Source organism: Neoarius graeffei, chromosome 28, assembly GCF_027579695.1.
Source record: "Neoarius graeffei isolate fNeoGra1 chromosome 28, fNeoGra1.pri, whole genome shotgun sequence".
In the NCBI taxonomy this organism is placed as follows: Eukaryota; Metazoa; Chordata; class Actinopteri; order Siluriformes; family Ariidae; genus Neoarius; species Neoarius graeffei.
Window position 1 is genome coordinate 48,755,681 of NC_083596.1, and position 60,948 is coordinate 48,816,628.

At 41.5% G+C, this 60,948-nt stretch overlaps 1 protein-coding gene and 1 pseudogene across 1 annotated transcript; both read right to left on the minus strand.

The window, feature by feature from the left end:
• Nucleotides 1-5,796: 5,796 nt before the first annotated feature.
• LOC132875684 (GTPase IMAP family member 8-like) lies at nucleotides 5,797-23,907 on the minus strand (annotated as a pseudogene).
• A 12,243-nt stretch (nucleotides 23,908-36,150) lies between these two features.
• On the minus strand, nucleotides 36,151-56,792 carry arhgap35b (Rho GTPase activating protein 35b). Its single transcript, XM_060913356.1, has 7 exons — nucleotides 56,122-56,792; nucleotides 44,522-48,500; nucleotides 43,865-44,006; nucleotides 41,465-41,542; nucleotides 41,151-41,282; nucleotides 40,471-40,576; nucleotides 36,151-38,675 (listed from the first exon to the last, which is right to left on the minus strand). Exons 2-7 carry the CDS (start codon nucleotides 48,242-48,244, stop codon nucleotides 38,318-38,320), a joined length of 4,539 nt encoding a protein of 1,512 aa, XP_060769339.1. The 5' UTR covers nucleotides 48,245-48,500; nucleotides 56,122-56,792; the 3' UTR covers nucleotides 36,151-38,317.
• Nucleotides 56,793-60,948: the final 4,156 nt, after the last annotated feature.

The following is a 60,948-nucleotide window of genomic DNA, read 5'->3' on the forward strand; positions in this document are numbered from 1 at the left end:
ACACTATTTCATTCTGATATGTAACTACAGTAATCCCCTACAAGGTGGCAAAATGACCCCGATGGTTATATATGAATTCCTGGCAATGCTAACAGATGGCATGCCATACCTCTCCAAACCACAATACGCATCTCTCCAAACCACCAATCTATTGGTTTGTTTTCTTTTTTGACAAGTCCACACTGAAATCATGCCACCAGGAAATGTAATCACTGTCCAATCACAGCTCCGGCACAGATGAGAGATGTGGTTAAGGACAACTACCTGAGATAGTCACCTGATTAGCCAACAGGACAGGCTGCTGAGCTCCTCCCTCCTCAGTCCAGCCTCTGTCTTAATATAATACCATGTGCTTTAGCCATGTCTGTGTTCAGCTTTCATTTGGTTAAATCGCAGTGTGGCAACCCCGGTCCTGTCAGCTAATGGATTAGATCTTGAGCAACTATCTCAGGTCATTTTCCTCAACCATGCACCTGTTTGCAAGACAGCTGTGATTGGACAGTGATTACATTTACCGTATATAATAAGTTTAATTTATACTGTGCTTTTCACCAACCAAAGGACGCTTTACAGAGCAATGGCAATACAGAAACCAAAAGAAAACATAGACACAGGAAACAAAATTTTTTTAGGAATGTTTTATTATTTGTCCAAATACAAAACCCCAAATACAAACATGAGTCTCTCTTACCCCCCTTTCCACCAACATGAAGCAGGTGCTAGTTCTGGCTGAAGTTGTGAACCTTCTCAGGATCAGTTTACTTTTCCACGGGCTAGAGAGCCACCATTGAGCCACGTCATTACATCACTGCTTTCCCAGCTGCTTGCCCCGCTAGCCCCACCAACCCACCCTGTTAGCGCTGTTCGCCAGTCCCACTAGCTCGTCTAGCGCCAAGCACAACAATGATGGACTACATAGCCTCTTTCTCTTCTTCTCTGAATTAGTCACACTAGATGTGACATGACCTTGGATTTTTTGAATAGTAGTAACAAAATTTTAGTTGGTCTTGTTGATCACAATAATCCCACCCCCAACCCCTAATGTAAGCAGCTCTTGGTTCTACACCAATAAAGTTTTGGTGCTGCTCTGGAAACAACTTTCCTGGCTAAGAGCTGGTTCTTTGGCTGTCAAACCAAAAAGAACTGATTCAAGATTAGGTACCTGTTCCAAACCAGCCCTGGAACTGTCTTAGTGGAAAAGGGGTATTTCTGTGCAAGCGAACGAGAACCCAAATCCCCAACCCAAAATGTGTGAGGATATGCGTGCTTAAAAAAATAGAAATTGATGCATTTCTGTGATGAAGTGGGTTTGTTCAGGCAAGATAACACTAAACTGTGCAGGACAAGGGCTACTCCAATATAATATATTAAAAGGTCCTTCCATTGGGATTTTACAGGTTAAGCAGATTGCTAACAGCAGGGGACGCTGTTCTCCAAGTGAGTTCATTGCAAAGGTTCAAAAAGTGCTCTGAGATCTGCAGGCTATAAAAGCAATCATGCAATAAATGCATTAATTAGTCATAATGGAAAAAATGAGTGTGAGATTTTTTTAAAAAACACTAGCTACAAATACAAGATACATACGAGATGTCAGGAGAAGCATGCAATTTAAGTTTGGTACACGTTACTTACGTGACTAATGTTTATTGATGTCACTAAATTGAAATCAAGCCAGAGGTGTGACCAGAATTGCATGTGTGGGTGGGCAGTTAGCTCATCTGGGGGGGGGGGCAGAAAACAATACCTGAAAAACTGGTGGAAAACCACTACTACAATTACTAGGCCTAATAGTCCAATAATAATAATAATAATAATAATAATAATAATAATTCAATTCGGTAATCAAAATATGGTCACACTAGCATAAATCATGACCGTCAATTTTGTTAACAGTGTGGAATTTTTTTATTTAGTTTTTTTTTTGTTTTTTTGTAAAGAAAAAAAAACTAAACTAACTTTTTTTGAAAAGCCTGGCTATGCTGAATGGAAATTTAAATGTTGACATTGAAAATGTTGGGATGCACCATCTACTGGTCTTCATGAATAGCTGACCTTTGACCTGGACCATTATCTACAGTACAAGTCTGCGGTTACACTTAGCAAATTCTGAAACAAATTCATTCATGTCTAGATTTTCTGTGATTTCCTTCTCATGTGCCAGAATGACTAAATTTTTCTTCCTTGAATGCAGCATTGTTCTGCGTAGTGGAGTGAGGATGCGGTTCAAGGTGGAGAAAGAGCTTTCGCATGCAGCTGAAGACACGCCAATGACAAGTGCTGTGACATATATTGAATGCAATATGGGGAAGGCCTCTTTGTACTGCTGAATGCATTTGCATGCTTCAGAGAGGTTAGCATCAGTTGACAATTTATTGAGCAACATTGCTTTTGCCACAGAAATTTCATTTTGCAAGCTTATGTTGTTAAGCTCTGTGCCTGCAAGCACCTGAAGTGGTTTTAGGAGAGAGGGCTCAAGAAAGGACTTTGATTTTGGCAGGAGAAATGATGTGGACCTCATCAGTTCAACATTTCTCTGAGAGAATCTTGTCTCCATCTCTACAATAGCTCTGTCAAGAATGTTTAACATGGCCCTTTTAAAAGTTTGATTAGGAGCTATTTGGTCATCAGAATGCCCAAGTGTTGACAAGACAACGCTATCACCAAGCTGTGAATTAACTTTGCGTTTTCTTTTAGGCGAATTGGTAGGCCTACTTCCACCCTGAGAGAAATGCTCCTGCCAGAATGAGTCACTCCTCATCTCCTTCAGAGTAGCCAGTGAAGCTGTCACCACCTCCCCAGCAGTGCACATATCCACTGCTTGGGCCTGCAGAATGGCATTAGCTGGTTTCAGTGCACCAAGGACCTGAAGGAGGAACTTTCCTGTGTTAAAGAAACACTGTCATTTTAATTGGGTCGAAAGACCCAATGCCTCTGTGCTGATGTCAAAAGGAGCAGTGTCATCCTCTGCTACATCTGAGAGAAGCCCTCTGATTGTGTCCTCATTGGTGACAATGGACTTCGTGACCTCATAATGACTGGTCCACCGTATTTCCAGTAGTCGTTTCAGTGTAGGTGTGTTGTATGTGTGTGCAACATAATGTCTGTGACAAAATGTGTTTAAAGAATTTGACCAGTCAAAGAACTTCTTTGCCAGGGGTTCTGCTTCCATTGCGTGAACCACTGCCAAATGGAGCTGGTGGTTGTAGCAGTGCACGTATGGAATGTACTTCCCCACTTTGTTTTGCAACAAAGCTTGGACACCACCCCTTCCCCCAGACATGACAGACGCACCATCATAGCACTGACACACTAAATTGTCTGGTCTGTAACCCAGGTCAGTCAAATGTGAAAGAATGTGGTCGGAAATGTACTCAGCATCAAGCTGATGTAGTTCAATTAATCCAATTAGGTGTTCCTTGGGGACAGAGTTTTGGACAAATCTAATTACTACAGACAAATTCTCTATGTTACAGCGATCTCTGGTACCATCACTTTTAATGCAAAGTCCAGGAGAGTCTGCTTTCTCGTATCTGGCTTGGATATTGTTTAGCACCATTTTGGTGAGGGTTTCAATTATTTCATTTTGTATTACGTTTGACGTGTATTTTGCATTGTCTGGGATATGTTTTACAATTTCTGCCAATTTCTCATCTTTTTTGACTGTATATTCAAAAAACTTCAGGAAAAGTCCCTCCTCCCCACCCTCGTGATTGTGACCACGCAGAGCCAGTTCATTGACAGCCAGGAACTGAACGGCCTCCCCAATGCTCTTCACATAGTACCTGTTTTTTTCTATCTGCGTTTGACCCAGCAGGTGAGCTATGCTTTCACCCGTCTCTGCCCGATGCTGGTGTTCCTGCCACGCAGACATTGATCTGACGTGCGGGAGACTCGACACATGTTTTTGGAAGCCGGCATCTTTTTCAAGGGCTTTTTTCCAATTTGTGAAGCCACGTTTGGTAAATATATCCTCGCGGTCCGAATGTGAAATGTTAAATTTGCGGCAGGCAAAGCAAAAGCTGGCATCGCGGATAACAGAATACTCGAGCCACGGTCGAGAATGATACCAGCTTGCACTAAAGCACCGAAGGGTTTGTCCAAATGGGCGCTTGGGGTAATTAGTTAAAATAGGCTGGGACGGGCTATCCATATTTAAGTCGGAAGGGACGTGCACATCAGAGGTTTGGGAGGACTGCGTACTTTGTGAAATGCAGGGGTTTTGAGTTCCTGAAGCGGCCACAGAACTGCAGGATGGCGCAGACCTATTCAGATCCTGTGAAGGGCTTTGCTCCACATTGGCAGCAGCGGTGCTGGGATCAACAGCGGAGTCAGAAGCTTGCGCAGCGACAGGGGCGGACAAGGTCTGCTTTTTAATGAGCCACCTATGCATGTCTTTTGGTGTTTTGTACTAGTTAATAAAATGTTTTAATAATGTCTGTGTGGGTTATGCTTAGTGGCTGGCTGCCTGCCTAGGCTGGCAATTCAACTAGCTAGCACAGTCTCCTAGTCTTAATAATAGCAGGCTAGCACAGGCAGACTGCTGTAACTAGCTGACTTATCTACACAAATCAACAAGTAAATGAAACGAACAAGCTCAACTCAACAAAAACTACTACCACTACTTTGTGAAAAGATGACAGAGAAGAACGAAATAGGAACTGTATGGGCACAAAGTAAACTCCCGCACAGCGTTGTGCTTGCTAGTTGAATGGAGGAGGACTGACACGCCCCCTATTCAAACGAACCAACTGGAAAGCAGTTTTGACGATTGTTCTGCCACTTAAGGTTATGGAGGGGGGAAACACGATAACAAAAAATAATTAAAGCTATAAACTTTGCAGATATATGCTGTTTTTAAATCAACACCAGCATTTATTCTACCAATAAAAGACACAAACAGAGATCATAAATCATGGCCTTTTTTCTGCCCAGTTTTCTTTGGATGGACAGGGCATTTCTCAGGGGGGCAGGACTTGTCCCTGGGGGGGCAGTGCCCCCCCCGTGGCCACGCCCCAGAATCAAGCTATGATTTGCTTATACTGTCTATCATTATACCAAATCAGGATCAAACTGTTTCAGAAAATAACTATTTAAAGTCATTTTTCATGATCATTATGTTCCAGCAGTGCACACAGTGTGCAAGTCTTATCAGTCTTCGAGAAGACCTCCAGAGCCTTGTCATGAAGCTGGAGACTCCAAGTCTACATTCACCTCCACCAGCTTGTGTTTTTGCAGTGCTGGTACTGTGTAGTGCTCCTTCACATGAGTTCCACAGTAATACACATCGCAGGTCAGACATAACTTCACTGCTTTCATCTTTATCCCAGAGCAGATATCACAGACAACATCGCCAGCTCTAGCATCATTTGATGGAATAGGAGAAGCAGAATACAGAGGTGACAGAACCTGCTGGACATTCATCGCCAATGCTGTAACTGAAGCAGTTTGGTTAACTGGATGTTGATGTGTTCTGGGTACCCCATGGCATTGTAAGCAAGTATGCATGGAGCATGTACCACAAGACAAGGACTTTGGGTTTCTCAGCCTATCTCTACACACTGAACATCTGTGGTGATGGGGCACACCAGCTGGGTCTCTATGAAGTGAGGTGAAAGAAAAAAAAGTCATGTTAAGCCTAATAAAAAGTAATTTTACATTTAAAAAAAAGTTAATTACAGGTAACAAAAGAAGGATCCAAGTTATTTTGAAAAAAGTGTGGGGTTATTTTTAGTATTTAGTCATCAGTACCCATGGTGATCGGTGTAAAGATTTCCACTAGAGGGCACCACTGTCTGCTCACTCTTCATTGACTGGTAACTGTAGAATGGTGAAGGTCTTCTTTCCAGCATCAACCTGAAACACAATATATATTCATTTTATCACTCAGCTTTCTAAAAATATTAATAATATGTGATATGTCCACAGCTGTGCGGAGTTTGCATGTTCTCCCCGTGTCCGCGTGGGTTTCCTCCGGGTGCTCCGGTTTCCCCCACAGTCCAAAGACATGCAGGTTAGGTTAACTGGTGACTCTAAATTGACCGTAGGTGTGAATGTGAGTGTGAATGGTTGTCTGTGTCTATGTGTTGGCCCTGTGATGACCTGGCGACTTGTCCAGGGTGTACCCTGCCTTTCGCCCATAGTCAGCTGGGATAGGCTCCAGCTTGCCTGCGACCCTGTAGAAGGATAAAGCGGCTAGAGATGATGAGATGAGATGAGATGTCCACAGCTAGAGCTTTGCAGCAGGACTGTGATCCTGCAGGACACTCAAAAAATATATATATATTTTTACATTCACAGGAGGCTGGATTGGGGCAGTCATATATGAAGCTTCCAGAACAAAGAAAAGTCATGTTTATTAATATGGGAATGTACTAGATGCTCAAACCACAAGCTGGCCTAGTGGTTAGCGTGTCCACCTCTCGACTGGGAGATCACAAGTTCTACTCATGGTCAGGTCATACCATAGACCATCATAAAAATGGTATCTACTGCTGTCTGGCAAGGCATGCTGCAATATAGATGCAAGTGGGGAGTCAAACTCTCATGGTTTCCAGAGGACCAGCCCCCCACTGTAAACCTAGCTGTATTGGTGAGATGCCGGGGGCTACAGAAGCAGAGATCGGTGCTACCCAATACACCTTAAGGGCCTTGTTAGTACTGGGACAAGAGACTGCCTGAGAAAACCTGGTACAGGAAGGATTTTGACTGGATACTCACACAGTGAATTTACACTATACAATCATTTATCCCCAGTATCTGTGTTAACATTTTCATGGTGATTTAAATTAATACATGGTTTGTATTTTGGGAAGTAGAACATATTATGGATGCCAACAAAATCAAGTGTCTGCATGAGTGGAAGGAATTGGTTAAGCTTCCTGTTGGAGCTGGTGGTGTTTGTCAAACTTTCTGCAGGATTGCAGTCAAGAGTGTCATTGGGAGTGGGTGTGATTGATCACATATCCTTCCGGAGCTGATGGTATTGGGCAAATTTTCTCCAGTAGCAAGGACTATTGGTCAAGAGTCTCCACAGCAGTGGGTGGGATTGGGAAGACTTTCTGCAGGTGTGTAAAATTAGTCAAATTTTCCATAAGAGGAGGTTGGATTGGTCATGGGTGTCTGTGGGAATGGGCAGGATTGAGCAAATGGGTAGAAAGCATCAAACATTTTTACTAGAGCAGGTTGGATTGATCAAGAGTGTCTGCAGGAGGATATGGGATTGGTCAGACTTTTTGTGAAAGTGGATGACACTCATCAGAATTCCTTTGGGAATGAGTTGGGAGAACAAAGTTAAAAACAGTCCTCTATACAATACTATACCCAACTTTAAGGTGTGCATCTGCACAGTGTCCATTTTCTATGTATGGAAAACTTTAATATACCGATGATGATCCAGAGGGATTTCTCCACTGAACACTGGTGGTATATCCAAAGAATTGCTGCTTCTCATGGATATATTGCTAGGTGTTGGTGATGCTCCTCTCTCCATCTGGGGTCTGAAAGATAAAATAGATCAGGTGTGATATGCTCAAAAGTGCTAAGCTAAATAGATGACCTCAATGCTATATTGTAGACATACATATATGGCTAAAAGTATGTGGACACCTGGCCATCATAGCCATATGTGCCCATTCCAAAACCATAGCCAATAACAAAATCGTTGTTACAACAGTCTCCACTGTTCTGGGAAGGCTTTCCATGAGATATTGGAATGTGGCTGTGGGGTGGAGGTCAAGGGCTTGGGTCACTCGAGTCCTTTCACACAACCTCGCCAAACCATGTCTTTATGGACCTTGCTTTGTACACAGGGCCATTGCCATGATAGATCCCATCAGTTCTTCATTTCAGAGAATGGAAATCTTAATGCTACAGCCTACAAAGATATTCTAGACAATTGTGTGCTTCAACCTTTATGGCAGTTTGGGGAAGAACCACATATTGGTGGGATGGTCATGTGTTCACATACTTTTGTCCATATAGTGTATATTACACATCAGCTCAGTTTTGTTAATTTACCTTATGCCATCTGCAGAGCTCCTTCCAAATCCTTGCAGAAGGAGAGAATTAGATGCATTACATAATGAAATAAAAAGATACAACAGAGTTGTTATTCTCCTGTTCAGCATTGTTGATATTCAGGCTAAGAAGGCTCGCAATGCTTAATTGAGTTTTTAGGGGATTAATACAGCCAGTGTATCTTACGGAAGTTTAGATGAAGTAAAACCAGTATGGCAGATGCACCCTCAGTCTAACAGCATGGCACTTTAAGAAGGTGGCAGTGTCAGTACACCAATACTCCTAGCTCACAGATGATCATCCTCAGGACCTGGGCTTTTTGTGGAAATTGAAGGGGGAATACAGAAGGACTTTACAAGAAAATCTGTTTAAATCTCTTTTTTTTGGGGGGGGGGGCATGGCAGAAATTCCACCTTTCAGAAGTACAATAATTTCAAGGCCAAAGCAATGCAGGAGTGGTTAAAAACAAAAAGGTAAATCTTCTGGCCAAGTCAAAGTCTAGCTCTAAGTCTTGATCCTATCTAGAATCTGTGGAACTGTTTGAAAAATGTACTCTCCAATCCACATCCAACCAACCTGAAGAACCTGGAGCAAATCTTTAAAAGTGAAAATCACTTCTGAACAGTGTGCAAAGCTGGTAGGAACTTAGCGCAATAGACTTAAAGCTGTTATTTTAGCAAAAGGTGGCTTTATCAAGTATTGAAAAGCAGTTTTCAGGATTTTTATAGCGGAGCTCCAGCAGAGCACCATACCTCAGAAAAAAATGGTAAACCCATCGAGTCGTAGCCTGGGCCCGCCCATCCTAAGCGTGACGCAACACGAGGGCCTGTTGCGAGCTTAGTCTGGCCAGGCAAGCTATCTCCAGCTCTTCCAAGCTCCGGAAAAATCGGGAGCCAATCAATTTTGAGCATCTCCAACGGCCCTGGGTAGAGGCGTGTTCAAGGCAGTGACGTAGTAGAACTGCGACCGGAAGCCATAGATTGTTTACAGAATCATGCTGTATTGAAAGCATTCAACGGGAAGTTCTCATTGAAAACGGAGCAAAGAGCAGCCCTGGAGGTACTTATTTGAAAGGAAGGACGTTTTTGCCTTGCTACCAACCGGCTTCGGTAAGAGTTTAATCTACCAGTTAGCCCTGCTAGTAGCCAAATCAATGGGGCTCAGCGAGAATCCTATCGTCGCGTCACATACGTCAGAGGAAAGAGTGATGTGATTGGTTTAAGCTTCGTCACAGCCTTTTCTGGCTTCGACCAGTAGCAAACTGAGGCATTTCAGGGAGGCGGGTCAACCACGGGCTCTGGGAAACGGTTGGGCTGAATATCTTGGCCAGACCAATAGCTCGTAGAGCTTTGAAGTCGCGTTAGCCAGACTATCGAGTCGATTTTTTGTGGTTTGTCCGTGTACGTGTACCACCAGTCATACACACCGCCTAGTGGCCAGTGTTAGTAATTACCAGTCATACACACCGCCTAGTGGTCAGTGTTAGTAATTACCAGTCATACACACCGCCTAGTGGCCAGTGTTAGTAATTACCAGTCATGCACACCGCCTAGTGGTCAGTGTTAGTAATTACTAGTCATACACACCACCTAGTGGCCAGTGCTAGCCAGTAAAGAAATAAAGCAAAAGAGACTGGCTATGATATAAGAAGATTCTAGAACCCAGAAACAGATGGGAGCTCCGCTTTTAGGCAGTGCCTAAATCTATATATTAGATCTGCTGACAAAATTAATTTGGCTTTGAAAATGTATTTAAAGAACAGACTGGTTTGTAACAAAAATACTGGCTGAATAATCTGGTCACTGTAACCCAGATGAATCTGATGACTTAAGATGGTTAAATACTTTTACAAGTCTTCTCGAGTAGATCTGTGGGCTCAGAACCTTCCATGCTATTGTACAGATGAGATCTGTTCTCACATTTCTCCACTAGCCATTTGAGGGCTTTCCCTTCAGTCTCAATGTACTGCTCTATGGTGATGCCCCCAAGCCAGTGTGCGAAGTTGAATACTACCATCGTGTGACTCCAGATGCTCTTACCAAGAAGGTTAAAGTGTTCAACCACTGCTTTTCTTTGTAATTCATCATAGAGTCCACACGGATGATCAGGAGCAAAGCATGGGGTCCTGGAGCACAATGGCACACACTTTGCAGCATGTCCTTCTGGTATAACTTCGCACTGTCTTCTACATTGAAGCATCGCCAGTCTGAAGCCTCAACCACAGTGATCTGTTTTCCAGAAAATGTTCCCTCTTTCTTTGCATTCTGAGCAGTTTTGTTCAGCTCAAACTCTTTATTGCCCAAGATCGCATTTCCAGGGATTAAAGCAAAAAAAAATCCTGAGCCTGAACTTTGTCGACACAGGCAAGAAACTAATATATATATATATATATATATATATATATATATATATATATATATATATATATATATGTGTGTGTGTGTGTGTGTGTGTGTGTGTGTGTGTGCACGTGTTTTGGATTGTGTGTTTATTTTCAAGCCATACCAGGGGGTTTGTGGGGGCATGGGATCAGAGATTGCATGAATGGAAAATTAAATTTGACTTTTGAAAATCCAATACCAAAAACGGCCAGAAGATGGCAAAAGTGCATCTACTATATCTACCACCTGTATGTACCACATTTCTTTTGATATCCAGTTTTGGTGCTCAGCGTTGTCCTTAACAAGTAATAAATTAACCTACAGTCACAAGGTGAACTGTTACAAAGGTAGATGGGTTAGTGTGGTGTGTGGGACCGCACGGACAGCAGCTTGATGGCCAAGGTCTAATTCGTGTGTACGTAGCACCTTTTTGCCACTGGATCCGTAAATTATCTTCCTGGAACATAGCGTGCAGTAGCAAGCGCCTGGTATGCCCAACTTCTTGCACCAATTTCTAAATGGCTTGCCATCTCGCCCAGTCTCCTCCAGCCATGCCCAGCGCCATTTATTTTTAACACCTTTCTCTAGGGTCGTCACATCTGCCCCAGAGTTCACGAACTGCATTTTGCCCACGCCACCATGCAATTCCGTTTTCTCTCTCTCTCCCTCGCCCTTCTCTCCAACACAAAAGTTCATTTATTTTATTTTTTTTACTTTTTACCCTCTCTCCGTTGAATGGAGCCGTAACGGCGCGAGGTGACTTTCCGTGTCGATCTTCAGCACTGCACCGCATCGAAGCAAGGAAGAAATGAGAGGAGGGGGTAAAGGCTTTCCTTAGACCCGCCCCATTCTTCTTCTGATTGGCTAATACTGTCAGTTTCAGAGCGCCCCTTTACTACCATTGGCTGACAAACACAAGAGGGATTTCGACGGTCATTTTTTTTTTAATTGCCGTCAATTTATTTTCGATTTATTATTTTTTTAAATCCACGGGCAATCACTACAAACCGGAAATCCGGCATGGTGCCGGAGAACTTTAATCCCTGCATTTCCTACTGTACTCTTCCCAGAGCCTTGAAAACCCATGAGCAAAATCCTTAATTCTGAGTGATGGTGTGTGTCTCCTGTCAACATGAACAAGTAGTTACTTTGTCCAGCAGCTTGCTTGATAATAACAGAGTTTTTCTACACAGGACATGCATGGTTTCACACACATGTTCTTGTTTACACAAAATGTACAGCTGGAAAATCAAGGAGGTGTTAGCTGATTTATCAAGGCCTACATTTGCTTGCAACTTTTATATAAGTATTACAGCATGTGCTTTTTATGACAGAGCTGTGTGTGTGTGTGTGTGTGTGTGTGTGTGTTAATATTCCGAGAAAAAAAAAATTCCAAAATTAAAGTCATAAATTTGAGTGAAAAATAGTCAGAAATTCCAAGCTTAAGAGGTCACAAATGTATGAGGGGGGAAAAAAACCCTCATGTTTTCTGGCTGCAGTGCATTCTGGGAAATGTAGCAGAAAATCTCTTCGCGCTTTCTTCTTTTATTTTATCTTGCATGATCGAGGAGGAAAGACTGCATTTCTTGTAACTCTCAGCTCAGCTCCTGAGCTGAGAAGAATCCATGCACTGAAAGTAATGAGAAACTGCACTTGCACAATAATTATACATTTATAAAGAGCTAAGGCAAAAAAAAGGGACACCGATAAACAAACCTGTGTGCTTTATACGTTCATCAGGCATTGCATCCAGGAAATGCAACAATCACATGCTTCCTGGCTGCAGTGCATTCTGAGAAATGCAGCTGAAATTCTCTGAGTGATTTATTTAAATAATATTGGCTGGCATTGAGTGGTATATCAAATATATTCCATTCAGCTAGCATGATATTGAACGAGTCAAAGACGAGTAGCTGAATGGAATATATCTGATATACTACAAAAAAGCCATTATTATTATTATTATTATTTATACACTCTTTTCAGGTGTTCAGCGCGTCTCTCTCTTTCAAAATCTCTCAAAAGCTTCTGTATTTAACAAAGGAAACCTGGCAGCCATGTTTGTTTACAAATTATCACAGTCGCTCGCTAGCACGGAAGTTTTACATCTCTGATGTGTGATGTCATATTGTCTTGACAACCGTGCAATATCGTAAACCATATTCAACACTCATTCTCCATTGGGTAGAATGATGTAATACACGTAGGATAAGCGATATGATAAGGATATTGCATGCTATCACACCGAATGAATGGAACCTGATAGAAGGGAATAGAACACGTTTTTATTCCATCGAAAAGCATTCTGTATGTATAATGATCTTTTATATTGAATGATAGCGATGGAAAGACTGCATTTCGTATAACTCTCGGTTTAGTCGTGGCGTCTGTGGTGTGATGACATTGATTCAAGCTTGCAAAGTGAAGTGATCTGGTTTCTCAAAAAAAAAAAAAAGAGAACGCCAGAATCTCAGAATTTCTGGAGTTTTTCCTCTCGTAAATTTCAGAAATTTTGATTTTTCTTGGAATCTTACCCCCTCCCTCAGCTCCATAAGTTTTTAACCCACAATGGCCAATGTCATATGGCACATTTGCCATAATGAATATGCAATGTGGGATTCAATGGATAAACATATCTTTCTTAAATGAATAAATAATCATAATGGCCAGCAAATCACCATGGTATATGATAATGAATCCATCACACCACCCCAGCTTCAATTCTTTTCTTATAATAGCACACCACCAAGTGTTTCATTCCTTATTTAACATTTATGACCCCATTATTGGTCATTATTATTATTTCTTGTTGCACTTACTTACCCATTTGTGATCTGACGTCCTCTGTGTTTGCACTTTCATCTTTCTCTCTTTTGCTCTCTCATTCTCTACTCTCCTCCTCTCTTCCACCTCCTGCAGAATCTTACTGTCTATTTCAAAATAGCAGCCACTGTTTACCTCCAACAGCTCCTCCATCTTCTCCAGTAAGTCTCGAACCTCAGTGTTATTGTCCTTGTTCTTACTGCTCAGAACATGATACCTGTTCCCACATTTCTCAACGAGCCACTGGAGGGCCTCTCCTTCACATTGAATATGCTGCTCTACTTTTGGATCTCCGAGAAAATGTCCACAAGTGAACAGCACGATAACGTGATTCCAAACTCTGTCACCGAGGAGCTCCACATACCCCCTTATTACTTTTCTGTCTTTTTCTTTAAATGGGCTGTCCACACGTATTATCAGCAGGACAACATGTGGACCTGGAGGACACTGGGACATGCTGAGCACAATCTCCTCTTTCAGTAAAGCAGGACTTACTTCTGCCTGCATATACTTGTGCCATCCTGGAGCTTCAACTACAGTAACCATCCTCCCTGCTACTTCTCCCTGTCCCTTCACACTCTGAGCGTTTCTTTTTAACTCAAATACTTCTCTCCCAAGAATGAGGTTTCCTGTTGAACTTTTTCCAGAGCCTGTGTATCCTAGTATCAATACCCTCAGCTCCAAGCAGCTCATGGTTTTATCTGTAACAGAAAATCAACAAAACGGGTTACAGATGTGTCACCAAAGCAGACTAAAATGGAAAATCAGCAGTCTAGGGGCATTTCACTCCATCCAAGGCATTCATGAACACAGGAACCAAGTCAGACTCACCCATCTGTGATCTGATGTCTTCTCTCTCTTTCTGCATCATCATCATCCTTTTTGCTGCTCTCTTCTCAGCTTTCTTCCTCTCTTCCAGCTCTTGTTGAATTTGTCTATTTATTTTAAAATAAAGATTCCTGTTTTCTGCCACCACCTCCTCAATCTTCTCCAGCAGCTCCACAACCTGATCTTTATCGCACCTATTTCCGTTGTTGAAAACATGATACCTGTCACCACATTTCTCAACTAACCACTGGAGAGCCTCTCCTTCATACTCGATATGCTGCTCGATGTTTTTTCTCCCAGCCAGTCCCCAGCAGTGAACAGAACTATTACATGGCTCCAGATATGTTCACTGATGAGCTCTAAATATCCTTCTAATACACTTCTATGCTTCTCTGTGAAAGAAACTGCTGTTGGTATGATGAGAAGTAGAGCATGAGGTCCTGGAGGACACTGACACACGCTGAGCACAAGCTCTTGTTTAAATAGCTCAGTGCTCTCCTCTACAGGTTTGTCTCTCACCCAGCTTGGGGCACTGACCACAGTGATCAACCTCCCTGCTACCTCTCCATGTCTCTTCACACACTGATCATTTCTTTCAGTGTGAAACACTGGCTCACCAAGGATTGTGTTTCCTGATGACCGCTTCCCAGCATTTCTGTATCCCAACAACACAATCCTCAGCTCGGACAGATCACCTGCACGAGAGAAATATGCGTTCCATTAATTCATATTTAATTTCATCCCAAACTGAAATAATGAACAGACCAGTTAGAAGGCTGATTTATTCTTCTGCAGCCACACATCAGTGAACACAGACACTTAAATTGCTGTTAGCCTTCATCCTTGCATGTGACATGAAGCAGTGTCACATGACCGAAATCAGAATCGTTAGAAAAATGAAAAAGAAAGATCAATCTCCAAAAACAAAGTGGAGGAATACTAAATAGAAGACATGATGGGTGCAACTGTTTTGAAAATTGGTGGGGAACTGAAGAAACCTTGCAGAATCAATTATAAAACAAGTCATCAAATGGTTCATCATGTCGCAAACATGGAACTACATGTGCTACGTCTGTAATGGAAGAACATTCAAAGAAAAAATAATTAAATTGATATTTGGAGAAACTTTTTCATGTATAAAATTTGTAACAGGCTACGGTATATTTTCCAAAAAGCATTGTGGAGCACATCTCCAGCTGAGAGAAAATGAAAAAAACCCATCCATGTTAGAAGGGTCATCAAGTTTCAACAATGTTTCCAGGCATGCAACTGCATGTCACACCTACCCATAAACCTTATCTATCTGAGCTGTTATATCAGCACGCATAAGTGTAAATCAGCCTGAAGTGGAAGTTTTAACAAAACATCATCCTGTCATGATGAAAACATTTATGAAAATCACACTGATAAAATTACATACAATAAAGAGAAGACAAAGCTTGTGGTCTTTGAACTAGATTTCATGAAAAATAATATGAATTTGGAAACATGAGGTCAATCTATAATCCAATACATACAAACCACAGGTAGGTTTTGTTGAATTACGACTTTGAACTTTGTAGGAACGTGTGTGCATATACACTTTGCTTTAGTTTTGGCATCCATGACTTACTGCAGATACCACATTCTAGACTTATAGCCTTGAAAACACCAAACTGTGTGGGTGCAAAAGTCATACAAGCTGGTGGCACATGCTCAGAGTCAGCCTGTCCTGGATTTGAAAAACAATTCTGTAGGTGTCAGTAATAAAGGAAAGATAAGAGCCGCTGATAAGGGCTTTCACTTCAACCATAAGCAGGACTGATTTCTGTCAGGGTCAGTGATCACCCTTGAGTATCAGCCATATTCATTTTCTTTTGTGTTCTACAACTTTTTACACTAAAGAGCCACTTTTTGTGTAGAGATGAGACATTTGTGTGTCTCATCGCTATAGATCACTCGATGGATAAAGAAAGCATAGACCTTACTTCTGTTTCTTTGGGAATTTTGAAGGTCAAACCAATGAAGGCTGTACTGTCAACGTGGTGAAACAATGTACACTGAACACTTGATAACCGCTTTCCATTAAAATACAACTGAATAACTGTGTGGATCACTGTTAAAAAAAAAAAAAAGTTGAGTTTTACAATATAATACCAATCCTGACAATAATGTTTCTATTATGCCTTTAAGTTTTAATTAATTACTTTGATGCCATTATGATGAATAACTGGAGCTTGTGAATATAAATTAAACATTTCATAATGTACCAAAAATGATATTCCATAACACCAACAACCATTCGGCTTCTACTTTTATACCCGTACACGATATGTCATTTTATTAAATCAGAATATTAAACTTACCATAGTATGAAGCCATTTCAGTAGTTAGTGTTGTTGCATTACATGTTTATAGGTTTATACAAAGAAAAAAAAAAGGCATTAAGCAAAACATTGTGCTCACTCTGTGAAATGAAACTTACCAAACAGAAAAACCCTCAGATGCCTTCAACCACCACCTTGTTACAAAGTCCAGTATTGCATCAGAGGTCAATGTTCAGACTATGTGCAATTCTACTACACACTCATAAATGACACATACTCTGAGATGTTTTTGAGTTATAAGCCTCTGTAAAAAAAAAAAGTTATTTTAAAACCTAAACAGTACTTGAGGTCAGTGATTTTTAAAACAGTAGAATCAGCAGGTCAGATGTGTAAAGCTTTCTCTCAACTCATCTCATCCCCTCATTATCTCTAGCTGCTTTATCCTTCTACGGGTCGCTGGCAAGCTGGATCCTATCCCAGCTGACTATGGGCGAAAGGCGGGGTTCACCCTGGACAAGTCGCCAGGTCATCACAGGGCTGACACATAGACACAGACAACCATTCACACTCACATTCACACCTACGGTCAATTTAGAGTCACCAGTTAACCTAACCTGCATGTCTTTGGACTGTGGGGGAAACTGGAGCACCCGGAGGAAACCCACGCGGACACGGGGAGAACATGCAAACTCCGCACAGAAAGGCCCTCGCCGGCCATGGGGCTCGAACCCGGACCTTCTTGCTGTGAGGCGACAGCGCTAACCACTACACCACCGTGCCATCCCTTCTCTCAACTCCTTATCCTCTAATATCTCATCATTTAAATGATGGCCAACATTAAATTATTTATAACCAGGGTAATGCTGACTGTTGATAGACGAGGTAGAAATCATTCAACAAACACATATCTAAGATAACAGACAACTAGCCAAGATAACAGGAGAGGAAAATAGGAACATGGCATAGCATAGAGAGTTTACCGGTATACATCTCCTAACCCCCTTTCCAGAAAAGTTGGGATATTTTTCCAAAATGCAATAAAAAACAAAAATCTGATTCGTTAATTCATGTGAACCTTTATTTAACTGACAAACGTACAAAGAAAAGATTTTCAATCGTTTTTCTGACCAACTTAATTGTATTTCATAAATATAAACAAAGTGATAATTTGATGCCTGCAACACACTCAAAAAAGTTAGGACAGAGGCATTATTAGCATTGTATTACACCACTGTTCCTTTTAATCAAACTTTTTAATCATGTGGGATCTGAGGATACTAATTGTTGCGGTTTTGCAATTGGAATTTTTGTCCATTCTTGCTTGATACAAGACTTCAGCTGCTCAGCAGTGCGTGGTCGCTGTTGTCGGATTCTCCTCTTCATGATGCACCATACATTCTCAATAGGAGACAGATCTGGACTGACAGCAGGCCAGTCAAGCACACGCACTCTGTCTACGCAGCCACACTGTTGTAGCCTGTACAGAATGAGGCCTGAAATTGTCCTGCTGAAATAAGCATGAACTTCCCAGGAAGAGACGTTGCCTTGATGAATGGGTCTCTCTAAAATCTTAATATATGCCTCCATGTCAATGGTACCTTCACACACATGCAACTCACCCATACTGTGGGCACTGATCCCCCCCCCATACCATCACAGTTGCTGGCTTTTGCACCTTTCTCCGATAATAAACTGGATAGTCGTGTTCACCTTTGGCACGGAGAACTCAATGTCCAGTTTTCCTGAAAATGAGCTGAAATGTGGACTCATCTGACTACAGCACAAGCTTCCACTGTCTTTCAGTCCATCTGAGATGAGTTTGGACCCAGAGAAACTGGCGCCGTTTCCGCATAGAATTGATGAATGGCTTCCTCCTTGTGTAATACAGTTTCATGTTACATTTCTGGATGCAGCAGTGGACTGTATTAAGTAATGACGGTTTTCTGAAGTCCTCCCGAGCCCATGTGGTTATATTTGTCACATTAGCATGACAGTTTCTCAGGCAGTGCCTCCTGAGGGCTCGAAGGTCATGCCCATTCACTAGTGGCTTCTGACCTTGCCCTTTATGCACTGAGATGTCTCCGAATTCCCTGAATCTTTTCACAATATTATGTTCTGTAGATTTTGAAAGACTGAAAATCTTGTGTTGAGAAATGTTCTTTTTGAGTTGAACAATTCTCTCGTGAATTTTGGCACAAATGAATGAGCCACACCCCATTCTTGGTTACAAAGACTGAGCCTTTAGTGCTGCTTCTTTTATACCCAATCATGTTACCAATTAACCTGCTTATTGTGCAATCTTCAAAAATGGTGTTACTTGAATATTCTATAAGGTTTTCAGTCTTATTTTGCATCCATCCCAACTTTTTTTTTTTAGTATCTTGCAGGCATCAAATTCAAACTTCATTAATATTTACAAAATACAATTAAGTTGGATTGAAAATAATTTCTTTGTACTTTTGTCAGTTAAATAAAGGTTCACGTGAATTAACAAATCACAGATTTTTGTTTTTATTTCATTTTGGAAAATATCGGAATCTGAAATGTTTCCAAGCTCTCAATTTAAAGCAAAGACAATCAAATAAAATGCACGAAAATGAAAAAAAAATTGACTTGAATATATCATATACAATATCATAAATATTTAAAAGTTCATATGAGATACCTGCACAACAAAAATCACTAAAATAATGACAAACATATTAGATACTTTTAGAAATACAAAAAGAGCTAATTTAAAAAGATAGTAGAGACTCCAAGTTACACAATCAAATTTCTATTTTATATAGAATTCTGTAGAATCGCACAAGACACAGGTGCATCTTAATGTGCGTCTTTCCAAAGGTGTGCCTGAGCCACTAAGCCAGGCTTGATCCAGACGCCAGATCATACACTAAGTGAGGCGGTTTCTTCCCGAGGATGGTATAGAATTCTGCTTTCACAGCTCTTCCTCCTGAATCCAGAATGCTGTATTGTACAGGAGCCTCATCTGCTGAGTCGAAGTTGATTCTACAGAAGTTTTATTGTACATTTCATCACTAATCATGTTCTTGCTTTTTAGACAATCTACTATCTCCATGACTGAAGGAACTCTCTGAATGAGCTGTTCTCTGTATCGATCCACAAAGTCAGCACCTAAAACACAGATGATAATTGACTGATTGTAAAACAATGTACACAGCAGAATATGTCCTCTGAAACAGGATTAGATTTGTCGCAGCATTTCAGACAGTGGTAAATTCTTATAAGTTCTTTACTGTTTTTTTTCGTACCACACTGCTAAAGACCCAATCCACCCCCCCCGCCCCAACCCTCTTTTCTCAGGCTCCCACTTCCCGGAATTTTTTTATTAGAGCAAGTCATAAACTTGTGCTGCAAATAACCACATGGATATACTGAAATAAATACATGACGAACCTGAGATGAAATGGTCACTGCACAGGCGCCAGTGATCGCTCCTTCCAGTCGGTACCCATGCCTTGTTCTTGTTGTTTGGATCAGCCCGGCCGATAGCAGCAATCCATTTTGCGCGCCTGTCAGGGTCCTGTGGCAGCCTATGAAACTTTCTTCCTGTTTTCTGACCTCTCCTGTTGTGGCATTTATATGCCATGCAAGTATCCGGCATTGTGGCACGGTAATTTTTGAATATTTCGGCAAAAAAAAAAGAAAGTCAGTGGCGGAAATATGGCGCTTGACCGCCAAGATGGCATTTGTCTACAATCTGGAGTGGATGTGACGTCACATGCAAGTGCTCCATAGTCATTCTGCACAGCACACGTGGCACAAGAGACCTGGAACGGGTAACCACAGTGTGAAAGTCTGGATCCAGCCTACATGGGCACTTCAAATGAGTCAAATGTGAACTCCCCCCCCCCCCCCCCCCCCATCAGACTGGATGTTAAATCCAGAAATACACCACAACACATACGCTCGCTGCCAAAGTTTAAAATAATGGTCAAAAAAAGCCAAAGTTCTTCCCATGCCAGCACCTGGTATTCCCAGGCAGTCTCCCACCAAGTACAAATCAAGTTAAGACACACCGGGCAGCGCCGATCTCCATTTCTATAGCCCTTCAGCCTAGGGTTACGGGGAGGGGGCTGGTCCTCTGGTAACCATGAGAGTTTGAAAATAATAGTATAAGAACAAAATCAAAACTAGAAAAACAATACAAAATACTGCATGGACATAAACTACAATATAATCATGAAGACATAAGAAAGTGCAGAGGTTTTGTAGAAGCACAATGGATTAAAATGGATTCCTGTCATACGCCATACTCTGTGGGATCAGACAGTAAATTTATATTTTTATCTTTTACACACACACACACACACACACACACACACACACAGCCAAAAAGCAGAACTCCAGATGAGTGTAAAATGTGTTAGTAAATAATTCCACATTATTTAAAAAAAAAAAGAGGCAAATTAAAAATAGGCGGTTGATAAAAAACAAATCTATTTTATGTAAATAAAGATACAACTTTCATTGTCCGGTGGTCAAGTGTTTGAGATACAGTGCCTTGCACTTATGATCAGGTTTTTTGTGGTGGTACACGCAGGTCGTTCATACAGACGTTGTACGGTCACCAAAGCTATCAAAAATCAGGTCGATGCATTACCATACTCTCTTAAGTATGGAGCACCGCTATCATAAGTAGAATTCATCCAAGGATTATGTGTAAGTGCTAGAGTGACAGAATTAAATAAGCAGGTATGTTACCTGTATTCATTCCTGTTCTTATCCTCAACATACTTTTCAACCAATTCAGGAGTAAATAGTTGATCGCCTGCTGAATGCTGAACACTTGGGTTTGACATTTGTTTCTAAGACAAATGCAGAGTCAGGTTAGTGTCATAAATCAAACAAGTATCTATTTAGATTAGCATTTTCCCCCCCTCACACTATGATCACTAAAATTCTGTGTGTGAAAAACAAACAAAACTCATTCATTTACACACTCATTCATCTTTAAGGACAATTAAGCACAGCCAGTTCACCTACTGACATGTTTTAGGAAGGTGGGAGTGAACTCTGGTCGACCCCCACCTGTTGACTTAAAATCTCGTCCTAGAAGTACATAAAAAATAAATTTAGACAGAATTTTAACACATTACAAGACATGTAGTTCTACCTGGGCTTGAGCAATTCATCACTGACCTCATGAGTGAGGGTTTTTTCTCTTGTGAAGAAGAGTCAATCACGAAAGCTTCTTGGAATATTTATCGAATGCTGAATGCAATTCTCAGCCATTGAAACCATGGGAGTGTATGAGTATTACAAGGCAAAGATTGGCTCATCACACTGTTCTGTAGAAAATAGCTCAGTAGATCTTCTCTGGCCACTATTACCTCCTCTCTCATTCCAATGATTCCCCAAGAGTTAGTGCTTGAATTCCTGCTATTTATTTCTTTACATAATCATATCACTGTAACCTTAACTTTGCTTGCTATGCCATCAATACATAGAATTTGAATTACTTCTCCTTTGGCTCTTCAGCAGTATTGCTGCAGTGACCTGGACGTGTAGATTCCTTCTCTACAATATCCGAAGGATTTGCCCTTTTCTCACCACCTACTCTACTCAGCTCCTGTTCCAAGCACTGATCCTCTCCGGCTTAGACTACTGCAACTCTCTCCTTGCTGGCCTTCCAGCATCTGCCATCAGACCCCTGCAGTTCATCCAGAATGCTGCAGCTCGCCTGGTCTACAACCTCCCTCGTTCTTCCCATGTCACCCCTCTGCTTGCTGACCTGCACTGGCTACCTATTGCAGCTCGCATCAAATTTAAGACATTGGTGCTAGCTTACCAGGCTCTCAAGGGGTTAGGGTCAGCATACCTCCAGAGTCTGATCTGCCCCTTACATGCCAGCCAGATCCCTCCACTTCACTAATACTGGTTGTCTGGTCCCTCCTTCTCCCCACTCCTGCCCAGCCCGCTCAAGACTGCTGTCTGTCCTGGTACACCATTGGTGAAATGACCTTCCCACTGAGGTCAGAACTGCCGACTCCCTGACCACCTTCAAGCGCAGACTGAAGACTCACCTCTTCAGGCTGCACCTCTCCCCTTCTTCCCTGCCCACTGTATAACTGCGTTTCGGTCTTGACCAAACCAGGCTGTGTACGGTCAAGCCTGAGGTTAGCTGTTTGAGTTCTCTACTTAGTTATACTTTATATGGTTGGTTTGTTTCCTTGGCTGTTTGAGTATTGGTACTTCAACAGCATATTACACTAGGTATTGTGGTCACTTGCTCAGATGGCACTTGAACTTTCTTGTCTAGAAGTTCAGCACTTCGTGTACCTGACTTTTGCACTTGTTGTATGCCACTCTGGATAACAGCATCTGCTAAATGCCTTGTAATGTCATGTAATATAATGACGCAGCATGTTGAACAGCCATCTTCTCCATCACCCTCAACATGTTAATGAGTAAAAGTAGATGTAGTCACCAGATTTTTCTTCATGTATAGGGGAAGCCATCTTAGCAGGCCGACGAACAGGACGGGTGTTCGTAGCTGCTGAAAAGTAGTACAAAAAAAAGAAAAAAAAAAAGTCAGTGTTGGGCAAGATATTTAAAAATGTAGTGTGTTAACCTACAAATTACTCAGAAAATGTTGCTAAACTACATTAAAGCTCTACTTCAGAAGATGTAGTGAACTACATGGAAAACTACATGGCAAAAGTAGCTTAACTACATGCTACCATCCATATATGTTTCTATTTAAGTTAGTAATTAACAGCTAATATAAATGTGGACAGTTACCCATAAGGACCAATTGTGGCTCTTTGAGATAAATGCCAAATGAGTAATTGCAAATTTTAAAAAAACAAAGAGGGTCAAAGTGGTATTGATAGATAAATAGGTAGACAACACCACATGAACTCACCTGCAGAATTTTCTCCGTTTGATTCCACCATTTTTGTTACCTCCTTTGTGTTCATTTCCAAAAGACATCCTCTGTTTCCTGCCACCATCTCCTTGATCTTCCCCAGCAGCTCTTTGACCTGAGAATCATCATTCATCTTATTATTATTAAAAACATATCTGTTTCCGCATTTCTTAACCAGCCACTGAGCCTCCTCTTCACTCTCAATGTGCTGCTCGATGCTGGTGTTTCTCAGAGAGTCTCCAAAGGTGAACAGAACTATAGTGTGACTCCAGACTTCATCACCAAGAAGATTCAGATATCCCTCTAATAAAAATTCTCACTCTTCCATGACTTGAAGTCTAAACGCAGGACCAGCAGTACAGCATGGGGACCTGGAGGACACATAGACGCACTGAGCACAATCTCCTGTTTAAGTAACTCAATAGAGTCCCTGACAGCTTCATTTCTCTGCCATCCTGGAGCTTCAACAAGAGTGATCTTCCTCCCTGCTACTTCTCCATGTCTCTTCACACACTGCACTTGTCTGTAAGACAAACTCCTCTCTGCCCAGGATGGTGTTTCCTGCTGAACTTTTTCCAGCATTCTTGCAGCTCAAGGGCACAATCCTCACTTCTGAGAGATGGTGTGTCTCACCTGCAAGACAAAAATACATGATCTCCATTGATGCCTTTGAAGTACTGGTTATGTAGTGACTACTGGGAACAGTAAGTGTACTTGCAATACATGGATTTTAACAGATTTACTGAAACTTATTTTGCAAAAACTTCATGCATACACAACTTCAGTTCCAATTCCAAAACTCTTTTTGTTCCTTCTCACAAAGTCCTCTTTTGAACCCTTGCCTAAGTACCCAAAATCATACATCATAGTAAAAATAACCCATTCCTGTATCCCTCAGACACCAACATTTATGGAAAAAAAAAAATAATATATCTGTGAAGATACTCAGTCATCCAGGTACATAGTAATCTGTGGTTGGTAGAAGAGAGCAACTGGACTTGCTTGAATCCTTTCAAGCAAGTCCAGTTGCTCTCTTCTACCAACCACAGATTAAAAAAAATAATCACATTTTGTAGCCCTCTTCAGGATATAAACTTAAAGGTGACATATTATACCACTTTTCCACAAGTTGAAACAGTTCCCTGAGGTCTTAATGAAATGTCTGTGGCATGTTCTTAGTCAAAACACAAGGATAAAGCACCACAGCATCCTTCTCACCCTGTCTAAACGGCTGATTTGAGCACCTGTTCCTTTAAACCCCCTTTTCTGTTGGTCAATCAGGTAGCACTTTCCTCATGAATATTCAGTCACAAAGGCAGTTCTCCAGCCATGAGTGGAAATACTCAGATGAGGGGGCAGGATTATTCTAATAAACCTATCTTGTAACAATGGTAGGTTCGGTGGTGTAGTGGTTAGCACTGTCGCCTCACAGCAAGAAGGTTCTGGGTTCGAGCCCAGCGGCCGACGGGGGCCTTTCTGTGTGGAGTTTGCATGTTCTCCCTGTGTCTGCGTGGGTTTCCTCCGGGTGCTCCGGTTTCCCCCACAGTTCTAAGACATGCAGTTAGGTTAACATACGGTAGGACGGCCTTGGGCTGAAGTGCCCAAGAGTGGCGGTGCGTACGTATGCAGCGGCTTTGCTCTCCTGTGATGAACTAAATTTCGTTGTACATTTGTGCAGTGACAATAAAAGGCATTCTATTCTATTCCAGATACTCAAATGTATGTGCACAAGCACTGAAGAAGTGAGGTTATCATATGTTGCCTTTAAAGCCTAAACCTCCAGGGATTTTAATAATGAATTCCAAACCAATGGATACAGATAATCTGTATGTAAATAAAAGTAGTGCAATGAACATGAAGATTGTCTTTATGACTACAGCAGTACTAAGTGCAAGACTTGAATAACACTTGATATTTGTCATGCGGAAATTATTGCTGACTGATTTACACATTTAAAAAAAAAAAAAAAAACCTCACCAGTTCTGAGGTGACTGGAGGACATCTTTACTCCACCTGTCTCTAATATCTGCAATGAAAACATACCTGTTACCACATTTGATCATCATGGCTCATATGAGAGCATATGAGCTCAGGAGAGTGGAGCAGGATAACAGGACTGAAAAAAAAAAGTGTTATCAATTTACTGTCCAGTGCATCATAGTAACAGGAGACAATATAAAGTGGCAATTCTGTTGTAAGACCATACAAGGACCCAACTTAACCAAAGAGAGAGAGAGCGCGAGATGTAACAGTATTGCTCATTACTGCTGATGGGCAGATATTTAATCATGCCTAGTGTCCATATTTTTATAACAGTTGGAGTTCATCTATCACTGCTACATGACGTACTGCCTGAATAAGTATTGCAAGACACAAATGTCTGCGTCATAACAGGATACGGTCAAACATATACAGTGTACTGTAGCTAAATAGCTAGTTAAGACCAAAATATGAGAATTCTTAAGATTCCAATAAACTGAAAAATAACTTTGACAAAATAACAATGTACTATATTGTATTATTTCATGATTTATTTGTGTAACAGTTAGCCCTGCCCATCAGTGGAATGCTGTCCATCAAAACCAGGGAATGTGGACAGGTTAGTCAATGATGCCGGAGCAGGTAGAGCTGGAGCAGGAACAAGGAAGATGTGAAACATCAAACCAGTTCTTTTTGTGTGTGTGTGTGTGTGTGTGTGTGTGTGTGTGTGCGTGCGTGCGCGTATAAAATTTATAGATATACATTCTGGGCTTTCAATGATCTCTTCGAACTGTTCTTTTCAGCTCAGCCTTTTTTTTGACAGGTACAGTGGTGCTTGAAAGTTTGTGAACCCTTTAGAATTTTCTATATTTTTGCATAAATGTGACCTACTGTAAAACATCATCAGATTTTCACACAAGTCCTAAAAGTAGACAAAGAGAACCCAGTTAAACAAATGAGACAAAAATATTATACTTGGTCATTTATTTATTGAGGAAAATTATTCAATATTACATATTTGTGAGTGGCAAAAGTATGTGAACCTCTAAGGTTAGCAGTTAATTTGAAGGTGAAATTATGTAGAGTCAGGTGTTTTCAATCAATGGGATGACAATCAGGTGTGAGTGGGCACCCTGTTTTATTTAAAGAACAGGGATCTATCAAAGTCTGATCTTCACAATACATGTTTGTGGAAGTGTATCATGGCACGAACAAAGGAGATTTCTGAGGACCTCAGAAAAAGCATTGTTGATGCTCATCAGGCTGGAAAAGGTTACAAAACCATCTCTAAAGAGATTGGACTCCACCAATCCACAGCCAGACAGATTGTGTACAAATGGAGGAAATTCAAGACCATTGTTACCCTCCCCAGGAGTGGTCGACCAACAAAGATCACTCCAAGAGCAAGGCGTGTAATAGTCGGCAAGGTCACAAAGGACCCCAGGGTAACTTCTAAGCAACTGAAGGCCTCTCTCACATTGGCTAATGTTAATGTTCATGAGTCCACCATCAGGAGAACACTGAACAACAATGGTGTGCATGGCAGGGTTACAAGGAGAAAGCCACTACTCTCCAAAAAGAACATTGCAGCTTGTCTGCAGTTTGCTAAAGATCACATGGACAAGCCAGAAGATTATTGGAAAAATGAGACCAAAATAGAACTTTTTGGTTTAAATGAGAAGCATTATGTTTGGAGAAAGGAAAACACTGCATTCCAGCATAAGAACCTTATCCCATCTGTGAAACATGGTGGTGGTAGTATCATGGTTTGGGCCTGTTTTGCTGCATCTGGGCCAGGACGGCTTGCCATCATTGATGGAACAATGAATTCTGAATTATACCAGTGAATTCTAAAGGAAAATGTCAGGACATCTGTCCATGAACTGAATCTCAAGAGAAGGTGGGTCATACAGCAAGACAACGACCCTAAGCACACAAGTCATTCTACCAAAGAATGGTTAAAGAAGAATAAAGTTAATGTTTTGGAATGGCCAAGTCAAAGTCCTGACCTTAATCCAATGGAAATGTTGTGGAAGGACCTGAAGTGAGCAGTTCATGTGAGGAAACCCACCAACATCCCAGAGTTGAAGCTGTTCTGTATGGAGGAATGGGCTAAAATTCCTCCAAGCCGGTGTGCAGGACTGATCAACAGTTACCGGAAACATTTAGTTGCAGTTATTGCTACACAAGGGGGTCACACCAGATACTGAAAGCAAAGGTTCACATACTTTTGCCACTCACAAATATATAATATTGGATCATTTTCCTCAATAAATAAATGACCAAGTATAATATTTTTGTCTCATTTCTTTAACTGGGTTCTCTTTATCTACTTTTAGGACTTGTGTGAAAATCTGATGATGTTTTAGGTCACATTTATGCAGAAATATAGAAAATTCTAAAGGGTTCACAAACTTTCAAGCACCACTGTAGAATTTTAAGGTAGAGCTGGATTTTTCAGGGCAAGGTCAAACCATGCGCCTTAACTTCTTTTGAGAAGGTACTCGGCGTCATGTTTCCAGGTAAAAGAGAAAGAAATAATAAATGCACAAATAATTATATCTGAGAATGTAACAAGGAATGTATTTATCAATACAATGCTGATCAAATAACTTTAACAACCCTCCTCCCTACTTAAAAAGAAAAAAGTGGTGCTACAAACCTTAGGTCACTGTCCACCAACACAACAGGGGTGTGTGTGTGTGTGTGTGTTTTTTTTTTTTACCTGTGACTCTATGATAGTCAATATGAAATAAAAAGGCACCAAATTAAATTAGATGCGACAGCATGTTTTATAATGAAGAATGTTTAATAAAATAAAATAGTTTTATTTCGTCACCAAGCCTAATTGAATTCGATTCAAACGCACCATTAGAATTAAAAGATTTTATGTCCAATGGTCGCAGAGATGAGAATGGTCATTAACATTGGAAATAAGGTTCACACAAACTATAATATATTTGCTGTAAAACAGATTGCATAAATGAAAGGCTTTGAGTAGAATACAAGCTGAATTGGCTATAAAATTACGAGAAATATTGAACTATTTTTTTTATTCTTACTTGACTGATGCTGCTGTTGAGGAAATGACAGATAATCAATTTAAACTTACGCCTTCTTTTGCTTTCTTTTTCCTTTACGAATGAGTTCAGCACCATCTACTGGTAGGCTATTGGTAGTCTTCTATGGACAAGACTGAGAAATTCAAGAATCAGCCCAGAGACAGATACTGTGGCTAACCATTTATGGTACCATGTTGCTTCCAGGAAACATGAATAACTTTGCAACAAAAGAAAAACAATTTGCAGTCCTTTCTTCATCAAAAGGGAAGGACCCAATACTAACCAACAGAAATGAAAATATTGGTCATGTGGTCTACTGGCAGCCAATCTGGATGAGAACTGGGGTCCCCAATCACTCACGATGTACTCAGGGATCCCAAAGAACCTGAACAACTGGTCGAACAGGAGTTCTGCCACATCAAGGGCTATGGGTAGAGCAAGCAGGGGAAAGAGTCTGAGTGACTTGGAGAACCTACTGACTACCACCGTGACCACTGTGTTGTCTTGTGATCGGGATGGTCTCTGGGGAATGGGCAATAGCATGAGTTTACCTGCAGGTGGAGCTCTAGGGACCTTAGCTTGTGTGCAAACTGAGCAAGATGATATGAACTGGTTGATATCATGGTTTGATATCAACCATGAGTGTGGGTGACTGTGTGGGCTGGTTTGGCACATGGGTGGATTGCAAAGAGAACTGGTTTCAGAAGAAGTGATATCATTTGATAGCCAGGTCTATTAGAGAGTTCAAAGTTTGCTGCTCTTCTCTGCATGCCAACTCAGTAAGAATGTTGGGATCCAGACCCTGATGGAAAACAGCCTTTAATGCAGGCTCATTCCATCCACTGCCAGCCACCAATGTGTGAAATTCTTGTGCATACTCAGACGCAGTCCTTTTCCCTTGATTTAAATTGAGCGGCTTCTCCCCAACTTCTACTCCCTCTGGTTGATGATCAAACATTCTCCTAAAGAGTTCTACAAAAGTGATCATATGATGTGGTGGGTTCACCTCTGCAGATCCAGATGGCCATAGCCCATTGCAAAGCATGACCAGCCAGCAGGTTAACAAATAGGGCAGTCTTTAGTATTCAGACGCTTCCGTTCGAGTGGTGAAATATAAGGAGCATTGTAGAAGTAAACCCTTACACTCAGACACTTCCCTGGAATCCAGTCGAGGAATGACTGTAGCAGAACTTCCGGCTGATGCAAAGTTTGCTTTGCCTCTTCCACTGCATCAATGATGGCGAAGTATTCTATCAGAGTGCAGGCACTTACGGATGCAAATGCAGGGGAGAGGGAGTGCGTCGCAAACTGGTTGACAAATCCAAATGTTGTGATGAGAATCAGTCAAGTTCGTGCCAGAGGTCGGTCGATCAGCAAATAGGATGTCAGAGGTGAATAACAGGAGTCAGGGTTGAGAGAATAACATAGCGAGGGTCGGAACCACTAAGAGTCAGGTCAAAACAACAAAGGCTTGGTATGATCAGGTATGCAGATGCAGAACAGTACTTTGCAATGTGCTGGAGTGTTTGGCATGCGTAATAGGGAGTTGAATAGGGAACAGGTGTGCTCCCAATCAGTACTCCGGAGAGGGAGGGTGCTGTAGTGGCTGTGCTTGAAGGCTGCCATGATCTTGCACAGTCCCTGACACACACACACACACACACAGTCTAGTTTGTGGTTCCCCCCCCAACAATTAGATGAATAACATGTCCAGTTTTGTGTAGCTTCCTAAGCAAAGATACAATCGTAACGATCCAATGTACACTGGAGATCTGCATATAAAATGGCTGCATGTGATCTATAGTCACATGAGCTTAGTAGCCAATAGAAATTCGAAAAACTCAGGCTATGAAATAAAACTTCCTTATCAAAAATTACCACTAGGTGGAGCTAAATGAGCTAAAACTAAAGGGAAACATGACAGAGGACCTTGCTGGTGAAATATACAACATGGACAAATGCATGTAAACACCTGACCATGACATCCATATGTGCTAGTTGAACAACCAATTCCAGAGTTAGTCCCCCCCTTACAGTTATAAAAAGCTCCACTCTTCTGGGAAGGCTTTCTGCTAGATTTTGTTGCATGGCTGTGCTTAGTCATAAGAGCACTAGTGAGGTCTGGCGCTGATGTTGGGTCAGGAGGCCTGGGATGGAGTCAGTGTTCCATTTCATTTCAAAGGTGTTCAGTAGAGTTGAGGTCAGGGTGCAGGACACTTGCATTCTTCCATTACAACCTTGGCAAACCATGTCTTCATGGAGCTTGCTTTGTGCACAGGAGCATTACCATGCTGGAAAAGGTTTGAGCCTTTTCGTTCAAACTGTAATGCTACAGCAAACACAGACAGACATTCAATACAACTGTGCACTTCAAACTTTTTTGCAACAGTTTGGGGAAGAACCAAACATGGATGTGATGTTTGCATGTCCATATATTTTTGGCTATACAGTGTAGAGTGGTTTTTGTGGTATAGCCAACATGCTTGCTTTCTTTATATTGTCAGAAATAAAAAGTTAACAAACTCTACTTTTCATTGTACACTGTACAACTGCATCTACATCCGTTTCCACCATGATACAAAATACCCATTAATGTTTGAAATAAAGCTTAGATGATACATTTCAGGAAAAAAACAATGTGTAAATTGATGCAATTATTAGCTTTTAAAAATTGTTTCAAAGTCTATATTTTTATCAATAAAAACTTATTTGAAAAATGAGTTTTTTCCTCAACTGTTCTATAACTCCATCCATGCAAATTACATGAAAAACAAGTGCTGCCAGGCAAAACAAACCTCGCCCGTCAGCACTTATTTGTTGATAATGTTATATGTTGATAATGGTAATATTTCTCAATCATCAACTGTCAGGTTATAGTACTATGAAAATCCATGACCTTGAGTTTGACATTTCAAAGTCATTCAAGGTCAAAGGCCATGGCGGCAACTGAAAGCCCTATGGGACTTCTTATATGTTGATAATGGTAAACATCTGGCTATCATGAACCATTTTAAAAGTTATAGCCCTTTGAAAACCTATGATCTTCAGTGTGACCTTTCAAGATCACTCAAGGTCAAAGATCATGGTGCCAAATGAAAGTCCATATGGCACTTCCTATAAATAGATAATGGTAAATATCTGTCTACCAACAACCGTTTTCAAGTTACAGCCCTCTGAAAATCTGTGACCTTGAGTTTGACCTTTCAAGGTCACTCAAGGTCAAAGATCATGGTGCCAAATGAAAGGCCATATGGGAGTTCCTATATGCTCATAATAGTAACAGGCATGCAAACTGGTCAGGGGTGAAAAAGGTGAGAAGGATGCACGGGGACACGGCACGCGCGCAAAAGTACATTTCGTAGTCTACGTTACAAAAAAAATTGCAACCAGTGACATCTTGAATTTAATACAGTACAAAATAACTTTCCATAAACATGTCTTAATAAGTTACTGTTGAGTGGCCGGTAAATTGTACCATTTATTTGTCAGTGGCCGGTAAAGTTTGATATTTTGTGAAGTTAATTTTCACCCCTGTGTACAACACAGTGGGCTATTTACAAAAAGGTATATATTACTGCCTGTGCTATCTAACAGACCTACCCCAGAGGACACACCTGGCCAATCCCTGTCTGTCAATTTTCTTAAAGACATCACCTATGTGAAATCAGGGGCGGATCTAGAAAAATATTTATGGGGTGGCAAGAGGGGGGCAGGAATTTTTGAGGGGTGGCAACGTATTACAGACATGTATATATACTGAATTTAATCACAGTTTGACAACAAATAGTATGTACACACTACAAAAGGGCACGGGCTGCCATTTACAAACTCATACAGATAAACTTAATCTCATGCCTTTATTGTTCACGAAGAACACACATTCTCAGATGAGGTCTATACCGTTTCTGGACAGTTTTATACTGTATATGCAAAAGAACAGACACTAAAAAACAACAATAACAACACTGCTTCAAGTTCAGCATGATTTAAACCATTTACACCAGTGTCACATTTTATAGTTTTTTTTCCTCACGCTTTGTAAAGGCTCACCAGTGAGCATAACATGAACTTGTCATGCCTACAACAGCTGAATGCGGCGATTTCCATGTTGCTCAGCAAAACGCTTCACAAATTTATCAAGATCTAATGCTTTTGTGCGCTTTGATTCAATGCTGAGTACAGCCAAACTTGATCGTCTCTTTTCTGTCATAGCTGACCGCAAATAAGTCTTTATGAGCCTGAGAGATGAAAAACTTCGTTCACAGGATGCTCACAGGCAAGACAACCGCTATTTTACACAACCTGAACAACTCAAAAAAACCCATCATCATCATCTTGGTATGGGTCCAAAAACAGTGAACTCCATGAGAGTGGTAGGACTCTCCTGTTCCCCCTTTTTTCTGTCTAGTACTCTCCTCGTCTGATGTAACTCATGTTTAAGATCCTCAATATTTGAATCATAAGCTTCAGCCAATAGCAATGTTTTCCTTGACAGACGGTGAATCAATATTAACTTTTGTGGCCGACTTTACACAAAACTAATGTCAGACCTAGCTAACATTAGGCCAAAAAAAAAAAAGTGTGTTTCAGGTAACATGAAATACTAAAATAAGGTCGGTAGGTAGGAAATTTTTTTTCTTAATTTGTTTTATTTTGTTCGAAAAAATTAACACAAGTAAACATCTTACAAAATAGCATTTTGGCACAGAATCCTTTAAACCACACATCATAATAAAATAAGTGTTTTAAATCTTTAAACGAATAAAAAAAATATCGCAAGAGTTCGAGTTATGATCTGCGGAAGCGTATTGCTGCCACACTCAAAAAAAAAAAAAATTGGCTTAGACTCAAGTAATTACGTGAAAAGATATTGTGAACAGAGTTATCACGTTTTTACAATATATTTATCATGTAATAACATATCACGTAATTTCATGATACGAAATTATCACGTTATTTCATGATATTTTCGTGTGATAATGTGAAAACACCTTATCAAGAAATAACGTGAAAATATGGTTTAACGTCCTAGGCTAGGCTACTTCCATTAAAAGCAGCCGGCCTCGCCCAGCCTACTGTAGAACTTGGGTCGAGCAAAAACACGGAGCAAAAACATGGCTGAATCCTGAATGACTCCTATTTGTATAAATAGGGGACTACATAGGCGGCAAAATGTAGTGTTTTTCCCTGCCATGGAAGTGCACTTGTATACTGAAGAGGAAGCAATTTGCATTACAGCCAGGAGGGCTGATAGAAGTGGCAAAACATTTTACTTTTTATCGTTTCTTTCACAACTTGAATGCGTTGAAACAAAAAATTATGACAAACTAACGCTGCTTACACTAAAATATCGAGGGAAATTTGTAATAAAAACTTTACGGTCGGCAATTTCGACGCGGAAATTCTCGATCGGTCGGGTTACCGGAAACACACTTTTTTTTTTTTTTTGCCTTACATGTATAGTTAGCTAAATAACCTTCTCCAACCTGATTTTTATCCTCTCAAAATCAGCATCGCAACTATACTAGCACTGTTCATTCATTATAATTTCATTTTTTGATAGATAGTTAATCAGCTTTTACCCCTTTCCTCCCGTGTCTCCTTTCCTCGCGACTCCTGGCTCCCTCGCTTTGCGCCTCTCAATTTTCCAAAGCAACCAATCTCTGGCGTTATCTCTCTCGTGCTGCATTCGCCGCAGTCGGACATTGGAAATTCGCGCACGTAAATGTCAAATTGGCCGTAATTTTTCTTTGAATTCGTCGCTGCCAACTGGGGTAGCAGCAGGGGTGGCAAGGCTTTCTTTTAGAGTGGCATATGCCACCCCGGTAGATCCGCCCATGGTTATTCACCCCCGAGCGCGCTGGAAACTGTTCCATTGGTATTCAGATTCAGTCGCGAGATGAGGTTGCCAGATCTCTCTATAAAAAGGTGACTTTGCGGTCTGAATCTGTGGAATATTCGTAAGCGAGGACTGGCAACCAGCAGTGGGTTGTGCACCAGCTGATCAGAACTCCAATGGAAAAGAAGCGTGTTAGTAACTGTTTATCTTGATTGGCTGTAACCTTGTAAGTGAAATGTTTTGCAACAATAGCGTTGTAGCCTGCCTACCCCCCCCCCCCCCCCCCAAAAAAAAAACTCTTCGGATCTACACGATTCACACAAGTGACCTATTTTGGGACCAAAACGGCGAATTTCGCCGAAAGGTGAGGAGTTTGCATGTGTGTAGTAAGCATCTGTCTATCGGCTACCGTTTTTGAGTTAGAATGGAAAATGTGTTATTTTGACCTTGACCCGATTACCCCCAAAATTTAAGGTAATCTACGGACCATTGCCCAGATACCCTGAAAATTTGAAGTCAATCAGTGCAACCGTCTAGATGCTCGACTGTTAACAGACACATACAAATAAACCAACTGCACTGATTACAATACCTCACCCTGCTTAGGGAACAAACAAACCAAGATATGATTTTTTTTTTTTTTTTTGGGGGGGGGACCTCAATGTGAACATTATTCATCCTTACCTTTGTTGCCTGTTATGAATAAGGACACACTTCACACACTCCTAAAAACCAGTTTCTGGAGACGTCTTCCTTAGACTTGCTTTTTTTTTTGGGACAGATGGATGTCAGGGTTGCAAATTAGATGAAGGAAGTTAGGTGCAGGAAGTTGAGTTCAGATTACAGAAAACCAAACGTGCCAACATGTAATAGAAAAGCAGAATTTAAAAAAAAAAGTTCTTTGTGAGTTGGTAAAAGATGCATCATTTATGACTTTCTATACCAGCATACATTTTTTGAATTTGCATTCAGTTCCATTGAAATACTCTTTAAAAAAAAAAAAAAAAAAAAACTATTCAGTATTTGAGAATTAAAAGAAATTTTTTAATTTACTTTCCAAAGTTAAATGACTGGATCAAATAAGTGCACGTTCTTTCTTTTATTTGTTTTTCGAATGATGCTATTGACTAATGTATTTCAAGTGACAGGTCATTCTGATTAATATCTGAATAAGGGTTTCCCCAACCCTGGTCCTGGAGAGCACGTTTCAGTGTTTTCCTGACTCTAGTTCATCCAATCAGTTCTTCCTGGGTTGAAGAGGGTGTGTTAGAGCAAAGGAGGGGAAAAATAATTTCAAAATATGAAGGGATGGGGGATTGGGAACCTGTTTGAAATGTGAAAAGGGGGGAGGCTGCCTCCTAGTGGCCACTCCAGAGCATCTTAGACGAGTGCATTTCCTGAAGAAAATGCAGTGATTGTGCAGCCTCAGCAATTCTCTGGTCTCACTAATGGGTTACTAGGGCATTTGACAGGCAGTTGCTACAGTATGGTATTTGCAAATGTTTCCTGTGGTTTTGCAAGTGTTTCAGCTTGATGGGACTTGAGGAACTTGAACTTAACCCCAGCATGCCCCGACCTTAGCATTCCTTCTCAGAATCAAGTTTCATCAAAAGTTGTAATAAATATAAATAAATGAATAGTTGATGGGTGGCACCATCACCTCACAGCAAGAAGGTTCTGGATTCGAACCTCAGATGCAACTGTGTGGCATTTGGATGCTCTCATGCCTGTGAAGGTTTTCTCCAAGTGCTCCAGTTTCCTCCAACAGTCCAAAGACACATAGTCAACTGGCTACTCTAAGTTTCCCCACAGGTGTGAACACGAGTGTGAATGGTTGTTTGTCTCTGTGTTAGCCCTGTAGTAGACTGTCTGGGGTGAACCCCGCCTCTTGCTCAAAGCCAGCTGGGGCTGGCTCCAGCTTCCACCACAACCCTGACGGATAAGTGGTTTTGATAATGGATGGATTAGTAGATGGCAGCCATATTGTTTGCAAATGTCAACATGCTTTAATAATTGAGTCTTATTAGTCACTCGGTACCAAATTTTTCCAAGATACAATAAAAACAGAATCCTTGAATCGGTTTGAAAAAGTAGGTTTAGCATATGCAAGTTACCATAGGTTTGGGTGGGCAGCCAACAAGTAAGGAGAACTAAGAAGCAAATCTGATCAACTTCTTCAGTTCTATTTTACAAACAAACTAGTCAGTCATTTAAATGCTAATATTAATGGACGTGGGCTTTTTTCTACATATCTTGAGTCTTGTGAGATCCCAGTCCTTTCTACTTCTATGAAACAACTATCCATTATCCATAACTGCTTATCCTGTGCAGAGTCGCAGGCGAGCTAGAGCCTGTCCCAGCTGACTGTGGGCGAGAGGCAGGGTACACCCTGGACAAGTCGCCAGATCATCGCAGGGCTGATACATAGAAACAAACAACCATTCACACTCACATTCACACCTACGGTCAATTTAGAGCCACCAATTAGCCTAACCTGCATGCCTTTGGACTGTGGGGGAAACCGGAGCACCCTGAGGAAACCCACGCGGACATGGGGAGAACATGCAAACTCCACACAGAAAGACCCCTGTCGGCCGCTGGGCTCGAACCCAGAACCTTCTTGCTGTGAGACAACAGTGCTAACCACTACACCACCATACCACCTATGAAATAACTACTGTATTTAAATCCAGCTCACCACTCGTAACCTACCAAAACAGGAAATTAGCTCATTTCAAATTAGCGAGAAAATTACAAATTTCTTCTGTTTCAGAAAGGCTTCATATTTTAAGTCACTTCCAGTCGACACACCTCATATAACCTTATACACCTTATGGTTTGATAGAAAGCACCAAGACGAGTCAGAGAACCGAAGCAGCAGACAACAGGAATGCTGCGCAGAACTGAGTGCATGGAGACTGCACTGAAATGATAACATGAGCAGTTTATGTCTACATTAATTGCAGTTTAGTCATAATGTCACAGACATACAAGGAAAATCCAGTACAGAGATGAACAGATGCTTCAGGAGGATCAGAAACTTTCCCCGACACAGGCTACACCAAATGCAATTCAGTGTTACTCTTCACAAAATCAGGCCTAAATAAAAGGGGCAAAAAAAGTGCTTTGTATTAGTAAGTCACAAAAACAGGGGACGTCCAAAGAAGGCGTGTGTGTGTGTGTGTGTGTGCACGCGCGCTTGGTTTTTTTTTGTTTGTTTGTTTTTTTAAGGGTGGGAGGTTTCTGGGATCATCCTTACCTAAAAGGTTAAAGGTTCAGAGGTTATAAATGTCAAAGCTCAAAGTCATTAAAAGTCTCGGAGCGATCAAACCGTCTGGAGTTCCAGATTCATCCCATCAAATCTCATAAAAAGAGCACAGATCCACAGGAACCAGTAAAAGCAAAACCGTCAAAGCTTCATATCACAGCGAGAAGAAAACAAGAATCAAAACTTTCATACATGACATTTTGAATGTTTTGTCTTTTTTTTTTTCAAATCCATGCTGTCTTTTAACAAGGGATCAGGGTAGATTAAATCAACACTGGAAAAAAAAGTTTGTCTTTGCAAATAAGCATGCAGCAATAGTAATTCTATTTCTCTTCTTTCTCACTCACTCACTTTTTTTTTTTTTAAATCAGCACTGTCTCAAAGTGTCTGTTTTACTTCTTCAGAACGTTCAAATAAGTGCTTGGATGGATTTCTGTTTGTAGTGCGTCTCCCTACTGTGTTTCCTTCACGTGTGGCTGAAAAAAGAAAAAAAAAATCAGCAACAGTCTGAGATCAGGAAAGGAGGGATGAATGGAGTTAAGCGAGAGAGTAAGACAGTTAATTTAAAAATAATTAAAAAAAACCCAACAACAACGGAGGGACAAGACAAGAACAGGAAAACTGCACACTTAGAAGTCTGCTAAAGTGCAGAACATGGACTTGGATTAAGAAGTTCTGGTCCCCCACACTGAGACAGGAGGACTGTGTGTCCCCATGTGCATCATGAGCACGCTACGGTTTCCAATGATCATTCACAAACTCAGACAGCACTGAATCCAGTCGCTACATGCAAATTTAAATATGCACACATCTCATGTGTAATCGTGTTTACAGTAAGTTGAGGAAGTGTCTATGGAAAGACTGCAGCATATACCGTACGCGTATGTAAGAGCAACCTTTTAGCTTTGTGTGTTTTCCTGTCTCACAGTGTGTGCGTCTCTGCAGGGACGGTGAGGGGGCTCTGAGGGGGCGAGCTGGGGGGCGAGTGCAGCGCCGGGCTGAAGTGCGGAGGTGGAGGGGTGCATGGGGGGGCGGCGCTGGGCGAAGGGGGCAGAGCAGAGGGCACCGGAGTGCCGTAGAGGCCTGTAGGAGAATCTGCGGGTGCTTGGTTGTAGAAGAAAAAAGCGCACTGATGAATGAACGTCTCGATGATGGTCTGGTAGGTGCGTGTGGCCGTGAGAGCGTCCATGGTGGTGAAGTCGGGTCGCATGAGTGTGGGCCAGAAGCAGATGGACAGGTTCTCACTGGTCATCAGATTGACTCTGTTCCACTGGCTAACCCTGGAAGAAATTAATTAATAATGAGCTTGCAGTGTTTTAGTCAAATTTAATGCTTAGTCAATGGAAGTTTGAGTGACTATTTAAAAAAAAAAAAAAGAAGTGCATGTTGCACCAAAACATTTCTTTCATACATCATTATTAGTTAAGCAGAGAACCATGATACCGCTGATGACCACAGTTCTCCTTTTTTTTTTTTTTGCACTTTAAATTAAAGCGAGACGGCCTTTCGATTTCATAAAATTGGTGAAACTTAGTTCCCTCTGAAATTTGGTCATTGTGATGGATGTTTATTTCTGTAATAGCTTTTAAAAAAAGGCCATTCTGTGGCTGGGAAGTTATTTAATTTGAGGGGATTAAAGCAAATAACGTGCATGAAATCGCTCGCTTCATGCAGTCAAGCAGACAGACAGAGGAAGTCTGTGTGCACATGCGCAGGTTTACCTCCTTCTTCTTTTGGGTTTTACAGCAGCTGGCATCCACAGTGTTGCATTACTGCCATCTACAGGTTTCCCTTTGAGCGTGCACTGACAGTTCCATGATTCTGTTGCTATACGAACAGCTGATCACACCGAGGTGCTCACTGAGCGCCGATATTTATTAGTTCGGTCCTGCGTTTCCTTTCCTTCATATATAACATAACGTCTTTTCTTCTCATTTTCTTTCCGTTACTGTAGTCACTCTTTCACGTTTCATTCGCACACTCACGTCCTCCATTTTTCTCTCCCATTTCAAATTTGTATCCCACAATGCCTTGCATGAACGGGGAAAGCCCACCACGTGATGCATGACATAGTATCTTGTATTTAGTCATGGTGAAGCAGGAAAAAGTAGCAGAGAATTTCAGACCACGTGGCCCTAAATTCATTCATTATTCTATTTCAAAAAAAAAAAAAACCTAATAAAATTGGAAGTTTGTGATTCGAATTCAGTAGCTTTCGGTCCATTAAACAAAAATAATTGGGTGTCGGGAAAATTCTTTTTATGACCTACACTTGAGAAATCTGAAAGGCAGTCTAGCTTTAAGACGTTTTTGCAAAACTGCATCCGAATAAGTCAGTATCTCACTGGGCTGCGACAGCTTGCAACAAACTGTGAATGTCATTCGCGAGAGAGTTTCAAAAGTATCTTGAAACATTCACGGGGCTTCTCAATTTCCTTGCACGAGTCGCAAAGTGTCGCTCCTTCGTTGCTGAAATTTTGAACATGTTCAAAAAATTCGTGCGACAAAATTTCTTTCAAAATCGCCGCAAATGCGTCGCAAAGCCGTCACGAACCCTTCTCAAGTCAGTTTTCATGAGACAGGAAGTGCAAGTGTATCTCATTGGGCTGCGACACAACAATTGCGATAAAATATGCGAATATCAATTCAGTGTGATTCCAAGTGAAAATTGTCGCTAATTCGCATATTTTATTGCAATTGTTGTGTCTCCAACTAGTCGCAGGCTGTCGCAGCCCAGTGAGATACTACCCATAAACAAACGGTCTCTTGTGAAGCTTTGAGACTTGCGGCTAATCCACAACGAGCCGAAAACACGCCCAGGCATAAATATCATAAAACTATCTTCGACCATTTCATGGATTAATCTACAGTAGCTTAGATTTTAAAGCACCACTGGTTTCCATCACTGTCACTCTGAACAAATTGCGACTTGGCAAGTCGCGAAAGTTACGAAACGTTCTCAATAAATTCAGTTCTCAAAAGCAAAAATGTTCATTAACACATGATCCTGCATGGTAAAGGAGTTGCACAGAAGGAGTCTATAGGACACATTTATAACAGATAAAAGGAACTGACTTGTTCAGGTGGCCCATGACATGTTTGAAAACTTCATAATTCTCACGAGGAAATCTCCTCAGTACTTCCTTCATGGTCTGCAGTCTCTGCTCTCGGTCATTTATCTCTGCACAAACACAAATTTAAATAGTGAACGACAATACTAGCTTACAATCATTCTAATCATCTCAACTCCTGATTATTCATTATTTTAATTTGAATATTTTCACTTTGTTTTAAAAGGAAAATTCCAGAAAAATTCTTTGGGACACATTAAAACTTTTGTTGTACATTACTTATTGGAATCACTGCCAGATTAATAGCTCATATGAAAATAGACTCTCAGGGCTTTAAATTTGCAGTTTTGCCACGAGTATTTATTTTCTTTTTTAAGCCTACTCGGTAGAAATGTTATTTTATTGTGGCAGTTGTACATGGTCTTTTACTATCAAAAAGCTTTACGTGTGCCGTCTTTTATCACTGTACCAAAGTTATTGAGAGGGGAGAGAGGTTAATTTCACCCTGCTCATCAGCAGCTAAACACGGAGTCACGATACTCTACACACAGAAACCCAAGTGTCTTGACTTACCTTAGAACAGACTTGCAGCCATAAAATAAGTCGTTTATGCTGGTTGAAAATGTCTGATTAGTCGATTTGCATTCCGCAAGTGTACTGTGAGAAAGGGTTAAGAAATCTTACTGAATGCTTCCACCAGCTCCACTTGTAGATTGTATGGGACCAATGGATCAGGCAGTTCAGAAAAAAAGCTCTTTAAAGCTCCAGCTACGGTGTTCACCGGAAAGTCCTTCTCGACCAAGTCCAGGCTGTGGTCTATGAGGGAAAGAAAAAGTGAAAATGAACAAAACACATACAAGTGCATTAGAGCCAGACTGCCATGCAAAGGCAAACTGCAGTATCTGAATATTGTGTCGGTGGCAAAAGACGGTTCTATCTCACCAAACAACAAAACTTTATTAGAAAGCTTGAAAGAGAATGTGGGTATATAACCTTACCCTGCTCAAACTGTCGCTGCATGCTTTCCATTTCGGACTTGTTTCCACTCACTCTATATAGACCCTCCGTAGTCAATCCTTAGACAGAGGGATATGCATGTGATCTGTGTCTCAGAATAAAAGTTTTTTTGACAAGACATCTTTGTGCATATATGCTTCGATCAGCAGCTATTCCTTGGAAAAGAAACATCACTTCACTTGACTGATAAGTTTATTTTGACTAGGTATGTTTAAAATTTTGACAGTAAGTGTGTGTTCAGCAGAAGGCAGGAAAAAAAAGGAAGTTAGTATTGCAACATCTAGGAATATAATCAGCAGCAGCAACTTTCCTGACTGGTGGTAGTGAATATTTTTAGACAAGTCACACCACCAGTATGCCAGAGGGACATGTGAGAAAACCAGACGCCTCCAGATTAGTGATTCAAATCTTCTCGGTTTCATTCTCAGTGCCCAGTTTGTTATGGAGTTTCGCTTAGCAAGTGACTCTTATATATAGCTAACCATGTCTTCATGGAGTTGGCTTTGTCATGCTGGAACAGGTTTGTACCTCTTGGTTCCAGTGAAAGGAAATTGTAACGCTACAGTATACAAATACAGTGGGGCAAAAAAGTATTTAGTCAGTCACCAATTGTGTAAGTTCTCCCACTTAAAAAGATGAGAGAGGCCTGTAATTTTCATCATAGGTATACCTCAACTATGAGAAACAAAATGAGAAAAAAAATCCAGAAAATCACACTGTCTGATTTTTAAAGAATTTATTTGCAAATTATGGTGGAAAATAAGTATTTGGTCAATAACAAAAGTTCATCTCAATACTTTGTTATATACCCTTTGTTGGCAACGACAGAGGTCAAACGTTTTCACACACTTTTGCTGGTATTCTGGCCCATTCCTCCATGCAGATCTCCTCTAGAGCAGTGATGTTTTGGGGCTGTCGCTGGGCAACACGGACTTTCAACTCCCTCCAAAGATTTTCTATGGGGTTGAGATCTGGAGACTGGCTAGGCCACTCCAGGACCTTGAAATGCTTCTTACGAAGCCACTCCTTCGTTGCCTGGGCGGTGTGTTTGGGATCACTGTCATGCTGAAAGACCCAGCCATGTTTCATCTTCAATGCCCTTGCTGATGGAAGGAGGCTTTCACTCAAAATCTCACGATACATGGCCCCATTCATTGTTTCCTTTACACAGATCAGTCGTCCTGGTCCCTTTGCAGAAAAACAGCCCCAAAGCATGATGTTTCCACCCCCATGCTTCACAGTAGGTATGGTGTTCTTTGGATGCAACTCAGCATTCTTTCTCCTCCAAACATGACAAGTTGAGTTTTTACCAAAAAGTTCTATTTTGGTTTCATCTGACCATATGACATTCTCCCAATCCTCTTCTGGATCATCCAAACGCTCTCTAGCAAACTTCAGACGGGCCTGGACATGTACTGGCTTAAGCAGGGGGACACGTCTGGCACTGCAGGATTTGAGTCCCTGGCGGCGTAGTGTGTTACTGATGGTAGCCTTTGTTACTTTGGTCCCAGCTCTCTGCAGGTTACTCACTAGGTCCCCCCGTGTGGTTCTGGGATTTTTGCTCACCGTTCTTGTGATCATTTTGACCCCACAGGGTGAGATCTTGCGTGGAGCCCCAGATCGAGGGAGATTATCAGTGGTCTTGTACGTCTTCCATTTTCTAATAATTGCTCCCACAGTTGATTTCTTCACACCAAGCTGCTTACCTATTGCAGATTCAGTCTTCCCAGCCTGGTGCAGGTCTACAATTTTGTTTCTGGTGTCCTTTGACAGCTCTTTGGTCTTGGCCATAGTGAAGTTTGGAGTGCGACTGTTTGAGGTTGTGGACAGGTGTCTTTTATACTGATAACGAGTTCAAACAGGTGCCATTAATACAGGTAACGAGTGGAGGACAGAGGAGCCTCTTAAAGAAGTTGTTACAGGTCTGTGAGAGCCAGAAATCTTGCTTGTTTGTAGGTGACCAAATACTTATTTTACCGAGGAATTTACCAATTAATTCATTAAAAATCCTACAATGTGATTTCCTGGAGTCTTTCCCCCCATTCTGTCGGTCATAGTTGAAGTGTACCTATGATGAAAATTACAGGCCTCTCTCATCTTTTTAAGTGGGAGAACTTGCACAATTGGTGACTGACTAAATACTTTTTTGCCCCACTGTACATTCGATACAAATGTGTGCTTTCAACTTTGTGGCAACAATTTGGAGAAGGAAGGCCCACATCTGGGCGTGATGATCAGGTCTCCACAAACTTTCAGCTATATAGTCTTAGTGTTATAGAAGCTGCTCTCCGACACAGAACTTTAGCTGAAAAATATGCCTCGAGTACTTGAGTATTTATGTATATCTTACCAGAGAAATAACTATCAGGAAATTGTGTTACCTGTCGCCTCAATGAAGCGGATACATTTGTCGATGAACACTGGGATGGGTCGGTCAAGTGACACAACGTTAACTAATGGCACTCCAAAGTAAGTACTCTCCAGAGGTTTGGAGATTGAGTGTCGAGGCTTTAGTCTGGTTTTCTGCAGAAATCAAGTAAAGAAAAAGACATTTGGGTTGAGTAAATTGTAATTCCAGACTCTGGGTTTAAAACATCCTGCACTGCAAAAAACTGAATTGGAGGAGAAAATTCCTTAATACCAGTGAAATTCTCTTGGTGCATGGACAGATAATTTTACTTGACAAGACATCTTGGAATAAGTCAGTTACAATCTATAACTAGTTTTAATAGAGTTGATGTCTTGTATTCTTCTAATAGGAAATGCTAGATCGTTTCAACTATATTCAAGATATTCTAACTTATCATTTTTGCAGTATAGAAGAATACAAGACACAAACTCTGAGATGATTAAAACTAGTTCGATTGTAACCAACTTATTCCAAGATGTCTTGTCAAGCAAAATTATCTGTCCATGCAGCAAGATAATTCCTTAATACTATTGAAATTTTCTCCTCAAATTCAGTTTTCAGTTTTTTGCAGTGCGAGTTTCTTTTAAGATGACTACAGTACAGAAAAGGCAGTGTGTATTGTAATTACTTTGCCTGGACGACGTAGGCTCCTCAGAATGTTCCTTTTCTTATCATCCCCTTCCTCAATCAGCGATTCTCCTTTCAAAACAGTCACATCCTCCTCCTTTGTCTTCGGAAGACCACCAAACTCATCATCGCTGCCAATGGAGAAACTGGTCCGGAAGCTGCTGAACTTGCCGAGGCGCTTGGATCGATCACGGTACAAGCGTGGTTTTACTCCTGCAGAAGAGAACTTCCTGCGCCGCTCCAAAGAGCTGCCGTCCCCCTCGCTATCCGAGCCATTCACACCTCCATTTGAATGCATTCTGTTGGAGTTGCGTATGGTGATGATCTTACCCTGCGTGCTGTCATGTGGTACCGAGTATATGTTCTCCTCATGGCTGGGCCGAGGCTTGGAAACAGCATCCATAGGCTCAGCATAGTCAGATGGATCGTACACCCCGTCCCCACAGGGAGGCCAGGTGACATTGGAGGTAAGAGACCGCCGATGGCTAGAATCCATATAGGGGTTGAAATTGTGCTTTCTGAAGTCAAATGTGACACTAGGTTTGGGCCTCGTATGTAAAGGGACTTTGTTGTTCAACTTGTTCTCAAAAGTACTGAGCTCAGAGATGACTGAGAACGTGTCACCTGAGTCAAGGTCAGGGAGCTTGAATCCGCTATGAGTGGTAAGGGTGCCATCAAAGTAAGGCGGTGAAGCTTCCATGTCCTCCTCATAATCTAAGAGCATAGTTACAGGGCTAGGGGAACCACAATGGGGTGAATACACATTCTCATTTGTACTACAGGCCTCTGCAGCATTATCATACACGTGCGTTGCCTCAACAAGAATCTTCTTCTCTGCTACCTCCATGAAGAAAGATTGTAGAAGGTCTATTCTGTGCAGTCCTCCCACAACTCCACCTGGTCCACAGACCACACTCGCAAAACGGCCCTCAATTTCATGGGCCAGTTCTTCACCCTGGACCAACAGCTCTCGTGCAGACTCCGAGTCTGTAAGCTCCGTCTCTGTTTCTCCCACAGCTAGCAGCTGGACTGGAACAATGTCTGGAACCTCACAGAGTAAGGCACACAAGGTTTCCAATGAGGCTTTGCGGCGAGCAGAGTAAACACCTATGTACCCATGCACAAGCCGATTCTTGCGCATGGTAAAAGAAGCATGATATGATAGTAGGGACAGCTCTATTGTTAACCTGTTGTCGCCGACTGTTTGCTCAAGCAACACTGAATTACTACTTGAATTTGTTGGCCTGCAATGCTGAGGCAGTAAAAAGGGTGAAAGAAGTTGGTCTACATCATAGGAATCCCCACACATTAGACACATAACAATACGCAAGTCTGCCTCTGGATTCTGGTCCTGCTGCATGTCTCTGATCCTTGGAGGCAAAGGGGGTGAAGATGGGGAACCACTACGAAACACAGCATTCCTTCTTGTATCCAACAAACCCTTTAATACTTGGTTTATCTGTTTCTCGCTCACATTCCGCCCATAGCCTGAGCCAGGGGATGCCGGCTCTAAAAACTCACACTGCAGTTTTATAGCTACCTGCTGACCCTGCGTGATTAAGATTTGGGCTGTCTCCCCACCAAGGTCGCTCAAAGCTCCTACACCTCGCTTAGTGACTAACAAGAGAGACAAAGGAAGCTGAGCTATGTGGTTATCCCTTCTGCCAAGTGTGGACTCACGCAACTTCTCAATACTTTCTAGAACATAAGACAAGGATTCCTTGGAATTGTACAAGCACAGGCACCCATGAGGTGTGAATGTAGCTGTATGGAAGGAGTTAACAGGAAGCCTAACATTACCCTCAATAGGCCTGAGTATTAGCTCATATATTTTGCCTTCAAGCACATAGTAGTCATCGTTGGCACACATAGCCCGAATCTCGTTAGCCAACTCTCTTGCTAAACCATCTTTGCCCAGAATCACCAAGTTAATCCTTTCTGCTTTGCTTTCATGCATATGAGACTTTCCAAAGGAAGGATAACGCATAGGGAAGCACGAGGCTAATATTTGCTCAATCTTGTTGTCAATACAGTATGGGCAGCTTGGGCAAGTATCCTTGGTTGGGTGATAAACAAAATGGATGTGCTTTAATACTAAGGCATCTCTTTCTGCCTGCAGTTTCTGTAATGCCTTGAAGCGTTGCTCTTCTCCCAGTGCTTCCTGAATTGCCCCCATTTTTTCTTTACTGGGTTTAGCATCCACTTCAAGTTCATAAAAAAGCTCAGAATACTCCAGCAGTAGTTCCTGGAAATCCTCCTTTGCTCTGTCTATGATCACCTTTTGGTGCCTATTATAGATATCCAAGTATTCTGGCTCCTCCAACCACTGATAGAAGTCTTCATTCATTATGAAGCTTCGTGCCTCTTCCCATGGCTTGCCAGGGGTGACAAAGGGTGAGGATGCCAGCTTCATCTTAAATTCATGTCGCATCTCGGCACGCTTGCACTCGTTTCGCAAATGTTCAAGATGTGCATCGAATATGATTTCTGCAGCAGTTGTATCAAGCACGTCAAAGGGTATGCGGTCATCTTCCATATTGTCAAGATGTGGCGTGTCCTCCCATGGTGCATCCTCCAGCACCACAAACCAATGGTCAAAGTCCTTTTTGGACTCCAGTACCTTCTGTACCCCAGACCAGCTTAAATGCTCAATTTCAGCCAATTCAGACACCAAGGAACCCAAGGCCAGTGGGAGAGCACTTAAATATGCTTTACGACGTCTCTCAATGTGCTCCTGTTTAAGCCGATGAACATGCTGCTGAAAAAGCTTTTTTGCTTTAGCTGTACCTTCTAAAAAGACATATTCCTTGTATTCCGGTGATGGCTGCATACGTCGGCTGACAGCAGGCCAGGTCTCGTTGTGATTCTTCACTATGTGGTTCACTAACCATTCATATCGGTCCTTTGCGGTGGCAATGATTTGACTCTGATGTTTTAATGCCTCAAAATAAGGTATTATCTTATGCTTGCCCCTTCCCTTATCAATGAGTTGAATCAGAGTAAGGAAAGCTAAGTCTACATTGACGTTAGATCGAGCTGATGTCTCAACAACTTGCAAGTTCTTTTTGTTGATAGCAAATGTATGTGAGTCCTTAATGTATCGTTCAACTCCTTCATCACACTTCGTGAGAACCAGCACGACAGGCTTCTTAGTTTTACCTAGATGATTATACAGGTTGGTAACAAACTTCATTTGATCGTCAAAGCTGCGGTTCATCCCTCGACTTACATCAACACAGAGTAGAAATCCGTCTACCTGCAGTTTTCCCTCGGGCATTTGTTTTTGCTCAAAGTCCTGTTCCAGGCCCAACTGGTCTGTACAAAAGTACATGAGTTTTTCTGCAGAAGCCAGTTTTGTGGAGGCAGCTCTTTTGATGTAAGGCTGTAAAGCTGTGCTACGATGTGGTTGAAAGGTCTGGTCATCAATAAACTCAGTCTGCTCCACCACATGCATCCTACACTCAGTGCCATCCTCCAAGACTCGCTCCACCTCTCCCCAGAACAGGAAATGGTCATTGTTGACAACTCGGCCACCAAAATCACTGGTACTCAACACAGATGTGTGATCAAGGTGAAAATCATCTGCACTAGGGCGGACAAAGCGATTACACAGGCAAGACTTGCCAACTCCGCATGGGCCCTTCTCTTTTTCAGTGCCTGACAGACCAACTACAACCAAGTTGTAGGTTGGCACCCGTGAATCTTGCTTTTTAGCCATCATCATTTGCAGGCACTCATCTTGTCATGCCATAAGGGTTAACACAGGCTTGACTTTTCGACACGTTTATAAATAGATTTATCCAATCATATCTGCTGTAGTGCGTTTTTCTTTTGCTTTACATCAGACTAATTTCAGTTGTGTGTTTCTTGGCCATATTATGGAACGGAGGGTACAGAAACAAAGATAATCATCAGGTGGGAGTGGCTTGACAGTAAATATCAAAATGTTTCAGAGGACTTGTGCTTTACTGATGTTCATCCTGAAAGAGAGAAAAGAAAGAGTAGGAATTACTTTCTTTTCCAAAAATTATAATAAAAATAGAGGTACTGGTTATCAACTAATCAAAGATCACTCTATCCAACAGGATCAAGAGTATCTGCTTTGCCGACCGAGTTTTATGACATAGCCAGAAACCAATATCTTAGACTACAACTTCAGAAAAATTCAAGAAATTGAGGCCTAAATTTCTTCTAGGATTAAACTAAAAAGTCAAATAGCATATGCAATGCAAGGTCAGCACAAAAACAAACAAACAAACAAACAAACAAACAAACAAACAAACAAAGCGAAATTGCAGCACTGGAAAATGAGAGTCTGGAACAAATGTTCCTCAGTCATTGGTAGGGGTGTCACGATTCACTCACTCTTCGATTCGATACGATTATCGATTATTAGTACTCGATTCGATTCTTTTCGATTCGATTCACTTTAAGTTGATAAACAAGTAAGAAATGATGTACTTTGACTAGTTTCACTTTAATCTGAAAACTGTTACACAAAGGTAAAATTTTCAGTCAACATTAACTCAAAATAATGAAATGAGCAATAAGTAGGAGAGTTATACACGGTATCATACCTAAAATTTTATCAGAAATAAAGATATGATACTATGATTCTCCCCAACATGCTACATTAGACAAGCTAACCTCATTTATAAAAAGATACACACTTATATATGACGTGTATTTGATATATATGATGTATATTCATACATTGTTACTTTACGGAAATCTTCAATAAGTTTGGTCTTTTCATGACAGCCTGTTGTAGACCTATAATGCACATGAAATGACACTCCTCACCTCAACATGTCCTTTACAATCATTTAAGCCACCATGGGCAATGCTGAAACCACTGCTGCAAACAGTACATCGCGCGAAACTGTCATTATTTTCTACCCTTATTAGACAGGGAGATTCTTTTGTGTAATCTGAGCTGAAGTGGGTTTTGTACTTTCGTTTTTTGGGGCGCGCGCTCTCTCTCTCTGCTATGCTGGTCGGTCCTCGAGAAAAGGGATAAAAGCCCTCCCACACTGAAAGCTGATTGGCTTATTTTGCTGAGTAACCCAATCAGGATGCTCTTTGTCTGGCATGCGCTACATGAACAGGCACACAGGCAGTGTTGCCACATTGGGTGGTTTTAAGTGCATTTTGGCGGGTTTTGAACATATTTTGGGATGGAAAACGTCAGCAATATCTGGCAACACTGCACACAGTCTCCCTCGCGCGCGCACATTCTAAGATGCGTGATGCAGACCTTAATGTTGCGCGCGCACGCTCTTGCTCGCTTCTATCAATATGCAGGAGACTCCCGGAAGTTCTGGGAGACTTGGGATGTAAGGTAATTCATGAATCGAATCGAAATTGAAGTATGACGAATCGAAATCAAATCGTACTGCTACCGATTCGATTTTCGATGAACCGAACCGAATCGTGACACCCCTAGTCATTGGCCCCTGAGGTAACCCAGTACTGTATAGTTTGATAAAGGGTTTTTTTTTTTAAGCTAATTTTCAAGGCTTGTCTTAAAGCAATGACACTCCAATGGCTGTTTTTTTTTTTTAAATCTAGTCTAGAAAACCAGGGTGATTTACAACCCCGATTCCAAAAAAGTTGGGACAAAGTACAAATTGTAAATAAAAACGGAATGCAATAATTTACAAATCTCAAAAACTGATATTGTATTCACAATAGAACATAGACAACATATCAAATGTCGAAAGTGAGACATTTTGAAATTTCATGACAGCAACACATCTCAAAAAAGTTGGGACGGGGCAATAAGAGGCTGGAAAAGCTAAAGGTACAAAAAAGGAACAGCTGGAGGACCAAATTGCAACTCATTAGGTCAACTGGCAATAGGTCATTAACATGACTGGGTATAAAAAGAGCATCCTGGAGTGGCAGCGGCTCTCAGAAGTAAAGATGGGAAGAGGATCACCTATCCCCCTAATTCTGCGCCGACAAATAGTGGAGCAATATCAGAAAGGAGTTCGACAGTGTAAAATTGCAAAGAGTTTGAACATATCATCATCTACAGTGCATATCATCATCAAAAGATTCAAAGAATCTGGAAGAATCTCTGTGCGTAAGGGTCAAGGCCGGAAAACCATACTGGGTGCCCGTGATCTTCGGGCCCTTAGACGGCACTGCATCACATACAGGCATGCTTCTGTATTGGAAATCACAAAATGGGCTCAGGAATCTTTCCAGAGAACATTATCTGTGAACACAATTCACCGTGCCATCTGCCGTTGCCAGCTAAAACTCTATAGTTCAAAGAAGAAGCCATATCTAAACATGATCCAGAAGCGCAGACGTCTTCTCTGGGCCAAGGCTCATTTAAAATGGACTGTGGCAAAGTGGAAAACTGTTCTGTGGTCATACGAATCAAAATTTGAAGTTCCTTATAGAAATCAGGGATGCCGTGTCATTCGGACTAAAGAGGAGAAGGACGACCCAAGTTGTTATCAGCGCTCAGTTCAGAAGCCTGCATCTCTGATGGTATGGGGTTGCATTAGTGCGTGTGGCATGGGCAGCTTACACATCTGGAAAGACACCATCAATGCTGAAAGGTATATCCAGGTTCTAGAGCAACATATGCTCCCATCCAGACGACGTCTCTTTCAGGGAAGACCTTACATTTTCCAACATGACAATGCCAAACCACATACTGCATCAATTACAGCATCATGGCTGCGTAGAAGAAGGGTCCGGGTACTGAACTGGCCAGCCTGCAGTCCAGATCTTTCACCCGTAGAAAACATTTGGCGCATCATAAAACGGAAGATACGACAAAAAAGACCTAAGACAGTTGAGCAACTAGAATCCTACATTAGACAAGAATGGGTTAACATTCCTATCCCTAAACTTGAGCAACTTGTCTCCTCAGTCCCCAGACGTTTACAGACTGTTGTAAAGAGAAAAGGGGATGTCTCACAGTGGTAAACATGGCCTTGTCCCAACTTTTTTGAGATGTGTTGTTGTCATGAAATTTAAAATCACCTAATTTTTCTCTTTAAATGATACATTTTCTCAGTTTAAACATTTGATATGTCATCTATTTTCTATTCTGAATAAAATATGGAATTTTGAAACTTCCACATCATTGCATTCTGTTTTTATTTACAATTTGTACTTTGTCCCAACTTTTTTGGAATCGGGGTTGTAATATCCATCTTAAAATTAGATATTCTACTGCTCAAATAGGTAGTAAAAATGCTTTTATATGTAACATGGCATGTAAAGCATGCCTGCTGGAAAAAAAAAACCATATAAAATAGAAATGGGTAGATTTCAGAATAATATATATTGGTTTCTTGGAATTCAATTATTTATATTTAGTTACAAATCCAGGATACATTCAGTGCGTCATTAAATGAAATTAGTGAACTATTTAACCAGTTTAATCCATTAACTTTCCATGAATTTTTTTCCCTGTTTGGATTATTACAATGAAAATATTACTGAAGTCCATTTGGTCCATTGGAGATAACAGCAAAATCTGACAACGTCTTTGGCATTGCTTCATTCCCCCCCCTTATATTAACTGCCTTTGTGACTGTACTAGCAACTTCTGGCTGTGACCTCAGCATGGCATGGCTACTAACTTCTCCCATGAATAAGAAAATACTGCACTAACCAACAAATTAATATGCAATTCACAAAGCACATCACAAACATCAGTATTTAATGCATTTCAGAGTAAAGTTTTCTTTTCAGTATTTTTTTAAAAAGAGCTATTAAAAGGTGGTCACATCTATTACAGCTGGGTAATAGTTATGATATAAATATTGTGATTAAACTTTGTACCTATTTTGAAATCTCACAAGTGTGCTAAGCAATTTTTAATCATTGGCCACTTCAATGCTCTCACAATAACAAGGAATGAGGCATTTAAACATGCCTGTCCCACTGGTTTCATTTCCCTTCAAAGTTGTGCATGTTCCTGTTCTTCTTTTCGAAATTACTAGCGCATCTAAAAAAATTAGAGCATTGTGAAAAGGTTAGGTTTTTTCATAATTTAATTAAAAAAAGTAAACTTTCAGATATTCTATATTCATTGCATGTAAAGTGAAATATTGCAAGCCTTTTTTGTTTTAATTTTGATGATTATGGCTTAAAGCTCATGAAAATCAGAAATCTAGTATCTCATATTATTAGAATATTTCATTTCGAGTTTGAGTAAAACAGTATAAATACTGTGCAGCTCTCAGTCTAGTTCAATACAGGTAATCATAATCGTGGGGAAAACGATCATCGACACTCTCCACAAGGAGGGTAAGCCACAGAAGGCCACTGCTGAAAAGGCTGGATGGAAAAGGTGCACAAGCAACAGGGATGAGCGCGGCCTTGAGTGGATTGTCAAGAAAAGCCGATTCAAGAACTTGGGAAAGCTTCACACAGAGTGGACTGAGGCTGGTGTCAGTGCATCAAGAGCCACCACGCACAGATCTCTTCAGGAAAGGGGCTACAACTGTCGCATTCCTAATATCAAGCCACTTCTGAACCAGAGACACCATCAGAAACATCTTACCTGGGCTAAGGAGAGAAAGAATTGGACTGTTGCTCAGTGGCCTGAAGTCCTCTTTTCAGATGAAAGTAACTTTTATATTTCATTTGGAAATCAAGGTCCGAGAGTCTGGAGGAAGAGTGGAGAGGCACAGAATCCAAGGTGTTTGAAGTCCAGTGTGAAGTTTCCACAGTCTGTGATGATTTGGGGTGCCATGTCATCTGCTGATGTTGGTCCACTGTGTTTTATCAAGTCCCAAGTCAACGCAGCCGTCTACCAGGAGATTTTAGAGCTCTTCATGCTTCCACCTGCTGACGAGCTTTATGGAGATGCTGATTTCCTTTTCCAGCAGGACTTAGCACCTGCCCATGGTGCCAAAACAAATACCAAATGGTTTGCTGACCATGATATTACTGTGCCTGATTTGCCAGCCCACCTGAACCCCAGAGAGAACCTATGGGCTACTGTCAAGAGGAAGATGAGAAACACATGACTCAAAAATACAGACAAGCTGAAGGTCACCATCAAAGCAATCTGGGCTTCAGTAACACCTCAGCAGTGCCACAGGCTGATCACCTCCATACCACACCCCATTGATGCAGTAATTCGTGGTAAAGGAGCCCCAACCATGTATTGAGTGTATAAATGAACATACTCTTCAGAAGTTGGATATTTCTGTATTATAAATCCTTTTTGGATTTATCTTAGGAAATATTCTCATAATTTGAGAAACTTGATTTCTGATTTTCATGAACTGTAAGTCATAATCATCAAAAAAAAGTCTTGAAATATTTCACTTTGTGTAATGAATATAGAAATATAAAAGTTTACCTTTTATGAAAAAAATAAAATTTTCACAATATTCCAATTTTCAGAGATGCACTAGTATCATTATATTTGAGTCATATCACTCACTATCTCACCCTTTCCAAAATCCAATTAATTGTTTTTTTTTTGAAAGCACATAACTGCTACCTTCTAACTCTGAGATACCAAAAACATCTCAAACATTTTTTTTTTTCCATTGACGTGTCACATGTGGAAGCTTTGAACAAAGCATGCCTTATCCTTTCTTTCCTTCGTTGGCTGTCCGCGAGACAGCTGAGGCCAGGTTCGGGTCCGTTAGAACAGAATAATGAAAATGGAACGGATCGGTCAAAAGAATTTAAAATATGGATACTTTGAGAAATTATCTTCACGTGACGATTCCAGATCTACGGCCTTAGATCTACAATGCCGAATCGATGCAGATTGTTTCTGTAATATCACTAGCATTGAAAATGGCTCGCTACTTAGCGCAGAGGATTCTGGGAAGGGTGAGCCAGCCCCTTTCAGCATCAGCGGTTCTCAAATACGCCTTTTCAACCAACAGGGAATGGATTCTTTGAACCTTGGTGCCAGGCAGCGAACCAGCCCACGTTTTCACCAGTTTTGAGTGGAACCGTTGTAATCAAAAAATGCACCATGTATGGACGGCGGTGCACCATACATGGCAAGATGGTGGCGCACAATGATTACCTGCGAACTTTTTATTGTTATTGCAGGTACTTGTTATATATATTTTCGGTTCCATTTTTTTCTTAAGACGTTTCCTTTTCTCGAATACGCGGCACGGTGGTGTAGTGGTTAGCGCTGTTGCCTCACAGCAAGAAGGTTCTGGGTTTGAGCCCAGCAGCCGGCAGGGGCCTTTCTGTGCAGAGTTTGCATGTTCTCCCCGTGGGTTTCCTCCGGGTGCTCCGGTTTCCCCCACAGTTCAAAGACATGCGGTTAGGTTAATATGGGACGGCCTTGGGCTGAGGTGGCCTTGAGCAAGGCACCTAACTTCCGACTGCTCCCCGGGCGCTGTTAGCATGGCTGCCCACTGCTCTGGGTATGTGTGTGTTTTCACTGCTTCAGATGGGTTAAATGCAGAGAGGAATTTCACAAGTGTGTGATGAATAAAGTTGTGCTTTCTTTTGTGCTGCTTCTTTTGCTTGGCTGCACACCGCTTCCTTGACAAACTAATGACACGCCCAGTGATGTCACAATTCGTGTTGGAAAACCGAGCTCTATTTTGGTTCCAGCTGTGAACCAACTTTTTCGGTTCCAAACCAATTTATTTTTGGTTGGAATGTTGTCAACGGTTCAAAATCTGGTGCACGGATCAGAACAGAACCCGTTCCCTGTTGGTCAGAACCATGAAGTAGAGCCAGTTGTGGGAATCACAACCGACTGTAATCAAATTTATTGTTTTTCTTGAACTGAATGTGTTTAAACCCAACCTCAAGAACTCAGAAACAGGCAAGCTGATGAATAACGGCCACTTGGTTGGACCGGATGCGTTTTGTCAGCGGGGTTAATACCGTAAAAAGCCTTATGGGTCTTTAATAAATAAAAACGACTCGTGTAGACATTTAAAAATATCCTAATATTCGTTATTCGATAGTGCGTTCATCAAACAAATCTCAGACGCATTTTACAGACAGCAGGTTCTGCAGAACGTTTGAGAGCTTAAAAACAGAAATAAATAGATACAGATAAATAACTAGTACCAATCCAAACGTATTCTAAGATGACAAATAACTTTGAGCATAAGCAGACTATATTTCTTTTATTTTTTTTTCCCTTTAATTGCTGTCTGAGGCGCCTCCAGCTCCGAGGCTAGCTTCTGACTCTGTTTTGTCATAGGCTAATAACGCATGGGATGGAACAAGCTCTTCAGCTAGCATGCTAGCTCATACGTTAATACTTTACCTCACAATTTTTTACTAACATGTATGTGTGTATTTATATATGCATGCCGGGCAAACGAAAGCGTTAATAAATCAGATTCGGCAAGCATTTCGTGTCTGTCGAAAGAAAAGACGGGCAGAAATAAATCCCAAACCAGAGTGACACACCTTCAGCAGGCAGGCAGGCTAGCCCCGCTCACTTCAGGCAGCTAAGCTCCATGACAACACTTTCTTCTTCTTCAGCCGGATAAAAACCTTTCTTGACTATTTTCATATATAAACATATTTTCACCTAATATATATTTTTATTATGAAAACGAGTCCATACAGACTTGTCAGGCTGTTTGAAACCGATATTCTGTCAGGATAAATAAATACCATCATGATTCGGTTCTATCCGCTGCTCGTCCGAGTCCAGGCCGGTGGCGTCAGGCTTTATTCACGATTTCAGCCGGTTCTGGATCTTTGACACACTTTTAAACCATGAACAATTATTTATTTTCCTGACATACTCTCGCATAAGGAATATTTAAATGGTTTAATCTGATTCTGGAGGAGGAAAAAAGCAGGTCCTTGGGGTTTAAAATAGAAAGAAACAGGTTCGGGTTTTCTTTCGAGCTTCCTCCACACACACACACACACACACAAAAAAAAAAATCCATAAACGGAATTAATTCCTGCTGGATCTGATGGGAATGTGTGGGCCGGGGTTGAAGATCCTCGCCTCACGCGCCTCCTCGGGCTGTCCCACGCTTCTCCTGATCAATCATCATGTCCTTTGTTGTTGTAGGCAGAACAAACAGGCGCTGGGTTCATCCTCTGCGGCGAGCCGACATTCCGATATCAATCCCAGAAGAAGCGCTTCATGGGTGTGGAATAACCCCGGAATTCCCAAACCGAAGCGCGCACGAGCGCAGGGGTGGTGTGGGTGAAAGTGGGCTTTTCTTGCTGCCCCGGTGGTAATGGCGGCCCCTCCGCCCGGATCAGCTCCCCTCCTTTCTGCCTGCTTTCACACGCAGAGTTCCAGAGACTCGCCCTGTGGCGCAGGAACAACACTACAACCCGGCAACTCTCTCTCTCTCACACACACACACACATTTCATATGCCACTGCTTCAAGTGGTGATGTAGTTTCTTTTCTTCCCTTTTTGAAAGAAAAGCACAACTTTATTCATCACACACGTTTTTAAGAAGAAGAAACCTTTACACTGCCGTTCAAAAGCTTGGGGTCACCCAGACAATTTTGTGTTTTCCATGAAAAGTCACACTTTTATTTACCACCATAAGTTGTAAAATGAATAGAAAATATAGTCAAGACATTTGTCTGGCCATTTTGAGCATTTCATTCGACCACACAAATGTGATGCTCCAGAAACTCAATCTGCTCAGTTTTATAGCTTCTCTAAAGAGCTCAACTGTTTTCAGCTGTGCTAACATGATTGTACAAGGGTTTTCTAATCATCCGTTAGCCTTCTGAGGCAATGAACAAACACATTGTACCATTAGAACACTGGAGTGAGAGTTGCTGGAAATGGGCCTCTATACACCTATGGAGATATTGCACCAAAAACCAGACATTTGCAGCTAGAATAGTCATTTAGCACATTAGCAATGTATAGAGTGGATTTCTGATTAGTTTAAAGTGATCTTCATTGAAAAGAACAGTGCTTTTTTTTCAAAAATAAGGACATTTCAAAGTGACCCCAAATTTTTGAACGGTAGTGTATTTGTCACATGCACACTTCAAGCACAGTGAAATTCATCCTCTGCATTTAACCCATCTGAAGCAGTGAACACACACACGCACACAGAGCAGTGGGCAGCCACACTAGAGCGCCCGGGGAGCAGTCAGGGGTTTGGTACCTTGCTCAAGGGCACCTCAGCCCAAGGCCCCATGTTAAAGTGCATATCACGGGCAAATTCAGGAGCAAGATCAATGTAATTCACCTATTTTATATTAAACTTTGGTTGCATTTTGTGCAATTTTTTTTTTTACCTTGCACAATGGAGCACTTGCATGTGACATCACATCCGATCCAGATTGCAAACAGACGCCACCTTGTCGGTCAAACGCCATATTTCCGCCTTCTACTTCTACCTCTGCTTCTACTTCTACCTTTTCTTCTGGAAAACCCTACTATATACAATTCTACTACAACGTCAACTCCACTGAAAATCAATAAAACATAAGACGAGTGGAATCCTGTGTCCGAGTCCTTCCCTTTCAAGTGTGGGAAACCCATGATGCTCACATACACTTGACAGTAGGCTGCCACGGGACCCTGACAGGCATGCAAAATGGATTGCTACTATCAGGTATACCATATATACAGTAATAGTGATAGACTACAAGCTCTCCCTACCTGTGCACGTTTTTTATGTTTTTTGTGTGTATTTTTGCGTGTTGTTCGTCTGTACCGGACTTCAATATCCACTACAACCGTATGGACTTACTGGACATTGGTTTCCAGCAGAAAATGACGGTTTGTAGCGATTTCCATCGCATGCACAACATTCCGGACGAGATAGCGAGACCAGCGGGGTCTCAATACTTAAGTGACTTACCCGTCCAATGAGGATTGTTATTTTCTTGTTTACAAGATGCCACATCTGAGGGGGGCTGACAAGTCCTGAATTTCTGTAAAGATAACTGTCCAGAGATTTATAAGCATGCAGTGCTTCACTACTGAACAGCGAGGGAAAGTTAATGAGGTAATTATACACATCTGGGTATTCCACCTCTGGCAGTTCAATATCCACTGACATGGTCGTGAAAACTACGTCCGGTAATTGATAAGGGTCACTAATCTGTAGGTTGTTTATTTTAGACATATATCTAGTTATCTGTTCATTAGAAAAAATGGGCCGTGTAGTCCGTCGGTTGAAATTGATCCATTTTGTACACGAGTGCAGCAGTATTCAGCTGTGTTTTTTACTGACAAGATGGCGGCTGTTTACATTCCGGTCACGTGACTGCAAGAGGTCTATACCAGAAAAATTCAGTTGAAATCAAGCCATTTGAAGCAAATTCGTTTGCCTCTGAAAAAAATTGGCATTTGGACTTCCCAGCAAACGTTGATTTTCGTTACATCGCGTGCGGGACGCCTCCTTCTGAATCCTACATCAGCGCTGCTTTGTTTATGAGAAAATGACCTGGTGGTTTTCTGCAAATTTCTTCAACGTTATCGTGTAATTATTAAAATGGTTAACAGATGTATTGTAAGAGGGTGTAGCAACACCAATCTTGATGGGATTAGTACTCATCGTTTCCCAAAAAAATGGACAATGAGAGAGAAATAGGAGCGCTTGGTCTACACAGGCTGTGCACTGAAACTGTGCAAACTCGCGCAGCCTGCTGGCACTTCTGCAGGTAACATCACAAATCTGGCTCCAGACTCCTTTGGGATTTTTCCAGACACGTTTTGTTATTTTATTTTTTATTGCCTCCGCCACCATAAGGTGCAGGAGGCATTGTGTTGTCGGGTTGTCCGTCTGTCCGTGTGTCCGTCCCGAAACCTTGTGAACGCGATATCTCAAAGGCTAATGAAAGGAATTTCACCAAACTTTCAGCATTTGTGCATTTGGGGACACAGATAAACTGATTAGATATTGAGATCAAAAGGTCTAAGGTCAAGGTCACTATAAGGTCAAATGTCTGTCCGCATGCATTCGTCCCGAAACCTTGTGAACGCGATATCTCAAAGGCTAACAAAAGGAATTTCACCAAACTTTCACCATTTGTGCACTTTGGGACAAACATGAACTGACTAGATTTTGAGATCAAAAGGTCTAAGGTCAAGGTCGCTGTGAGGTCAAATGTCTGTCTGAAAACCTTGTGAACACAATATCTCCAAGGCGAATGAAAGGAATTTCACCAAACTTTCACCATTTGTGCATTTGGGGACAAAGATAAACTGATTAGATTTTGAGATCAAAAGGTCTAAGGTCAAGGTCACTGTGAGGTCAAATGTCTGTCTGAAAACTTTGTGAACACAATATCTCTAAGGCAAATGAAAGGAATTTCACCAAACTTTCACCATTTGTGCATTTGGGGACACAGATAAACTCATTAGATTTTGAGATCAAAAGGTCTAAGGTCAAGGTCACTGTGAGGTCAAATGTCTGTCCGAAAACCTTGTGAAAACAATGTCTCCAAGGCTGATACAAGTCAATGCACCAGGTCACGATTACTGTGAGGCCAAATGTCCATCCCCAAATCACAACTTAATAAGGCGTGTAGTCTACCGGGTGGAGGCATCCCCATCGACGTCGTTGGCGTCGAGTTCTATCTAGTTTCTGCTGTAGACAGATGGCCTTGTGCAAAATTACCCTTCTGGATGAGTGTGTAAAGGGACATACTTTCATATTAAAAAAAACGAAATTGGTCCAGAATATGCATTTTAACCTAACTGCACGTCTTTGGACTGTGGGGGAAACCAGAGCACCCGCACACAAAGAACATGCAAACTCCACACAGAAAGGCACTTGCCGGCCACTGGGTTCAAACCCAGAACCTTCTTGCTGTGAGGCAACCGTGCTAACCACTACACCACCATGCCGAAATTCCTCTCTGCATTTAACCCATCTGAAGCAGTGAACACACACATGCACACACACATACCCAGAGCAGTGGGCAGCCACACTAGAACACCCGGGGAGCAGTTGGGAGTTAGGTGCCTCACTCAAGGGCACCTCAGCCCAAGGCCATCCCATATTAACCATACTGCATGTCTTTGGACTGTAGGGGAAACCCACGCAGACACGGGGAGAACATGCAAACTCCACATGGAAAGGCCCCCACTGGCTGCTGGGCTCAAACCCAGAACCTCCTTGCTGTGAGGCAACCGTGCTAACCACTTACACCACCGTGTAAGTGTTTTGTTTTGCATATTGGCAAACCATCCAAAATTTCCAAGACTGTTCCTGTTGCGGGCGGCACGGTGGTGTAGTGGTTAGCGCTGTCGCCTCACAGCAAGAAGGTCCGGGTTCGAGCCCTGTGGCCGGCGAGGGCCTTTCTGTGTGGAGTTTGCATGTTCTCCCTGTGTCCGCGTGGGTTTCCTCCGGGTGCTCCGGTTTCCCCCACAGTCCAAAGACATGCAGGTTAGGTTAACTGGTGACTCTAAATTGACCGTAGGTGTGAATGTGAGTGTGAATGGTTGTCTGTGTCTATGTGTCAGCCCTGTGATGACCTGGCGACTTGTCCAGG

Excerpts from the sequence above, each read along its gene's own strand:
- arhgap35b (XM_060913356.1), bottom strand. The coding sequence starts at position 48,244 with ATGATGATGGCTAAAAAGCAAGATTCACGGGTGCCAACCTACAACTTG. Across the intron at positions 44,007-44,521 it reads GCCTACGTCGTCCAGGCAAA|AAAACCAGACTAAAGCCTCG; the intron begins GTAATTACAATA and ends TGATTTCTGCAG. Across the intron at positions 41,543-43,864 it reads CCGCTTCATTGAGGCGACAG|GATTGACTACGGAGGGTCTA; the intron begins GTAACACAATTT and ends CCTCTGTCTAAG.